General features: G+C 34.9%; 5 protein-coding genes and 1 pseudogene across 6 annotated transcripts; 3 read left to right on the plus strand and 3 right to left on the minus strand.

Annotated features, from left to right (window-relative positions):
* Nucleotides 1–6,006: 6,006 nt before the first annotated feature.
* On the minus strand, nt 6,007–7,590 carry LOC147411063 (putative 3-hydroxyisobutyrate dehydrogenase-like 3, mitochondrial pseudogene; annotated as a pseudogene).
* Nucleotides 7,591–11,798: 4,208 nt separating this feature from the next.
* Nucleotides 11,799–13,225, plus strand: LOC147411064 (putative 3-hydroxyisobutyrate dehydrogenase-like 3, mitochondrial). Its single transcript, XM_086444203.1, has one exon. It carries the CDS (start codon nt 12,081–12,083, stop codon nt 12,987–12,989), a length of 909 nt encoding a protein of 302 aa, XP_086300329.1. The 5' UTR covers nt 11,799–12,080; the 3' UTR covers nt 12,990–13,225.
* A 2,100-nt stretch (nt 13,226–15,325) lies between these two features.
* Nucleotides 15,326–19,199, plus strand: LOC147411065 (NAD(P)-binding Rossmann-fold superfamily protein). 2 transcript variants are annotated; one of them, XM_086444224.1, is made up of 6 exons: nt 15,326–15,485; nt 15,559–15,756; nt 15,843–15,962; nt 17,802–18,074; nt 18,166–18,375; nt 18,944–19,199. In XM_086444224.1, the coding sequence occupies exons 1-5, from the start codon at nt 15,351–15,353 to the stop codon at nt 18,328–18,330; spliced, it is 891 nt and encodes a 296-aa protein (XP_086300350.1). In that variant the 5' UTR covers nt 15,326–15,350; the 3' UTR covers nt 18,331–18,375; nt 18,944–19,199. The 2 variants fall into 2 exon arrangements, with proteins under 2 accessions (XP_086300350.1, XP_086300342.1); XM_086444216.1 differs by having other exon boundaries at nt 18,166–18,371.
* A 9,258-nt stretch (nt 19,200–28,457) lies between these two features.
* On the plus strand, nt 28,458–28,910 carry LOC147411066 (B3 domain-containing protein At5g38490-like). Its single transcript, XM_086430900.1, has one exon. The coding sequence runs from the start codon at nt 28,458–28,460 to the stop codon at nt 28,908–28,910; it is 453 nt and encodes a 150-aa protein (XP_086287026.1).
* Nucleotides 28,911–32,860: 3,950 nt separating this feature from the next.
* Nucleotides 32,861–34,502, minus strand: LOC147411067 (Putative AT-hook DNA-binding family protein). The gene has a single exon (XM_086444247.1). It carries the CDS (start codon nt 33,833–33,835, stop codon nt 33,020–33,022), a length of 816 nt encoding a protein of 271 aa, XP_086300373.1. The 5' UTR covers nt 33,836–34,502; the 3' UTR covers nt 32,861–33,019.
* Nucleotides 34,503–34,651: 149 nt separating this feature from the next.
* Nucleotides 34,652–53,848, minus strand: LOC147411068 (uncharacterized). Its single transcript, XM_086444237.1, has 10 exons — nt 53,465–53,848; nt 51,129–51,172; nt 50,481–50,598; nt 49,321–49,447; nt 42,858–43,528; nt 41,312–41,648; nt 39,855–40,134; nt 37,367–37,531; nt 35,794–36,276; nt 34,652–35,296 (listed from the first exon to the last, which is right to left on the minus strand). The coding sequence occupies exons 1-10, from the start codon at nt 53,667–53,669 to the stop codon at nt 35,006–35,008; spliced, it is 2,721 nt and encodes a 906-aa protein (XP_086300363.1). The 5' UTR covers nt 53,670–53,848; the 3' UTR covers nt 34,652–35,005.
* Nucleotides 53,849–71,071: the final 17,223 nt, after the last annotated feature.

A 71,071-nucleotide genomic window follows, 5' to 3' on the forward strand; every position in this document is an offset into this window, starting at 1 on the left:
TTCTCTACTATCGATCCAAACGTGTTGGAGAGAAATTGAGTTTCTCTTCTCTTCTTTTCCCTCCTATTATCTTCTCTGAATGAGTTTTTCTTCTCTCAATCCAAACATAATTTTAGTCTAAGGGTCTTTAGGCTCGTCATTCTTGGCATAAGAAAACATGATCTAAAGCTTTAGGATTGTAAAGAACGAAATTCTATGACTTTTGAATTTATAATATAAAAAAAAGTATGTTTTACTGTTGAATTTCATTTTTAAGCTTTGGAGTTATGGGAAAGTTCGGTGGCCGTTAATTTTCAAAAACTTTGGGTCTAACTCAAAAGAAATTATTTTTGAATTTTGTTATCTGAGTTTTTCAATGAAATTTAAAGGGTTGTGCTATTGGATTTTTGATGTGGTAATCCATTTGAGCAAAACCACCCTTAGTAAGGCTCAAAATATTACTATGCGGTAAGGAAAGGGTTTCACTAAAATGAAAGAGTATAATGATAAAATTAAATATTATTATATTTTGGAAAATAAGTAAAATAGGTAAAATAAAGAAATAAATAAGTTTAACATCCCACCCGACTTGAGTCGAATCCATATATCATATTAAATAATAGTATCCGAATCGATTTCAAAACAGGATTAGAATCTGTATAAAATATTTGAATCTAAATATAGATATACTTAGATTCGAAATGGGTTCGAACCATTTTATGACATACATGGTTATTATATAAAAATAAAATATTTGATTGATCATATGATTTTTGAATCTCGTCTAAGTCATCTCGGTCTCGTTCATGAGCGATATGGATGTGCATACAAACATTAGGTTGTAACATTAGACACACAAAATATCTTGGGCAAATAAATGAGATGACTCGTTTTATTGGTAAAAAACTGTGGATAAACACAAAATAACACAATGATGACAATTTCTTCTCATTTCTTATGTCGCAAAGAAAAAATATGCTTCTTTTTCTCTAATCGCCCATCGTCTTCTCCAGATCTAGATTTGTTTAAAATCAAGACCCCTACTTTAAAATAAATAAATAAATAAATAACACAAACGACAATCAATTGGTTAAGGAACATTAAACAAATACCAATCTATTTCATAGCATTTGATTCAGATTTAAGAACTTGATTCTTAATCATAAGTCTTTTCTCCAATAAAATGTTAGGTTTAATTCAAATCATAAAAGAACCAATTCTCATGCAATTTTTTTAAGAAATTTTATTTTTGAGACCAATATCTTTTTTAGATCACCCCAACTTTTATTACACTAGTAAAATAATTAACACAAATTGCAGGATGCTCTAAATTAAAGATGTTGTGGCAATGTTCATACTACTTCAATTAAGGGCATACCATAATTCAACATGTTGTAAGTGAGACTACCTACTATTTCAGAGACTAATGGTGAGCCCTTCGGCCGATGGTTTAAAATTTCATCTCAGAGATGACTGATTATGATTGACAATTGAAAGAGAGATATTCAATATGAATCGTCCATCACATTCTCATTAAAATTCGAGATGTTAGTCTTGATATTGAAAATATGACGATTCAACCAAGTTTTATATTTTTTATACAAAATAATTTATTTTTGTAGATGTAAGTATTGACTTTTTTTAGGGTATAAAATGGATTGGATTTGACCCAAAATCCAAGTCTTACAAAGACTGTTTAGTAGGTTTGGATCCTTAGAGTAGCTCAAGATAATAAAAAATGAGTCGAATATGATTTAATCTCCATTGACCCTATTTGGGTATGGGTTAGATACAAATGCATCCCTAGATTTGCCCGAATTCTAATATATATGATTTTGAAACTATATTTTAAAGTTTTTTTCAAAATACTTTTTTTTTTTTTTCTTACATGGATTCTTATAAAATGAAGAGTCACCCAAGCCTTACTAAGGGTCTTTGGGATCACTTCTTGGCATCAAAAAACATGATTTGAAGCTTTAGGAATTCTATGAATTTTGAATGAAAAAAAAATTATGTTTCACCATTGATTTTCATTTTTTAAGTTTGGGAGTTATGTGGAAGCTCAATAGCTGTTCATTTTCAAAAAACTTTGGATCTAGATAAAAAGAAATTATTTTTTTTTTTTTCCTAGAGTTTTTCAATGAAACCTAGAGGGTTGTGGTGGATTTCTAATGTCGTAATCCATTTGTGCAAAACCACCCTCAGTAAGGCTCAAATAATTACTATATTGGCAAGGAAAGGGTTTCACTAAAATGAAATAGTATAATGATAAAATATAATATTATTATAAGTTGTAAAATAAGTAAAATAAATAAGTTAAACATACTAGAATTATCCCATCCAACCTGAGTCAAATCCAGATATTATATTAAATAATAGTATCTGAGTCGACTTCAAAACAAGATTAGAATCTATATAAAATATTTGAATCTAAATACAAATATGGGTTAGAAGTATCGGATTGAATTGATTTTTGTTTTTTGTTTTTGTTTTGAGGATGATCTATATGATAAGAATGTCATCCTCACAAAAAATCAGCCCAATTTGACCTTCCAATCCTATCAAAAGTGATTTAGAATGTGGACTATCTATTTTTTATCAATAATTTGTAAATCACTTTTGATGAATTTATAAATTTCAGATTGTACTGATTTTTTGTGAGGATGATCTTCTCAAAATAAAGTTCATCTTTACAAAAATCAACTCAATTCGAAACTTCTAACAAATATTTTAAAAAATGATTGTTTTTACATATGTCCTTTGAACGCCCCCAAAATAAAATACTGTGATAGAAGATCTAAGTAAACCTCATTCCTACGTGTATATACAAATAGTAAAAATATTAAATATGGGTAGCGTTCAATGGCAAACTTTTTAGCAAACTTTTTGGCAAAACATTTTTCAAAACATGAGTTAGAGGTTTTGGAATGGGCAGATTTTTGGTGAGGATGATCTCTACGGTGAGGAGATCATCATCACCAAAAATCAGCCCGTTCCAAAACTTCTAACCCAATCAAAAACAGTTTACAAAAAATGGACGGTCCACGATTTTTCAGCTTGTAAACATGGGTTAGAAGTTTTGGAATGGGCTGATTTTTGGTGATGATGATCTCCTCACCGTAGATATCATCCTCACCAAAAATCAGCCCATTCCAAAACCTCTAACCCATGTTTTGAAAAATATTTTGCCAAAAAGTTTGCTAAAAAGTTGGCCCTTGAACGCCACCCATTAAATATATATCAAAAAATCATTTTAAACCATTTTAAATTTGAATGATATGACTCATCCAAACGTGATGACTTGGACGAATAAAGGGTTCAAATAAAAAATATTTAAAAAAAAAAAAAAGCCACGATTGGCATTAAGAAGAAAGATAAGGGTATTTTAGACATCAAGAACCTACGCAACTCTCCATAAATAGAGATGAAAGCAGGGTTTAGGTTTCTCATTGCCTATGAGAGAACGAAGCGCGCTTATTGTCTTACGCCGCTTGGTTCCGTTGCGGGCATACATCGAAACCCTAAAACCCTTTTCTACTCTGCAAGATAGTCTCAGTTTCTTGTCTTTCTTGCAATGAAAGGGTTTTAAAAATCAAAATCTCTCTCTATTAGCGTTTTTTTGTTTTTGTTTTTTTGGCCGATCCAATGGGTCTCGCGTAGAAGAAAAATGTAAAATATGCGAGAACTCAATTTCACCCGGCCTATAGTTGCAGTGGCAGCCTCAAGATTTAAACCTTAACGTGCTCTTTATCATGTTTTAATCCAGAGAACTGCCCTAAATCTCTTTCATTCTTCAAAACACATAAATATCAATTTTTTTTTTTTTTTTTTGGTTTTTTTATTAGGGTTTCGATTGTGAACATGCTTTAGATGAAAACCCTAAAAAATCATTTGTTTTATTTTTTTTATTGTTTTAGGTGAAGATCCCTTTTGATCCAGGTCGCTAAATCTACAGATAAGCAGGGAAGAAGTTCATGCGATTGATTTTACTGAGGTTCGTGGACAAATTATTCAATGAAAAACCCTAAAAGAATTGAATCCAAGTTATGATTTTTTTCTCTAAAATGGATTTTCTTCGGTTCTATTATCGATTCGTAAAAAGTCGGAACAGAGCACATTCGAATTGTTTAAGTAGAGAAATGTTACCAAATGACAAGTTCAATCAAAAGTATTTTGTATATTATGTTTCAACAAAATGTAGAATCATTTTTATTTTAGGTTTTTCGACAACTAGAAATAAAATTAGGGGATAATGTGATAAAGGTTCTAGCTTTTTCAAAACGCATAAAAGATTAGTTGTTTTCAAGCCAAAATAAGTTAAATTCTTTTCAAATAATGGAAAGGATGGTAATAGGGCCTACCATTACAAATCCTACACAACTCATAAAATAAAGATTTCCATCTGGAATTCACTTCAAGAAATTTATAATAAAATAATTAAAGCCTATAATTTAGAATTGCAATTGGTGCATACAAGAAATTTGGGAGTTTAGTTATCATTTATTTTCAAAGCCTTTATCAGGATTTTCTTTGGAAGGGTATTGTATTTTTTTTTGGGTATTTTTTTTTTTGAAGTCTTTTGCTTGTCTTTAAATTTAACTAAAATTGAAAACCTTTATTCCAAAATAAATGGTGTTATACAAAGTTCTTCCATTTTTCATAAAAACTAAAAACTATGGATTGACAAAGCCAAACTTGGATTGAAATGGAAATTTTCGGCCGGGTTCGATTTTCACCCCTGAATCGAAATAGGACCTAAAAATCAAATTGAAAATTGAATAAGTAATAATATATTTATTTATATAAGATTTATGTCAAATGCTAATTTGGCGAGTTGGTAACATGTGGTGGTTTTATCACTTCTTAGGTTCGACTCCTTTTGAACTCACTTAAAATCACTTTTGTTTAAAATATTGTAGTGAATTTCAATTCTATCCAAACTTGAATTGAACCCAAAATCGAAAAATTCCTAAAAAATCAATTCGATCTTGATTCTAATTATTGTATGTTAAACCCAAACCCAAAAGTTGAGGGTCAATCTCAGTTTTAGTCTTACTTGAAACCCGAAATTTTGGTTCAGTTCGGGTATACAAAAAAAAAAAAAAAACTTTAAAAGAAGATAAAATATTTATATTTGAAAAAAATCATTAATTTTATCTTTTGTATAACAATTATAACTAAGTTAACAATTTTGTAGATAATATGTTGATTTGTTGAAAGAATTTTCTTTTAGAATGATTTGATTTTTTTTTTTTTTTTCATTCAATTCTAGAGAGCTCAAATCAGCGGCCACCTGTGTCTATTTTTTTGGCAGTAGTAGCTCCATTTATTTTGGAATCGAAAATGAAATTGACAAGAATCAGAAAAATATAATGGTTTTGACTCCAAATGTCTTAGGAATGAAACTGGAACCAACCCATTGACACCCCTAGCCATTATGTCAGGGCGGATTTAGAGTGGGACTATGGAGGCACTTGTCCCCACAAGAATTTTCAAAGTCAATAAATTAGTGAGATATTGCAACAGATTTTAGCGGTGGATAAAAAATCTGTCATTATTGCCCTCACAATTATTTTTTTTTCAATACTTAATTGCGGCGGATAACAAATGAGAAAAAACCATGGTTTCGTGTCTTGTCTCGTCCATGCTATATATCGCGTCTCATACAAGTTTTCTAATACATTTGAGATGCTCATTTAAAAAATTGAAAAATGAAAAAAGTGATGTTATATCTCATTTGAAAAATTGACTTGTCCGTTCGTCTCGTCCATGCTTGTACCGAGACGACTGGGCAATATGTCTCAGTCTCGGACAAATTTTCTGGATAAAAGCAGAATCTACACCAAGAAAGAACACATCCATCTATCTTGGTAAGAAGTTGGAGATGAACAGAAACTATAGTAAGAAAGAATACATCCATCTATCTAGTCAAGAAGATGGAGATGAACAGAAACTACAATAAGAAAGAATAGAAGAATACATCCATCTTCTAGTCAAGAAGTTGGAGATGATTACAAACAAAGAGTTAACCACAAGTACAATTAAAACCATTTCCTTTACATCAACAAAACCCGATGGTTACAATGCACAAATAAGAAAAAAAACCAGCAACTTCTCTGCTAGTCAACTCAATGGATTAAATTAGTAAATTTCTCTTTTTTTTCACTAACCCATCTTTGAACATCAAAATCCAAAACATTAAAAAAAACTCTAATAAAAAAATTTCATTTTCCATTGATCCTCTCTATCACAGTAACAACACCATGAATGCCCATCTTCCCATCCCCATTAGCCACCATTCCTAAGAACAACTGCTTTGACAATGCTGCACCAGGTAACACCACTCCCTCCTCTGCCTCACCATCCAAACCCATCCCCAAATCCTTCACAATATACTCAGCAAACCCACCAGGCTTAAAATCTCTCTATCATCCTCTTCCCAAACAACTCCATCACTATAGAACCCGCTGCTCCGCCCCTCACCGACTCCAAAAACCTCCTCAAATCCTGATTTCTCAGCAAACACCAATCCCTCACTCAACCCAATCAAATTCGAACCCACCGTAATCTGATTCGCAAGTTTACAGCTCTGTCCACACCCAGCCTCGCCCACGTACGTCGCCCACCCCATAATTTTGAACAATGGCGATAACCATCTCACTGCATGACTATCCCCACCCGCAAATATTGCCAATTTCCCATCTCTCGCTCCAATATATCCACCCGACACCGGAGCATCAACAGCCCAACAACCTCTCATTCGTGCCGCTGTGGCTATCTCCCGAGCCAACAATGGTTGACTACTCGTCGTGTCGACGATAACCCCTCCCTCGGATAGGTTCGATAATATGCCTTGGTCGCCGAGCACGGCAGATCGAACATCAGACGGGTGATCCACCATTGTAAAAACTACATAGCTCATACGGGCAACATCGGCGGGGGAATTGGCGAGACGGGCACCTAGATTTTGCAAACAAAGGGCTTTTTCTGGTGCTCTAGCGTAGACAGTAATGGCGTATCAGGCTGATAAGAAACGGGAAGCCATGGAAACACCCATGATTCCAATACCAAGCCATCCAACACGCGGACGGTTAGGGTTTATAGGTTCAGGGTATGAAGTCTCCATGTTCTCTTGAACTTGAACCAAAGATAAAGAAGCGAAATTAGAAAGGAAAAGTAACAAAAAAAAAAAAATCAAAATTCAAAAATGGTAACCACAGCAAATGAAGAAGAAACAGAGAGCGGAGACGAGAAAAATGGTTTCGAAGATAGAGATGATCTTAAACAGGATATCGTCGAAGATGGAGAATTGAAAATCGAGACGTTTGAATCGAAAACTAGAGGTTGTGAATCTCCATGTCCACGAACCCTTGGTTTCTTCCTTCTTGAAAAACCAACATTTTTCCCCATTTTAATAATCAATCTCTCTCTCCCTCTCTCTGTGTGTCTCTGCGTGGTATAGGTTTGTTTATATGTCGATGAGAGAGAGGTAGACATAGTCGTTGAGACTTGGGTTTCTTAACCCATAAGGTTTTGCTGGCCGAAGCCGTCTTGTATACTTCTTTCCATCTTCCTTAGAATATTACGAGGATATTTTCGTCATATTAGAGGCGATGGCGAATTGGAGATGCAAATTTAAAGGGTGTTTTGGTCATTTAGCTCGTAGATGTCGCTGCAGATTCTCCGATACGCGTTTTCGTGAGTCATGTGGAACGTGGGGTAGTTTCGAATTTGTGAAGTTTTGTAGAATTTAAAAGTAGGAAGCATCCATGAACTCATGGTCCCCAAACTCCAAACTCTTGGTGTTCATACCAAATGTAACAAATTGATTTCAAAATCAACAAAAAAGGATTCTATTTTGTTCTGATTTTGCGATAATTGTTGTTATAATCAAACCCAATGTATTGGATTATAACCAAAAGGTGGCATGTGCAAACGCACATATATATAAGGACTTATTTTTAACTAAAAATATTAATCAAATCGTGAATTTGAAAATTAAGTAATAAGAAGGATGTTTTTATTATGAGTGTGTCCCGTTTTTAAACATATGTTAGGTCCACGTAGGGGTGGAGCCTAAGATTTTCTTGCAGGGAGGGGGAGGGGAAACTATGGTTAGTTGTATAGTTGAAGAACTTGAAGATAAATGATTTTAGGGAGAAATTTAGAGGCTTTTTATTAGAAGTTGAAGAAAAGGATATTGAGGTCATTTTCAATTAGTATATGAGAAGGCCCGATCAAGGGGTAATGTCATCAACAAAAAATTGAAAAGAGAAGGGGGTGGTGCAAAAATTGGAGGAAGGTGAGGGTGTGGCAAATGGGGAGAGAGGGAGTGGGGTAAATTGGGGCATGTAATTAGTTGAAAATATAGGGGTGTCTCAAAGTCCTGTGTGGGCAATTGCCCCCACCAGCGCCTTACTAGCTTCGCCCTTGGGTTTATGTGGTGTTTTACTATTGGGTTTTAAAAGTTATTCGATTGCTAACTAAGCTGTAATTAAAAGAAAAAAGAGAAAAACCTACGTCTTTTTGCTTCTTTGTTTTCTGTCCAAACCTCGAAATCCTCATCTCTTTTGAAGTCATGGTAGAACAAAACAAGATATTGTATTTGTTAACGATAGTTCATACACAAATAAGGGTGATCATAACCTCTCCAAATAAGCTTAAACAAAAACTTTTTAGTGATTTCTTACAGACTTCATCGCTACCACATTACAACCAACTCCACCAACAACACAGCTAACATTCATTTTGGGGTTTTGGCAAATGGATATGTATACCCCCAGTGACATGAGCCAAAATAACTCTTTCTTGAACCATCAAGGTTGAACTATGCTAACATTCAATCCAAATACATCAACCATACACTAGTTTATGCTTCAAGATAATTTATAATTGTTAGTTGTAACACATAAATCTTACAAAATTACTAAACCCCGGATTGAGGGACTCTAGATTTAAACCATAAAATCAAAGAGAACCCTAAGATAGAGAGAGAGACTTACATATTCCACAAAAAAGAATGAAGAGAGAAGATGCAAAGAATATCCTTTTTTTGAGGCTCGAGATCAAATAGAAGATAGGGAAGAGACGTGAGGGTTTTGGAGTTTGAACAAAGAACATAGAAGCAGGAAAGAAGAGCAGGTTTTTTTTTTCTCTATTTAATTTTAATAATTAAAAAAAATTAAAAGAGGAGTTTCTTACGTCTCAGTCCAATAACTGTTAAAATCCAATAGTAAAATGCCACGTAGACACTTAACATATGTTTAAAAATGGGACACTATTCTGGATCCCAACTCTTTTATAATTGAGTTAGGATCCAGAATGGTGTCCCGTTCCTATAATAAAGGTAAGGAGTTTACTTGGCGCATTTTTGTTGGAGTTTAAACCACCTAGAGCTCTTAACCTAATCATTCAAGCAGCTTGATGTGTTTGAATTCCAATAAAAATGTGCCACGTACACACCTAATGTTGTTATAGGAACAAGACTCCATTCTAGACCATGACTCTTCATAGTTTTGAAAATTAAGCAACTAGATTTTAGGGACGTGGAGTTGCATTTTTTTATTATCGGTTTTTGACCAAAATGACCTGATTATGTTAAACTTATATATTAAGTCGGGAGAATTTTTGGAATCTAAATTTTAGTGTCAAACCATTTCTACTTTGCCTTCTCTCATTCGATTATTAGTGACATCTCAAAATCTCCAATGAATTACGTCTAATCTTGGCCACCTCCTTCATCGTCGGGTTTTGGTGTCGTAGTACCTGTCAAATAGTCTCATGCTTAAGTTAGATTCAAAGTTAAAGAAATAAGAATCCCACCTTTTTAAGCTAGCATACATTTCTTCTATGTATGTGTAAAACCTTATTTAATTCCTCTTTGATAATTTCCTTCAATTACAAACCTCCAATGGTATTAAAAATCATGATTATCTATTTTCAAGAATTGCATCAAAGATTATATGACTATTCTTCCTCCTTGGAAAAAAGAAAAGGAAAAAGAGACAACATATCCCACAGGTTAACTCAAGCATTTCCGGTGTTAAAAGAAGATTATACACTCTCTTTTTTTGTTGATTTAGAATTACCCCTTCATGTTTTGATCAATATTAGAGATACCCATGTGTTTTGAGACCAATGACATTCCTTTTGACCTCCTAAATTTTATGGCAGAGAGTTGCTATTAGCATTCCAAATTTTATTTACTACACCCCAATTAGAAATAAAGAAAATAAGTGAATGGTTGAAAATAAGTAAAAGTTGTTTTTTTTTTTTTGGGTGGGGGGAAGGATTTCTATTTTTTGGATTTAGAATTTTATGAGCCTAATCATAATAATTGCAAACAACTGCTGAAACTGAAATTGAGATTATAATCTAAATCAAAACTTAATAATGTTTGAAGAGTGTGTTTTAATCTTTAATTTGGGTGATAAATAATTTAAAATGGGGTGTTATAGACTAATATAATAAGGTTTAAATGCCATTGTCATCAACCTTTAGCCATAGCTCTTGATATTCATGTGAGAAGGTGTCAAGTTTTTACCCAATGGGTTATATTATTTTTGAACTTGAAGAAATTCTTTTAATTTTCAACTCAAAACTCCTTCCTACTTTGATATGCTTCTTTTGTTCTTGAGGTTTGATGGTTGAAGATGAAAATAAAATTTTAAAAATTTGTCAACTTCAAGCTATTAGCCACCAGGAACTTATGTTGAACCTACTCAACCTTGTCTTCAATCTACATACTCTGATTTTTCTAGATTGTTACTAGTGGCACCCCAACTTTTACTTGTTACATTTTGATTAAAAATAAAAAAGATTTAAGTGAATGTTCGAGAATAAGTAAAAGTTGAGGTGCTAATAAAAACTTTCTCTTTTATTTTTGAGTTTTGGATTTTATATGAACCTAATCATAATAGTAAACAACTATTGAAATTGTTTAAAAGATTATTATAATGTTTTGTGATGTTAAAGGTTATAATTTGAGTAAAATCTTTGTAATGTTTTAAGAACATGGTTTTAAAATTTGTCCGAGACCGAGACGTATCGTCCGAGTTAACTTGGCACCTTGGCTAAACGAGACCAACTCACAAATCTATTTGAGACATCTACGTATCGTGAGATAAACGAGACATCTCGGATGAGATTTGTAAAATTTCGTCTGAAACAAACGATACCTAACATCAATGAATAAATTACAAGACAAACGATATATATTAGACGAGATTTTCAAAATCTCGTTCGAGTTAAACAAGACAAACGAGTTAAACGTTCTCAACTCTATATTCTTTCATTCAAATCGATTTTTTTTTTCATTTTCTCAATTAAGTGAACAAAAAAAAAAGTAAGATTTTGAGGAAAAACTTCATCTTCTTCATTCGATTCAAGATGAAATCGGATGAAAAAGATGAAACATACGTAAAAATGTAAATATTTAATTTATTTATTTTGATAGTTATATTATGAATTTTTTAATTCTATGTTTTTTTGGCTTCATTTTTTAGTAGAAATTATTTATGAATTTTTTAAAAATTTTTCAGATTTTTTAAATAGTTACAAACTATTGTCTCAATGCTAAACAAGACAACTTGAACGAGATGAGATGTATCATCCGAGTTAACTCGGTATTAGGGCTAAACGAGACGAGACGTGAAACCGAATTTAAAAAGCATGTTTAAGAATGTGTGTTAATCTTTAATCGGGGGAATACAGTAAACAATTTATGAAATTGAGGTGTTATAAATAAAAGTTAGGGTGCCAATAGCAGTTATCAATTCCTATTCTTCAAAAAATCTTTTATGAACAGTTGAAGAAGATGGCTGTACTGGTTTGGAGGGGGAATCAAAGGGTGTTTGGCCAGATGTTGGTGACGAAAGCCTCTCCAAGAACCAAGTCATTCATGTTAGCCTCTCCAAGAAGACCTAAGTCAAGGTGGACATGTCTTCGAAAACACAGGAGGGCCGTGTCAAACTCAGCTCGTTCCCTTGACACGTCATTTAACAAATAACTCTGGAATTGGTCTATTGGCATAACAATTGAATTCTCACTTTCTTATCTTCTTTTCTTCCTGAATTTCTCTTCTTTTCTTTGGTTCAAGAAATATGGAGACTTCGTACCCTAAACCCATAAACCCTAACTGGACCCGTATCGGTTGGATCGGAATTGGAGTAATGGGTGCTTCCATGGCTTCCCGTATCTTATCATCCGGATACACCATTACCATCTATGCTAGAACACCAGAAAAAGCCCTTTCTTTGCAAAATCTAGGTGCCCATCTCTCCAATTCCCCAGCCGATGTCGCCCGTGTGAGCGACGTAGTTTTTACAATGGTGGGTCACCCGTCCGATGTCCGATCTATCGTGCTTAGCGACGATGGCGTATTATCGAACCTACCCGAAGGAGGGGTTATCGTCGACACGACGAGTAGTCACCCGTTGTTGGCTCGGGAGATGGCCACAGCGGCACGAATGAGAGGTTGTTGGGCTGTTGATGCTCCTGTGTCGGGTGGCGATATTGGAGCGAGAGATGGGAAATTGGCAATATTTGCGGGTGGGGATAGTAATGTAGTGAGATGGTTATCACCATTGTTCGAAATTATGGGGAAGGCGACGTATGTGGGCGAGGCTGGGTGTGGGCAGAGTTGTAAAATTGCGAATCAGATTACGGTGGGTTCGAATTTGATTGGGTTAAGTGAAGGATTGGTGTTTGCTGAGAAAGCAGGATTGGATTTGAGGAAGTTTGTGGAATCGATGAGGGGCGGAGCGGCGGGGTCAATGGTGATGGAGTTGTTTGGGGAGAGAATGATAAAGAGAGATTTTAAGCCTGGTGGATTTGCAGAGTATGTTGTTAAGGATTTGGGGATGGGTTTGGATGGTGAGGCAGAGGAGGGAGTGGTGTTGCCTGGTGCAGCATTGTCAAAGCAGTTGTTTTTGGGAATGGTGGCTAATGGGGATGGGAAGATGGGTCTTCAAGGTATTGTTACTGTGATAGAGAGGCTCAATGGAAAATGAAAATTTTGATTTGGGTTTTTGATGTTCAAAGATGGGTTTGGGAAATTTACTAATTTGATCCATTTAGTTGACTAGTAGAGATGGATGGATGTATACTTTTTTCCATTGTAACTATCAACTTTTGTTGATGTAAAGGAGATGGTTTTAATTGTTTGTGTGGTGAAATTTTTGTTTGCAATCATGTTCAACTTCTTGACTGAGACTGGATAGTAGGTATGGATGGATGTATTCTTTTATATTTGGTTGTTGTAGTTTCTGTTTTTCTTATTTATTCATCAACACCTATTAAGTTTTGTTGATATGATGAAAATGGTTTTAATGGGTCATTGGGTAAAGAAGAAGATTCTTTTACCATCTCACAATCCATTTAATTCTTCAATCTCCATTCTTCGTCAAACTGTTTCCCATGATGGTTAAAAGAAAAGAAAAGAAAAAGAAAAATTAGAGAGACCGATTCTTGTTATCATCCAAGATGTTGAAGCTAAACGAGAGATTGTTGCATTGAAAATGAACTTGGAAGAGATCTTGAAAATGTTTTGGAAAACACCTATGTTAGAAATGGCAGAATGGCTATTTCGACTATGAGCATTTTATTTTTAAACAAAATGATGGGTTTCTATGAAAAGATCTCAATTGATCACTTCTGAATTTCTATTCCTAATCAGCTATAGTGTTTCCCAACTATACTGTGACTTGCTCGGTTGATCTAGAAAAATATAAGCCGATGTTCATGCCAACCATGCTAACAACTAGCATCTGTAGCTAATGATGCTTCCTCAAACTCTTTCTTGTTTTTCCATAGCTGTGTCATGGTGTTGAACCTTTCCCTGTTAAAAGCTATAAAGAAAGACTAATCTGTTGGGACATTGATTATCATCCAAGAGAACAATGCTGCTCTCTTTTTAAATGGAGGAGATGCAATTTGGACTCTAGAAGCTCAAAATATTGACTTCAATCTACCCGAGCAACTATGAATGAAAAAATGAAAAGAGGAAAACTAACTAAATGATTTGCCCATAACACTACTAAAAATTGTAATTCGAGTGTCTTACTTGCAGCAAAAACTTCATTGTTAAGAGACCCAAGTTTTCTAGTATCCAAGTTTGGAACATGTATGCAAACATGTAGCAACGTTTATAAGCAAGTATAGTTGCTTCTCTAGCACCTCCTTGGCATCCCATGTGACTGTGCCATGGCACCACACTTGGTGGCACCTAGCTTCTAAGCAGTCATATACCTAGAGTCAATTGCTCTGGCTTCTAGATGTAGTGCTTCTCGTTGAGTCCCCTTAATGCATTTCCTGTAGGGATTTTTCTAGGCTCTCCATCAACATGACCATCCGGATTTAAGGGAAAACACTGATTTCCTAAAGATCGTTTTCAATCTTCTAGGGATTAATACACTTTTTCACAGGGATATATTTTTTTGGGATTCCCTAACATCCAAATAGTCATATTGATGGAGAACCTCAATCCATGGGTTAAGGTTAGTATTTTCTTTCATTGCTTTTAGTAAAGGAGAGTTTGTAGAGATCGATTTGGAGGACACAAGTAGAAGATGTCTTATTTAGGACAAAAGTGACGGTGAAAAAATTGGGGGGGGGGGGGGGCCTCCCATGCATTAAGTAATTTTTACTTTAAAAAAAAAAAAAAACCTAAATTCTCTTGGATTCATGGCGTAGATCAAATTAAGACAGAAACACTTTGCTTACTATCTTATTAAGATTTAAAATCTAAGGATCATTTAGTTCAAATGGATAAAAGAATTGACTCTTATAGATTTCATGAAAAAACACAACTCAATTTTTTTGTTTTATTTTTGGTTTTAGGTACGCGGTTGACGTGGCAAGGGCACGGAACCATAGATCCTTTTCTTCAGAATACATAGGAAAAAGATCTGCAATTTTGTGCTCTTACCACATTAGTCGCATACCAACCGTATGCATTCATCATTATTCTATTAAATAAGAATTATGATAATCTGACTTAGGCACGTGACTTACTCAATCGACACCCCTAACGTGACAGGTTAGAAAATCATAGATCTCCTCTTCTCAAGATACAAAGTTGCATATTTTTATGTAAAACCGTATTTCTCTATCTCAAAGAGAGCAAATCTACGATTATGGGGCCTTTCATGTCAGAGGTGTTGATTGGCTATGCCAGATGCCTAAGTCACATTACCAAGATTCATTAAATTACCTGATAAAGGCTTATATTTTGCAGTGTTGACACGTGGCAATTACTCAACCCTGAAAAACATTACCGTAGTGTACTACTACTAAGTTGTGGTGCTGCCACGTGGTACACATTCAGTTTATTATTAGCGGTTGGTGTTAAACCTCTAGAAGAATATAGAAGGATGATCACCACCACTCTCTTCCCCCTCAAAGCCACCATTCTTCACTCCCTCATCACCACCACCGCCACTAAATCCTTCTCTGCATTTCCTCTCTCCAACTCCCGATCATTCTCCATTATCAAATCTACACTAAACGTAAGCTCTCTCTCTCTTTCTCTTTACAAATTTCTTGTTTTAGATTATTGTTTAAAATCGATTTCAATTTCAGATGGAAGGAAGTGAAATTACAGAAAGTGAGGGATCGAATGTCAACCAAAGAAAGAAAATTTTTGTTGCTGGGGCAACTGGAAACACAGGTAAGAGGGTTGTTGAACAACTCCTTTCCAAGGGTTTTGCAGTTAAGGCAGGGGTTCGTGACATCGACCGAGCGAAAAGTAGCTTTTCAGATGATCCATTTTTGCAAATTGTGAGTAATTTCTTCTATTAGGGCATTGTGAAATCAATATAGGGTTTTTTTTTTTTTTAAATGTTTTTTCTTGGTGTAATTTATAGGTGAGGGCTGATGTAACAGAGGGTTCAGAGAAGCTAGCGGAAGCCATAGGTGATGATTCTGAAGCTGTAATCTGTGCTACTGGGTTTCGACCTTCGTGGAATTTGTTCACTCCGTGGAATGTGAGTTAGTAAAGGAGTAGTTAAACTCGCGCGTGTGTGTGTGAAACTGCTTAATTCCCCCAAATCACGTTGTCTCAGACAGGGGCCGAGCCAGGATTTTGCTCATGTGGGGGCAGCCAAGAGTGAAAAAACATAGTTGTGGGGGCAACTAAGAGTGGAAAAAAAGAAGTTGTGGGGGCATTAGTGACAGATTTCTTTATCCGCCGCTAAAACCTGTCGCAATAGCACATTAATCCATAGAATTTGAAAACTCTTGTGGGGGCAAGTGCCCCCACGGCCCCCCACTCTAAATCCGCCCCTGGTCTCAGAACAGGATAAACCACTTAATTAGAGTTATAATTATGTCTTGATATTTTTAAATGAAAGATTTTATTGCCACGCCAACTTTGCTAACACCATCCCAATTGTGTGCTAATTCTTTAGTGATTAAAGTATGAATTATGGTGGCATTAGCAAACGTTGGTGTGGCAATAGAATCTATTTTTAAACTAAATTTTCAGAAAATAAGATGGATTACAAGATGATCAGTTCCAAGCATATAGGGGAATGCTAACTTCTAATGCTTCATTGGGATGTTTGCATCTCCACAACTTATTTTGGCTGAAAATGCATTTTAGCATTTTATCTTGTAGTGTATAAAGTCGGAATATTTAGATATTTTTACAATTATTTTGAATTTTAATAAAATGTCATTTTTGTAAAAATTAAAAAAAAAAAAAAATTAAAAATAAAATAAAATAAATAAAATAAAAACTCTAATGGTTGTTTATAAAAGCGTTTATTACACAAGCACTCAATGCTAGGACTTTTTACCAAAAACATTAATTGTACAAGATGCAAAATCGGTTATGGAAGATGTTAGTGTCCCAATGAAGTATCAAACATTGGCATTCCCCATAATTATTATGATTTTTTGATATTATAAATAAGATGGATTTAGAAGATGATCAGGCCAAGATTGTATCTTTGTTTAAATAATAGAAATTTAAATCATTGATATTTTTATCAAAAAAATAAAAAACCTAGTTGACTCGGGTCAAATTAACTCGACTGATTTTTGTAAATATAAAACTAGTTATATTGTTTCTCAGAGAGTCAATGTGAAGTATGAGTCACATAGAAAATCTCACTCGTTCATGAACAATAGTGAGATGATTTGGACGAGTCATCTTGGTCTCGGGAGATTTTTAAACCATGCCTCAAACACATCTTGTTGTCAATTGTTCTGGTCTAGATTGGATCAAGGTTGATGTGGAACCTATCCAATAAGGATCTGATCAGTCCCTTGTCAGATCTAGCTTTTATCCGATCTCAATTGGGTTGGGTAGGATCAAATCAAATCCGTTTGATATCCAAAATATGAATAAACTTTATATTATATTATATAATTTACATACTCTCTTACGTTTTCTTGGATGGGGACCTCTATTAGATTGGGCCATGGTTGATCCAGAATGATCCGTTTAGTTATTAAATTGTATCCTTATTGGAATCCAAATCCTTGAAGCATATCCAAAGTTACCAAATCAGAATGGATCAGATTTCAGGTCCTGATTGGATGCATTGATAGGCCTAATATATATATTTGATAGTTAGAATTGAGATCATTATGCGTGTTTCGTTTTTTATCATTATGGTTAGGACTTGCTTACATGATATTCAAATTTGAAAAATCACACTTTTCAATCTTTTATCCAAACCAATCCTTCACATTACAAGCTTCTCTCACCCTTTTCAATTCGACTCCCTGAAACTAAGTTCCCCATCAAATAAATTTTCATTTGTTAATGAAATACAAATTATTCTTACATCAATGTTTGCTGTTTCTTATTGTTGCAGGTTGATTATTTTGGCACAGTAAACCTAGTTGAAGCATGCCGGAAAGTTGGTGTGAACAGATTCATTCTTATAAGCTCCATTTTAGTCAATGGAGCTGCAATGGGGCAGATACTTAATCCAGCTTATATCATTCTAAATGTATTCGGACTTGTATTGGTAGCAAAACTACAGGCAGAGAAATATATTAGGAAATCTGGTATAAACTATACCATTATAAGGCCCGGTGGATTGAGAAACGACCCCCCAAGTGGAAATATAGTCATGGAGCCCGAGGTAGCAATGATTGTCGCTCGTTTATTTCTCAAGTTTGTTTTGGTACCCACTTAGTGGCCTTCAAGTTTACTTCTTTCTTGGCTCTTTTCAGGATACTCTTTTTGAAGGATCCATATCCAGAGATCAGGTTGCAGAAGTAGCTGTTGAGGCATTGGTCCACCCAGAATCTTCTTACAAGGTTGTTGAAATTGTTTCTCGTGTTGAAGCTCCTAAACGCTCGATTGAGGATCTTTTTGGTTCTATCAAACAACATTGATTGAGTATAATTTCGTTTAAGGATCTTGAAGGCCTGATTTTGTAAGTGAGTTTACGTTTGTGATTTCTTCCTCCTTTTTTCTTATTGTAGTCCAATGTACTTGTGTTACACATAGAGTATGTTTCCGCAAGTTCATCCATAATTGGGTTTAGACCCATATCTTCATTTTGTTGCCATATGGTAATTCAACTTTGAGGTCATGGGTTCAAGTCCAGCTTACCCTTCACTATTAGGATTATTAGATTATTTTAATATTTATTATTTAGCTTATAATGTCTAGTTTATTGGATTTTGTAATTTTCATTTTTAGAGTTGATTAATCTCTCTTGTTTTTCTTCAAAAAAAAAAAAAGAAGTTTCCTTCAATTTTCTTAGTAACCAACTTACTTATTTCTCTCATTGTAATCCCTCACATTTCTAATTTCACTCAGTTTGTTAAGTTTTCTTTGTTGATTTTTGGTATTTAATGTAGATGTTAACTTTGGTCTTAATTTATCATTAAATTTAATCAAATTATAATTTCTCATTATTTTCGCTAATATCTTTTAGAATTGTAAAATGAATACATTTGATGCTATAAATCACTGATAGATTCGAATGTACCATATTTGCAGGTAACTATCTCATACACTTTGTCAGCATTTTAATGCTATAGATTATTTTCTTCCCTGCTTTCCATTTGTAGTCCTACGTACTTGTGTTTGTTGTTGTATAATTCCATCATTTTCCCATAAATGAGGATAACTAAACTGAAATATGTTATATACATGAGAATGTTTCCGCCAGTTAATCTGTACTTGGGTTTAGACCCATAGCTCCAATTTGATTGACATATTGCAATGCAACTTTGAGGTCATGGGTTGAAGTCCAGTTGAGATTATGCTAAGAGCTCACAATAACTTGAAACTCATAGTTTAACTACTCTCTCCAACATTACTAGCATTATTAGATTATTTTAGTATTTATTATTTAATTTATAATGTCTAGTTTATTGTATTATGTGATTTTCATTTTGAGAATCGGTTAATCTCACTTGTTTTTCTTCAAATCTCTTTTTGTTCTCTAATTTTTTTTTCTTTGTAACCAACTGCTATCATTTTCTTCCAAATTTCGTAAAATATGGGAACTTTTTTGTCCCTCATGGTTGTCCTTCGAAATTTTCCCATTTTATACTCTTCTCACCACCATGCCTATTTCTCTCATTGTAAACCATACATTTTTTAATTTCACTCAATTTGTTAACTTTTTTCTTTCTTGATTTTTGGTATTTAATGTAGATGTTAACTTTTGTCTTAATTTATTGTTAAATTTAATTGAACTATAATTTCTCTTTACTTTTGCTAAATATTTTTTAGAATTGTAAAATTAATACATTTGATGCTATAAGATCATTGATAAGTTCGAAAATATTTACTTGGTCAACATTTTAAACATTAATTGGTTTAGAGCACAGCATATCTGAGAGTAGCTAGCTCTCAAGCTACCAACTTCAGCCAATAAACCAGTTGGTAAGATCAGACTGATATTGGTATTTGGTAATACATGCAATTTATAGTGTCTTTGTCACTTTTACAAGGAACCCATTATTGTTGCTATTTGCATCAAGAACAATGATTTCATATAACATTCAAAGTGGAAAGAAAACCATTTGCAAAAAGAATATGGAAACCCCAATTAAACAACCACAAGTGATAAAGAACATTGAAAGATCAAATCATAAGAACCAAGCAACTAGAGAAGCCAAGGCTGCTACAATAGCTGAGGCACTGAGAGCCACCCTCATTACGTGGAAACTGGAAATTTTGTCAGCAAAATTTGACGGTAAGGCCCATGAATTTTAGAAATCAAATTTCAACGGCCCTGACAGTCCAAGGCGTTGAAATTTCTTCCATCTTCTATTAATTTGATGGTTTTGGTCTGTTGAAGAAAAAAATCAACGATGAAAAATTCGAGAACTTGGTCCATCAAGTTTCATGAAATTCGACTGTCTTAGGCCATCGAAAATGGGCTTTTTTCACGTTGTGCTCGACATTCTCCATGGCCTGTGTTGGGGCAATATCTCTCCCAAATCTTCAATTATAAAAGTTGCTCCAAAAGTAGCAAAAGCCAGCAGAACCATAATGTACATGGTGAAAACCATGGCCAACTCCATTTCTCAAACTTGATTCTAAATAGATTTATAGAGAAATAAACTAAAGTTGTCTAGAGGGAACAGTCTGTGCGGCAGAAGATGGTTTGGGATTTAGAGGGAAATGGAGGGTTTGGGTGCTTTTATTAGTGAGTATGTGGAGTGAGGAAGAATTTGCCAGCTCTGCATCACCAGTGCAGTCGGGAATAGATACAATAGTGTATAAATACAGGTGTCAATATAAAATTACTTAATAGACCGTAGGGGAGGGGCATGTTTTTAAATGCACCCACCCTGAGTTTAGGGGTTAGGGTGGTATCTTAACAAACCAGTTAGTAAAATATTTCTTTCTTAATGCCCCTTCACCCTTATAAAACAGTGACATCTCTCAACAATTTAAATTGATGATCACAATGATCATATTTGAAATTTTGAGATCAATGATTGTAAGAAGTTCAATCTTGAAATTTTAAACGTCGATCTCAATTAGTCATTTTTTGTGAAAGGTAATTTCGCAAGTGTAAGAGGTTGATCTCGATGATTTGAATTACTAAATGGACCATCAGATTACTGCTGAAAATTTGTGGAGAACATTTTACTAGAAAAATAATTCCCTAGAAAAGAGTCCTGACAAACGGATTTTCTAAGAATTTTTTTTTTTTTTTGGTATGGCACCAAGACATAATCTAAAATAATTCCCTAGAAAACATGGGTTGTTTTGTCTTTTATTTATTTATTTTAAATTCTTGTTTATATTTATAATTTATTTTTTTTCCATGATAATATACATTATACAATGTGCATTACATAAAGTGTCCCTAAGGAAAAAATTGATAGAATATCTAGGGAAAATTTTATATATATTAAAATTTTATCATCTAAATATATAAATACAAGAATTTTATGATTATGCATTTTTTTTTGTTTTGTTTTTGTTTTGTGAATATTTCAGAATCCGAATCCCTATGTTTTTAAACCAATGACATGTGCCTTTGATCTCAATCTTCTCTAATGGAATAATGGAAAATGACTTAATTACCCTCGTCTTGAAAATGTAGCTAGACAAACACCTTGATTTTTCTAGTTTGGACCAACTGTATTGAGGGTAATATGTGGGCTGTGGCAGACTGGTGACTGTTTGATGAGAGAGACAGAGAGGAAATTAAAAAAATAAAAATAAAAGGTGGTTTTGATATCTGAAGTCTTAGTTGTCAGATAGGATACATCAAACTTTGATGCCATGAAGAGACATCAAAAAACTAATACCTCTCCTCCGGCCAAATCACAGCCCACAAATCTCTCACTTTAGGAAAGTCTAAAGATCACGAGTCACGACTCTATTACGAATAGTCGTTCTAAACTGACATGATTCCCTGGCACTGCTGTCAACCTTACGATGACGTGGCATATGTCCCTCGAGATACAACTTACGTGTCACGTCAGCAAAATGTGAATTGAGGTCAATCTTTAAGATTCACTCCATCATTATTCTTTCTAATTTGGTTCAGGTGAAATATGTAGGACAGTTGGAATACTCTACATACCCAAATTCCAGTCCATTCTTCTTCTTATAAATTTCTATCTTTCCAACCAACAAAAACCAATCTCTAATGTTGTTTCACATTATCGAAAATTATGGTGAAGTTCTCTGGAAATGAGGAGATTCTTGAAACCTTACTGATGGTTGTAAGGATGGAACTCAAAACCTTTCAAGCAAATGTTGTTGTTGTTGATGATGAGAAAGAAATAAAGATCAATGAAGGAAAGAAGAAAATCAACAACTTACTACCATCAAAACCCATCATCGCAAAGCAGAAAAGGAGCAATATCATTATCAAGATGGAGAAGAAGAAGAAGGACAAAGAGAAGACCAAATCATCTCTGATTCTACTACTTCAATCACCATCACCACCCATTATTCCCTCCAATATGATGAAAACTATCAATGGAGTTCGGGGAACTACCACACCGATATGGATTGGAGAGAAGACCCTTTTTCCTAGCGATGTTAATTCATCTCTTTATCGTCTTTTTTTCCCTAAGAGTGAAGCATTGATTCAATACTTGACAAATGAAGAGAGGAATGTGTTGGAAAATAAGAAAAATCCAGGAACCCTATATGTAATGGTGGTGGATCCTAAAGGTTGGTGGTGGAACTTGAAGTTTAAGTGGTGGAAGAGCATTGACAAGTACGTGTTAACTAGTGGGTGGACAGATTTTGTGGATGAAAATAAGTTAGAGGGTAAGATCGATATGGTTCAACTGTGGGCCTTTCGACAACCTCGACAACATGACCATCATGATGGATTATTCATGCAACTTTGTTTTGCCATCAATGTCCGAAGAGTTAATAGTTTTGATCATTGTAGTGAAGCAGGCACGAGTGTTACAAGTATTAGTTAAGATTTGTTATCATTTTCACTTAGGAGAACAAACATTCTTTCAAGTTTTCCTTTTTTCCATTTCTATCAGTTAGGGTTTTGGGTTTTGTCGTAAATATTGTTTTTCTTTATTATATTAATTGTTGACTTTTCTTCCATGCTTCTGTTTAATAATTTTTTTCTTTAAGTTTCTGTTGTTTGCTGTAACAAAGAAGATAAAATTTTCAAAATTTATAGGAAGTTTGGTTAATGCTCTCTCAATGAAACATACGGCTGAGATTAGAGAATTCTTAGCCAGTTTTACATGTTTTTCGAATCCCTATATTGATTCTAACATCTCAACCGTTGGCTTTGCCATAAAGATTTCTGAATGTGGGATCACATGTCGGTCCACTGTTGGCTGGTCTAAAGCTAACTCATTAACTCGACTTGCTAATTGGGCGAGTCAACTTGACTCAGTTAGACTTCAGCACTATTGTTAAAAATTACAGATAAAAAAAAAAAAAAGCACTGTTTTTTAAAACAACTTTTGAGTCAACTTGATGATTTGTCCGAGTCACATTGGAAATACTCTGTCTCGGGTAAAAATCAAACAATTATGTTCTTATATTGGAAAAAAAATGATGTGGTGGTAGATGCTTTTTACTCGTATCTCACAGAAAAGCATCAACGGTAATGTACGTGACACCACATCATTTTGTCACCTTTGTGTCTCCATTTGTGTCACCCCAAAATGACTCTCTTTTATTCAACACGTGGTTGGGTTCGTGACAAGGGCATAGAGCCATGGTTCGATCGTTTTCATCGGGGATACATAGGAAAAATATATGCAGTTTTGTGCCCTTACCACGTTGGCCCCATATCCAACCGCATACAGTTTTCTAGAAAACAAAAAATTAAGAAATTTTCATTTTGTCAAATTTTTGAAAACTATTTTTAAATATTTAAGATATATATATTTCATTGTTAAGTAAACTCGTGAGTCATCAAATTCACTCAACTCAATGGATATTTGAGTCAGAGTAGAGTTTATGATCTAAGAACAGCGAGATAGTGATTTTTGTAATCTTCAGGGATTTGGGTATGAAAAACATCTGAAAATATTGGATGGGTATCCATTTAATTGAAATTGGAACTGAAAATCCTAGTTTTGGGTTCCTCTTTATTGGAATTGATTACAATTAGGTTAAAAAAATTAGAAAATTTAACGAGAGAATATCTGATGATTCCGATTTTGATTCAACAAAATTCCCCTCAGTCAAACTATTTCTGGGTTGACATTGCCAAGTTATTAATTGAATCAACAATTTGGTTCAAAAAAGTTTTAGGGCTGAAATCCAACTCAGTAGGGTTGACTCGACCAATTTCTCAGTCGAATCAAGTTATCAACTCTCTCTTTTTTATCTTTTTCTCATCAACAATCATTAATAAATAGCCCAAGTTCAGAGATCACTAGCCTTCAAGGCAACGGTTGAGATCAGATAATCTCTATCTAGGGATTACAAAACAAGAAAAAAACATAGAATTTAAGTTACAATCCCTACCAAAATTTAAACTAATCTTTAAAAACTTCATGTTACATGTAGAGACCCTCAAACCAAACGTTCTGTAAAGTTAGAAAAATCCATCTTTTGCCTTACAAGTTACAACAGAGAGCAGAAATAATAACAGAAGAATGGGAAAACAAAAACAGAAATTGATATAAAACATATATATGAAATACAAACATTGATTACAAAACCATAACTGGAAACAATGAAAAACCTTGAAAGAAATAATCAAAATTGAAAAGAGCGGCCAAATTAATGATTATTTGTTATATTCTCCCCACCAAAAATATTCAAAAACCCTAGTTTCTTCCACCACTCGTACTAGCTCCGCTACAATCAAATTTTGTTTTTCTACCAACATTGATGGCGAAACAAAGTTCCAATGCACCACCATGTTCATTAGGTCGTCGAAAGGCCCACAACTCAACAATATCGATCTTACTCTGTAACTTATTTTCTTTAACAAAATCAATCCAACCCGTAGATAAGACATACTTCTCGATGCTCTGCCACCACTTGAACTTAAGATTCCATGACCAACCTTTAGGATCCACCACCATTACATCAAGGTTTCCGGGATTTTTCTTATTTTCCAACAATTCTCTCTCGTCACGAGTCAAGTATTCGAGCAAAGCTTGACTCTTAGGAAGAAAAAGACGACTAAGAGATGAATTTACATCACTAGCGAAGAGGGTCTTCTCTCCAATCCAAACCAGTGTGGTTCCCCGAACACCATTGATAGATTTCATCATATCGGCGGGAATGGGCGGCGATGGTGATGGTGATGGTGATGGTGATGGTGATGGTGATAGTGATAGTGATGAAGGATATAACATCGAAGACTTCATCTTTCCCTTGGACTTGAAGATGACACTCCTTTTCTTCTTCGCAATGATGGGTGGTGGTGTTAAGTAGATGAGTTTATTAATCTTCCCTTTGTTGTTTATTTCTTTCTCATCAGCACTCATGTTGGATGCTTTACGAACTTCAAAGGCTTCGACTTCCATCTCTACTACTATCAGCAGCGTCTCGAGAATCTCCTCATTACCATGGAATTTCACCATATTGATTGAGAGAGAGAGAGAGAGAGAGAGAGAATGGGTTTTCTGTGGTGAGAAGAAAGGTTTTTATAAGAGAGAAAAGAAGTCAATGTGAGTGCGATAGATTTAAAAGACTTGTATTTTCTTTCTTTCTATTTTGAGGTGGAGTTCTCATAACAGTTATAACGGTCGAATCCCAACGATGCCCAAAAAGATTTCATAAGATACTACGAAAATGCCAATCGATAAACATCCCTAAAGTTTCGGGCCCACCAATGTTAGACATTTGTTGTCTAATCAACGGCTGAGATGATAAGAGATTTTTCTGTATATTTCTAGGAGTTATATTGATTTTATAAGCATATATTTTTGCATAAATCTTTAGTATATATCTGAAGTGCGTGTTATTGTATGGGAAAGCGCCAAACCGTGGATTTTGTTAGCTGTTTCCTATCTGTATTGTTTTCTAATTTCAAACATCAAAAGCATTGAAGTTGAAGTTTCTCTCTCATCCACTATTTCTATTTGATGTCTAATAATCATACATTGAGATTTAAAATGATTCTAGGATTTTTTTTTTTTTTTGACTGATATATTCTTCAAAATTGTTAAATTCAAATTTTAGTGAACTGTTCATTTAAATTCCGAAAATGGTAATTTTTGGAAAAAATTAAAACGTAATTTTTTTTTTACAATCATTTACCAAGCCTAAAGTGTGAAAAATATTGTTATTTTATAAATTAAAAAAAAAAAAAAAAAAAACGAATTTTCCCCTGTTTCACGCTAAAAGAAAATACATGATTTTATGATTATTATGCATTTTTTTTTATTTTATGAAAATCCAAATCCCTATGTTTTTAAATCAAAAACCTGTCCCTTTGATCTCAATCTTCTCTAATGAAAAATGAATTAATTGCCCTCATCTTCAAAAGGTAGTTAGACAAACCCCTTGATTTTTCTAGTTTGATGAGAGATAGAGAGAGAGAGGGGGGATGGTTTTGATGTCTGAAGTGTTAGTTGTCTGATAGGATACATCAAACTTCGATGCCTGAGGAGACATCTAAAAACTAATTCCTCATCAATGCCTTAGGAAAATGCTGAAATGAAAAAAAAAGAGTATTTAGTGCAATTCTCGCAAGTCTGACGTGGGATGTGCACATAACCGTAGGAACTAAACTGACTTCCCTGAGCACAGCTGTCAACCATACGATGACGTGGCATATATTCAAGATACACAGCCCACTTCAGCAAAATGTGAAATACGTTCGACAGCTGGAATATTTTAACCAAATCCACGTTTGACGATTTTCAAAAAAATAACACACAATTCAGATACTAAAGATTCTTGCAAAAATGTATGCCTATAAAATCGATAATAATTCTTCTCTTATCATCTCAGCCGTTGATTAGACACCAAATCTCTAACTTTGGTGGGCCGGACACTTTACGGATGTTGACTTTGATGTACGAATGAACTGGCATTTTCGTAATATCCTGTAAAAACTCTTCCTTAAACTTATAAACCACTTCCTACTGAAACAAGAATAGAAATAGAAAGATCATGTAATCTTTTTAGGCATCGTTGGGATTCAACCGTTAAGAGAACTCCTTCTAAAAATAGAAAGAAAATACAAGTCTTTTAAATCTATCGCACTCTCATTGACTTCTTTTCTCTCTTATAAAAACCTTTCTTCTCACCACAGAAAACCCATTCTCTCTCTCTCTCTCTCTCTCAATCAATATGGTGAAATTCCATGGTAATGAGGAGATTCTCGAGACGCTGCTGATAGTAGTGGAGATGGAACTCGAAGCCTTTGAAGTTCGTAAAGCATCCAACATGAATGCTGATGAGAAAGAAATAAACAACAAAGGGAAGATTAGTAAACTCATCTACTTAACACCACCACCCATCATCGCAAAGAACAAAAGGAGTGTCATCTTCAAGTCCAAGGAAAAGATCAAGTCTTCGATGGTATGTCCTCCATCACCATCACCATCACCATCACCGCCCATTCCCGCCTATATGATGAAATCTATCAATGGTGTTCGGGGAACCACACTGGTTTGGATTGGAGAGAAGACCCTCTTCGCTAGTGATGTTAATTCATCTCTTAGTCGTCTTTTTCTTCCTAAGAGTCAAGCTTTGCTAGAATACTTGACACGTGACGAGAGAGAATTGTTGGAAAATAAGAAAAATCCCGGAAACCTTGATGTATTGGTGATGGATCCTAAAGGTTGGTCATGGAATCTTAAGTTCAAGTGGTGGCAGAGCATTGAGAAGTATGTCTTTACTACGGGTTGGATGGAATTTGTTAAAGAAAATAAGTTACAGAGTAAGATCGATATTGTTGAGTTGTGGGCCTTTCGACGACCTAATGAACATGTTGGTGCATTGGAACTTTGTTTCGCCATCAATGTTGGAAGAAAAACAAGATTTGATTGTAGCGGAGCTAGTACTAGTGGTGCAAGAAACTAGGGTTTTTGAATATTTTTGGTGGGGAGAATTTAACAAATAATCATTAATTTGGCCGCTCTTTTCAATTTTGATTATTTCTTTCAAGGGTTTTCATTGTTTCCAGTTATGGTTTTGTAATCAATGTTTGTATTTCATATATATATTTTATATCAATTTTTGTTTTTTTTTTTTTGTTTCCCATTCTTCTGTTATTATTTCTGCTCTTTCTTGTAAGGCAAAAGATGGATTTTTCTTACTTTACAGAACGTTTGGTTTGAGGGTCTCTATATGTAACAAGAAGTTTTTAAAGATTAGCTTAAATTTCCGCAGGGATTGTAACTTAATCTCTATGTTTTTTTCTTGTTTTTGTAATCCCTTGATAGATTCTCTCATCTCAACCGTTGCCTTGAAGGCTAGTGATCTCTGAACTTGGGCTATTTATTAATGATTGTTGATGAGAAAAAGAAAAAAAGAGAGAGTTGATAACTTGATTCGACTGAGAAATTGGTCGAGTCAACCCTACTGAGTTGGATTTTCAGTTCCAATTTCAATTAAATGGCCCATTCCCGCTGATATGATGAAATCTATCAATGGTGTTCGGGGAACCACACTGGTTTGGATTGGAGAGAAGACCCTCTTCGCTAGTGATGTTAATTCATCTCTTAGTCGTCTCTTTCTTCCTAAGAGTCCAGCTTTGCTCGAATACTTGACTCGTGACGAGAGAGAATTGTTGGAAAATAAGAAAAATCCCGGAAACCTTGATGTAATGGTGGTGGATCCTAAAGGTTGGTCATGGAATCTTAAGTTCAAGTGGTGGCAGAGCATCGAGAAGTATGTCTTTACTACAGGTTGGATGGAAATTGTTAAAGAAAATAAGTTACAGAGTAAGATCGATATTGTTGAGTTGTGGGCCTTTCGACGACCTAATGAACATGGTGGTGCATTGGAACTTTGTTTCGCCATCAATGTTGGTAGAAAAACAAGATTTGATTGTAGCGGAGCTAGTACGAGTGGTGCAACAAATTAGGATTTTTGAATATTTTTGGTGGGGAGAATTTAACGAATAATCATTAATTTAGGCTCTTTTCAATTTTGATTATTTCTTTCAAGGGTTTTCATTGTTTCCTGTTAGGGTTTTGTAATCAATGTTTGTATTTCATATATATGTTTTATATCAATTTTTGTTTTTTGTTTTTTTTCCTCATTCTTCTGTTATTATTTCTGCTCTGTGTTGTAAGGTAAAAGATGGATTTTTCTTACTTTACAGAACGTTTGGTTTGAGGGTCTCTATATGTAACATGAAGTTTTTAAAGATTAGTTTTAATTTTGGTAGGGACAACTTATGCTCAATGTTTTTACTTGTTTTTGTAATCTCTAGATAGATTCTCCCATCTCAACCGTTGTCTTTAAGGCTAGTGATCTCTGAACTTGGGCTATTTATTAATTAATGATTGATGATGAGAAAAAAAAAAAGAATTGATAATTTGATTCGACTGAGAAATTGGTCGAGTCAACCCTACTGAGTTGGATTTTCAGTTCCAATTTCAATTAAATGGATACCCATCCGATATTTTCAGATGTTTTTTATACTCAAATCCCTGTACATTACAAAAATCACTATCTCGCTGTTCTTATAGGCTTAGATCATAAACTATACTCTGACTCAAATATCCATTGAGTTGAGTCAACTTTATGACTCACGAGTTTACTTAACAATGAAATATATATATATTAAATATTTAAAAATAGTTTTCAAAATTTTGAAAAAATTGAAAATTTCTTATTTTTTATTTCTAGAAAATTGTAAGCAGTTGGGTATGCTGCCAATGTGGCAAGGGCACAGAACTGCACATCTTTTCCTTGTGTTTCCTGATGAAAGTGATCTATAATTCTATGCCCTTGCCACGAACCCAATGGCTTGCATTCATCACGACTCAACTATTAAATATAAGAACATAGTTGTTCAAATTTTTCTCGAGACAGTATTTCAAAGGTGACTCGGACAAATAATCAAGTTGACTAAAAAATTGTTTTAAACAATAGTACTTTTTTTTTTTTTTATCGATCGGTAATTTTAATCAATAGTGCTGAAGTCTAACTGAGTCAAGTTGACTCGCCCAATTAGCAATTCGAGTTAATGAGTTAGCTTTAGACCAGCCAACGGTGGACCAAAGCTTAAAAGGTCAGTGGACCCACATGTGATCCCACATGCAGAAATCTTTATAGCAAAACCAACGGTTGAGATGGGAGAATCAATATAGGGATTCGAAACACATGTAAAACTGGCTAAGAATTCTCTAATCTCAGCCGTAGGTTTCATTGAGAGAGAGCATTAACCAAACCTCCCTTACTCATTTTGTAAAAAATTTCTTCTTTGTTACAGCAAACAACAGAAACTTAAAAGAAATATATATATATTATTAAACAGAAGGAAACATGGAAGAAAAGCCAACAATTAATACAATAAAGAAAAACAATATTTACGACAAAACCCAAAACCCTAACTGATAGAAATGGAAACAAGGAAAACTTGAAAAAATTGTTTGTTCTCCAAAGTGAAAATAATAACAAATCTCAACTAATACTTGTACCACTCGTGCCTGCTTCACTACAATGATCAAAACTATTAACTCTTCGGACATTGATGGCGAAACAAAGTTGCATGAATAATCCATCATGATGGTCATGTTGTTGAGGTTGTCGAAAGGCCCATAGTTGAACTATATCGATCTTACTCTCTAACTTATTTTCATCAACAAAATCTGTCCACCCACTAGTTAACACGTACTTTTCAATGCTCTTCCACCACTTAAACTTCAAGTTCCACCACCAACCTTTAGGATCCACCAGCATTACATCTAGGGTTCCTGGATTTTTCTTATTTTCCAACACATTCCTCTCTTCATGTGTCAAGTATTGAATCAATGCTTCACTCTTAGGGAAAAAAAGACGATAAAGAGATGAGTTAACATCACTAGGAAAAAGGGTCTTCTCTCCAATCCATATCGGTGTGGTAGTTCCCCGAACTCCATTGATAGTTTTCATCATATTGGAGGGAATAATGGGTGGTGATGGTGATTGAAGTAGTAGAATCAGAGATGATTTGGTCTTCTCTTTGTCCTTCTTCTTCTTCTTCTCCATCTTGATGATGATATTGCTCCTTTTCTTCTTTGCGATGATGGGTTTTGATGGTAATAAGTAGTTGATTTTCTTCTTTCCTTCATTGATCTTTATTTCTTTCTCATCATCAACAACAACAACATTTTCTTGAAAGGTTTTGAGTTCCATCCTTACAACCATCAATAAGGTTTCAAGAATCTCCTCATTTCCAGAGAACTTCACCATAATGATCGATAATGTGAAACAAAATTAGAGATTGGTTTTTGTTGGTTGGAAAGATAGAAATTTAAAAGAAGAAGAATGGACTGGAATTTGGGTAGAATATTCCCAACTGTCAAACATATTTCATCTGAAGCAAATTAGAAAGAATAATGATGGAGTGAATCTTAAAGATTGACCTCAATTCACACTTTGCTGACGTGGGCGTGTGTACGTTGTATCTCGAGGGACATATGACACGTCATCGTAGGGTTGACAGCGGTGCCAGGGAAGTTAGTTTAGAACAACTATTCGTAATAGAGTCGTGACTCGTGAAATTTAGACTTTCCTAAAGTGAGAGATTTGTGAGCTGTGATTTGGCTGGATGAGAGGTATTAGTTTTTAGATGTCTCCTCAGGCATCAAAGTTTGATGTAGACTTCAGACATCAAAACCATTTTTTCCCCTCTCTCTCTCTCTCTCTCTCTCATCCAACAGCCGCCAGTCTGGCACAGCCAACAAATTAACCTCATCAATACAGTTGGCCCAAACTAGAAAAATCAAGGGGTTTGTCTAGCTACATTTTCAAGACGAGGGCAATTAAGTCATTTTCCATTATTCCATTACAAAAGATTGAGATCAAAGGCACGTGTCGTTGGTTTAAATAAGGATTTCTCAAAGAGTCTTCATAATAGGACTCGCCAGGTGGCATGACAAGTTGAGGAACCGTAAGCCTGTATGCCTCGAGATACACACTTCATTTGGGATGCATCTTTTATAGGCAACTGCAATCATTTATCCCGAGGCGTTCAAAGTCATTTGAGTATGCCACCTGACGAGTCATATTATCAGAATTCTTTCTCAAATCTTGAAAAAAAAAACAAAAATGTAGTAAAATTCTCCTATATTTTTAAAGAGTTGCTATTGGCACCCCAACTTTTACTTATTACATCCCAATTAAAAATAAAGAAAATAATTGAATAATTGAGAATATGTAATTTTTGGAGTCCCAATAGAAGCTCTCTCATTTTTTTTTTACCTTAGATTTTATATTTTTTTTAGTTTAAGTTTTTATACGATCTTAATCATAATTGTAAACAACTATTGAAATTATTTAAACTAGTGTGATAATATTTTATAATGTTGAGATTATAATAATTTGAGCCAAACCTTTGTAATGTTTGAAGAGTGTTTTCATCTTGAATTGAGATGTGATAAACAAAATTAAAAGATTGGGTGTGATAAGTAAAAGTTGGGGTGCCAATAGCAGTTTTCTTAAAAAATCAGAACGGATTGAGAATTTAGATTTAGTAAGAACCAATAAAATTTAAAGAGAGAATATTTGACAGTTCAGATTCGTTAATTGAGAACTGGAACCAGATTTGGAAGGAACCGGATTGATAAAATTTAATAGTTTGGGTTTTGGTTCCTTAAGGATTCCATTCGGCGCAGACCCATTGAGATCATAATTCTTGAAGTCATTATCAAAATTTTATAATTAAATAAAAAAGCCAAGAAAAATGGGATCGATTGAACGAATCATTTTTTTTATATATTCAAATCTAATTTCTTCCTTAGAAATTTATCGTAAATCTTGTTGTGATCTATGTTTAGGACTCCTTTTTTTTTTTTTTTTCTTAATTAGCTTTGTAATATGGGATTTCACGCTCGTATAATGTTATGTAGCTTAAGTACTTCCAATAACGATATGGATTATCATTGAAAGCTGAAACTACAAGGTAGATATCTCTCATGGTAGAATTCAAACATGGAATGAAAAATAAAAACCTAATTAAGAGTTATTATCTCCCTAACCAATTTAGCCCTTCGTAAGTTGGCGCCCCGACGTCCAAGAGTACACCTCTGGTGGCGAACTACCATTGGTTAGCAAGTTTGGCGGCATCCCATACAAGTTCGACATGTCTACATGGTGGAAATGGTGATGGTTGTTTTGGAAATGCTGATTATGAGCAGCTGCGGCAGCAACTTCTTCGTCATCAACTGGAAGACGATCAAAAGTGGCATTCATGAAGGAAGCTGCCATGATCACCACGGGACCCGAAGCAATTAGTGCACCAACCACACCTCCACCCACTACTTGTCCTTGCGCTCCTGCCAAGTATATCGTGAGTCCAGTCATCCCTGGAGGGGCTGGTGGGGGCAAGATTGAACCTAGTAAGGAAAGAATCTCGAAGCGTCCATGGAGAGTAACGATCGCACCGGATGAAGAAGGTTGCCGAAGTGTAACATTCATCACACATCCAGTACCGCTAAGTATGCAGATACCCCTTTGTTTCCTCCTTGCAAAATTAGCAATGCTTTCACTGACATCGCACCCGGAACTCACCTCCATAGCATGGGCACGGAGGGCATTAGCGCTATCTCGGGTTATGATGAGTGGTGGCTTTGGTTTGTTCTTCGAGCCAGCAGGCCGGCCTCGAGGACGTTTGATGGACTCTCCTTGTGTAGCAACAGCGAGAGTCACTGTCGGCATTTTTGACGAAACCTTGGGTGCTTCAAGTAAACCTCTTGCATCAAGACAAGGCCTTTGGTTATTGTTCTTACCTGTTTGAGGACTCTGATCACTAGTACTCTTAGATACAACAGAAGAGGGTGTTAGATCTGCACCAGCCATTCATGCATTCCTTCTTCTACTCTTTCTTTGGCTTTGATACAAAATGTGATTGGAGTGATGGTATAAGTAGGGAGTTTTTGCCCATAAAATTATGAGAAAAACTATAAGAATGATTGGGAGAGTAGAGAAGAAGTGATTGGGGATTAGGAGATGGTTGAGTAAAACAAACTTTTCCATTACCAATAGTAAAGTATTCTCCTTACTGCCTAACTTCCAACAGACGCCCTTCATGTCAATTGTCTTTCCCAACAGATACCCAACTCTCCATTAAAATATTAATTATAAAAAATCATCCAAAATACCCAGTTTGAGATCCTCAGAGAACAACATATAAAATTGAAACAAGATAGAGATTAATAGCTGGATTGTGTCCCTTAAGGATTATGAATGTAAGAATTGAACGAAAAAACCAATAAAGTTGTCACCTTGTAACTGCAACATGAAACAGTGACATGGGTGTTGATTCTTGCACCATTTAAAGTGCATAACATCATATCAAATAGGTGCAGTAACACAACAAATCATGTTTATTGTAATTTTGATGAATACAAATCCAAAACAAGCATTGATAAGTTCGACAAGAATCATTGATGAGCAAAGGGCATCGAAATTAGTTAAGTATTAGAATCAAGAGTTTCGTGGAACACATACAACAAGAAAAAAAAAATACAACTGGTGACACATGGAGGTGTCAGAACGATTTGAACCAAATTAGTCTTCAGGAGATGAGAAAAACTGCAGTTAGATAATCTTAATAGTATAACTGATGACACAATGGAGCAGTCAACGATTTGAACCAAATTAGTCTTCAGGAGATGAGAAAAACTGCAGTTAGATAATCTTAATAGTATAACTATTACAAAGGACTCTGTCCAAAGAGAATTTGCTCACTTGTGGAACGGTTGAAAAAGAAAAGAAGAAAAGAAAAGAAACTAAACCCAAATTAGCAAGCGTGATCCTACATTAAGAAAACACCCTGAAAATAAATATGTAGAATACAACCTCACAGCCCAGGGCAGTAGCCATTCAAGTTAACCTTTAAGTATGTACAGTCGATCAAATCCAAGCACACAAAAACCTTAAATATATTTGATCAAACTGTAACAAAGCCTTGATTGGCCACTTTCAAACTCACTACAAGACCCTGAAAAGCCAGGAGGGAGGAGACCATTAGTAGCTGTGTTGCCATATCTGGTGTGATTGCTTAGTTGGTTGGCCCTGAGAACCATTAAGTGCCCCATCATTTGAGGTTTGTTGTTGATGTTCTTGTGAGACCCCTGCCTGAGAATGGTAGAAATTTGGGTACCCTAAAGATCCATAATGTTGGGAGGGTTGCTGTCCCTGTCGATATCCACTATGCTGTTGATTCTGTCCTTGGAAGCTGTAGTATGTGTTGCCTGGAAGTGCTGATACTGTTCTTGAACCACCGGGCCCATGGACCCACACGGGGGAACTCTCATTCTAGAAAAATATCAAAATACCAAACCAATCTGAGTATAAGATCAAAATGAATCACACCAAACGACAAACCCACGGGGTTGGCCTAGTGGCAAGCCAAGCCTTGGTAAGTTCCTTGGGAAGGGTAGGTCAAGTGTTAGAAACCCCACAAAGCAATGAATCAGGGTACGGTTGATTCTCGACTCAACCAGTTGCATGTACACAACCCCAAGGGGTTGGCCTAGTGGCAAGGCGAGCCTTGATAAGCTCCTTGGGAAGGGTAGGTCAAGTGTTCGAAACCCCACGAAGAAAAGAATACCTTGGGGCCACCATTTAGGGTCTGATTAACCCTCAACTCAACCAGTAGCATGTAGGACTTTCTATGGGGGCAGTGCTTGCAACCGTCGGATTAGTCTCACCCGAAGGGTGGGGAGATACCCACAATACGCACATAAAAGAAGAAAAAAAAAAAAACACAACAAACAACGAATAATGTGGAATTTTTTCAGGGTGAATAATACCTGCTGAAGAGGGACAAAATGACTATTGTCTTTGTATTGAGAGCTAATAACATCATCATAGCCGATGGTTGTGCTTGCAGGAGCAGAGGAGGGATTCAGCGGAAAGCCTCCGGGAATATTAGCTGAACTACCAAAGCTTCCATAGCCAGACGGAATAGCAGATTGAGGCAAACTACTCACAGGAACAGTATTTTTATATTGCGGGAGTGTATACTTGATGCCTGCGCTCTGTACTGCCGCAGGAGATTGATGGTATGTGCTATTACCCGCGTATGCTTGCTGGAAACCAGAGGGCATATATGTATAGCTTTGAGGCAGGAATGGATAGCTAATCATGTTAGCAAAATGTCCCAAAGGAAGAGTTGGCTGAGAGTAAGGGTGAACTGCTAGATGTTGAGGAAGTGTGGGTCCCGAGGTAATGCTGGTACCAGGCAGAGTCTGCGGAGCTAAATGAGGTGTAGAAAAAACACCAGGCTTCACAGTCTGCATGGTTTGTGCACAGAAATTATCAGAACACTCGCTCAATATGAAAAATCTATACAATAAAACACAATGGTGGGTCTCACTCTCTGTCTCAAGATTTATACCTCATAAATAAGGTATCGATAGAACAGGTTTTACATTTTTCTCTTCTTCCTCTTTCCAAAGTTACCCTTAACTTTATTCTCTTTCTTCTTCCCCCTCCCTCTCCAATATTACCCCTCCAACTTTATTGTCTTTTCTCTTCTCCCTCATTTTTAATAGGGAATTTAAAAGCACCCCACGAATTAATAAAGGCAACCCACACCATAGCCGAATTATTTTGTCTTATATGGGTTAAAAGTTTCGGAACGGACTGATTTTTGGTGAGGATGATCTCTACTACGAAGAGATAATCCTAACAAAAATTCAGCCCATTCCAAAACTTCTAAGCCCATCAAAACAAGTTCAAGAACCGTAAATCGTCCAATTTTTTTGTAAACCAGTTTTAATGGGGTTAGAAGTTTCGGAATGGACTGATTTTTTTGTGAGGATGATCTCCTTGTCATGGTGATCATCCTCATCAAAAATCAGCTCATTCAAAAACTTTTAACCCATATAAGACAGAAACTTTTTTTGTGTGGGTTGCCCTTATTAATTCATGGGGTGCTTTTATAATTACCCTTTTTAATAATACCTCTCCAACTTTATTATTTTTACCCATTTAACTCCAAAAAGATTTTAATAAGACCCCTCCAATTTCATTATTTTTTCCTCTTTTACCCCCTTAACACCAAGAGGATTTGAACCCACAATCCCAAAGTTGCACTGCAATATGTAAACTAATCAAGCTATGGGACCATGCCTAGCAAAATGCAAGGCTACTAACAATCTAGTGAGATTTATTGGATTCAAGTTTCATCTCCGGGACTCCAAATTCAAAACGCCATTAACAATAAGGAAGCTAGGTCAAATGATTCCAATAACCAACACGAGAGCTGATTTAATTTGTCACCACTTATTTTTAGCTATCAACTCGATCCATTAACAGTTTGAGCACCTTGGCTCACCAGCAGCATAAACTAAACGAGATACAACAGTTTGAGTGGGATACCTCTTGCATGGAAATGGTTGGTCCACTGATGGAAGACACACCAGCGCTGTATTTTGTGGGCATTGATTGTGTAGCGAGGAATGGTGAGTAAGGGTTATCAGACTCTCTCGGAGGTTGAACAGTTGATGCAAATAAATTGCCTTGTAAAGAATTTGTATATGCTTGCTGTACAACAATATGCACACACAGTCAGGTGAGTAGGTCTTGAGAACTCTGGTAGATGGAATATTAGAAGCCAATGAAATTATTAGGTAAAGAAATTGAAGTACAGCTATATGGTAAGTCAGGAATGATGGACACTATAATTCCAGTTCCTCCAAAGGACAATAATCATAAAACCAAGCATTAAAAATTGTCGGAACAGAGAGAAATCCTGAAGGAAAATAAGATTTGTTCTGAAGTACAACAAAAATGGTCGTTAGATACAAGCAATAATGAAACAGTCTAATTTCCTACGTTTGATTCAGTAGTTACTTGCTTTCTTAAAGAACTCATACCGAAAACTTGTTTTGTGCCTGCATATATTAAATATTTTGCCCCAGGTCGTATTTGAGATTTGTCTTGGTCAAAGGTGAAAATCCAAGAAAACCCCTTTAAATAAAATGAAAATTTCACGAAATAACAGAAAAATGAACCTCGACCATTTATAGTAAAAGATCATTTGACGGGGACATCAAATCTTAAAGAGTAGATTTTAGTTATTTTTTTAGATTTCTGTTTTAGGGCTTTATTTTCATGTTTTGGGGGGTTATTTTCATGTTTTATTGGCCCATGGTCTTAGTATAATATTTAGGGGCAGTTTGATAACTTTACAATGTGTTTAATTTACGTTTATTAGGGTTGAAAATTTAGGAGAGGAAAAGTTACGAAAATTAGGCATTTTAATTTTAATAGAACTCTTGATTGATTTTCTTTACATACAGATTGTATTAGGGTTTATTTATGGAGAATGAAAGGAATAAACAAGAAGTTTTTATTTTCTTTTGAATGTTGGTGCATTCAACATGGTTGATGCCCTGGAAATCATTGTGGTGATTCCAAGGTAAATATCATTTTTTTTAATCTTCTTCTTATCAACTATCTTTTTTTTTTATCTATGAGAAATCAAGAAACCATCAAGAACCCTTTAATCCTTTCTAGAACCAAGCCCATAAATTTCGTTTTCTTGATTTTTGTTTTTTTAAATCTTGAATTCTTGATTCATGATTTCTTGAAATCTAGGATTTTTGAATCTTGATTCTTGATTCTTGAAACCTACAAACTCCGTTTTGTTTTACCTTTTAATCCTACTCCACTTTCTTTAACTCATACTTCATTAATCTCCTAAACCAAATCTACCCTATTCTATTTTTCCTAGATCAAATTTCATTTTCTTATCTCTCCCTAGATCAAATTCCATTTTCTTCTCTCCTATTGTAACCCAATCCCTAACAAAATTTCCCTGACTCCTCTATTTTTCCAAAATCAAATCTCATTTTCTTGTTCTCCCCTCATCGGTCCTGCATCATCATTTTTTTTTACCTGTGTAAGCACCAACATGAATCGACGCACTAATAATAAATCAAGTTAGATTACACTAAAATATATAATAATGACTTGGAGCTTTGTGAAGTAAAGTCATCAGCTATGAATATGGGTTCAAAATTGGAATTGCAGATGGTAAGGCAGTTTCATCTACTCATATGACTGCAATCTAGAAAAAGGAATGCAAAGGAATTTGATGAATATGGAGGAAGCCAATTCCTTTTAGAGAGGAAGGTTCTCCTTGGGCCAGTTGTGTTGGACATAGCTCAAACTCACCCTAGGATGACAGTTGGGAAAAAATGTATACCGTGTGAGCATGACTGTAATATCAGTCATTTATTCACCACAACATTTGTCCCTTTTTATACCAAAAGGATAATTTTGTGGCAGTGTTCCCCACATCCTTTGTTGTTTTTGGAGCTTAGCTAATTGTGCTTACCCTATGGCTCGTTTTCTTTTATCTCTCATCTCTTTTTCCTTTAGAAAATGATTTCTCTATCCTAGCAAATTCTGTCTTAATATGATCCATTTTGTTAACAGCCCAAAAAATAGCCTCACACATCAATTTATCACCAATAATTTTACAACCACATGTGGAAAATGTCTTCTCTGTGTGCACACATATTACTCTATTTATAAGTACAGGGTGATAATATTGTCATTGTCAAAAAATTATATATAATTTCCTAAAAGCCTGCCTACAATTTAACCCTGGTCAAGACAGCAAGATGAGTACGACAAGTGTAAAATGACTGCAGAATTATCATCATTGGACATGAAATGGACCAAGAATCAGTTGCACTCAAATTAGTCTCCATGAGTTTATTTTGTGTGCCACATAGAAAGATAACAATCTACCATTATCAAGAAAAATATGTTTTTGAAAGGCTAAGAGGATTTTATCATTCAACCCTGGCCAAGAAGACTAGAAGATCAAAATAGAAAGCAGCTTCGGAAGTATTACCATTACACTTGAGAAAGGAGCAAGATTCTGCATCTGAGAATTTGTTTGGGCGTAAGAGAATGCAGCATTCGGTTGTGCATTACTTTCTAATGTATAACCACCAGGTACAGAAGTTGGAAAGGTATACTGATTTTCGTGTGTAGCCTCAGCAGTGTCGTGTTTCATGGCTTCTGGTTGTGAGGATGGAGACTCATAACTCCCAGCACCAGCACCTGATCTAGGAGCTATGTTCCCATCTAACGTGGATTGGAGCTGTGCATCTCCAAAGTACTCGGGATTTCTGCCAGGAAGAAATGCACAAAATATCATACAGTCTACAAGGAGGATAAAATAAGCATACAAGCGCATGGTTTCAAATCTTGGTTTGACATCTCGTCTCGTCCATGGACAAGACAGAGTTGTCTTGGATTTGATAAACCATTTGACTCAGTTTACAATTAATTATTTATTCATATATATTTGTGTGTGTGTTATGTATGAAAATAACTATAATTTTTTTTATAAAATAAAGTAAGATTATAAGATGTTTTATTATAAAATCACTAGAAGGTGGCATGTGCAAACGCACATTTATCTCAGGGTCTAATTTGTAATTTTAAAAACTAAGCAATGTGATTGAGGGACGTGCGATTGCAATTTTCTACATTTTTTACCAAAATGACCTCAATGATATTAAGTTTAAATGTTACGGAGGAGGAATTTTTGGAATCTAAATTTTGGTGTCGAACCTCTTTTTACTCTGCCTTCTCTCATTTTAGGGTCCCGTTCAGCACCAAACATTTTGGCCAACATTTTAGCCAACCATTTTTGTCCTACATGGGTTAGAAGTTTTAGAATGGGCTGATTTTTGGTGAGGATGATCTCCTCTTTTAGAATGGGCTGATTTTTGGTGAGGATGATCTCTACGGTGAGGAGATCATCCTCACCAAAAATCAGCCCATTCCAAAACTTCTAGCCCCATGTTTAGAAGTTGAAAAATCGTGGACCGTCCATTTTTTGTAAACCATTGTTGATGGGGTTAGAAGTTTTGGAATGGGCTGATTTTTGGTGATGATGATCTCCTCACCGTAGAGATCATCCTCACCAAAAATCAGCCCATTCCAAAGCTTCTAACCCATGTTTTGAAAAATGTTTTGTCAAAATATTTGGTGCTGAACAGTTCCCCTAATTTTAATAGTAAAGATATTTTACTTTGATAATAAAGGTCGAAATTCTATAAAAAAAAATTATTTTCATTAAAATATACAAAATTCTAGTTGACTTGGACAAGTTCTACTGATTCGGGATAGATCTTCAAAATAGTCCGAGTCAACTTTTTTATCTCATGAGATTCTGCAGGTGTGAAATGTCAGGTCTATCCGTCTCGTTCATGTACAATACCGGGATGACTTGGGTAAGTCATCTCGGTCTCTGAGGAGATTCAAAACCATGTACAAGTGACAAAAGAGGAGTGATACCTGGTGTCTGAGTGACCAACTGATGAAGCATCAGCTGTACTAGAGGCCTCCTCTAAGTTATTTTTCAGGGATTTAGATGCAAATGACCCAGGAAACGTAGTACCAATAGCAGATCCAAAACTACCAAAGCTCAAGTGCGAGCAGTCAGCAGTTGGGACTTGCAAGTGATTTGGAATTATTACAGCAGGATTATCCTGTGCATGTGGCACCCCTAGCTCCTCCTTTTGTAAACTTAGTTGCTGCAAGTTTGCAGCGGCTGATGATACGGCTATATTAACATCCTCAACCGAAGACATAGAGTAGTTCGGAATAGATAATTGCGAGCTACCACCAATTCCTGGAATGAAACAACTTAACGTTCAAGAAAAGACATGCATAACAACTATTAACTTCTTCGTTTAGGAAAAAAGGGCAAAATTTTCATAGATTTTCATTCCCTTGCAAAAAAAGAGTCAAGCTCAATGTTCAAGTTACATTAGAGATTAAAACGCATAAAATAGCAAGTCAATGGAAGGGCTCCGTGGGGACTTTAGAAGGAGAGGAATAAAAGGGTGTTCCAGGGGAAGGAAAGCTCTTCTCAAGACGTGATTTTGGACATCTTGGGCTTTCTGTATCTTTGGAGTTAAAAGTCGTATCGTGTTACCTGTTTAAGAAATGGGTCGGGTTTGGGTCTAAGATTTGTGGACAAAGAATGTAAATCTTTAGGAATTGGGACAGAGGCTCAAAGTGGATACCTTCAGAGGAAAAACTCACAAGCCACTAAAAGCAACATCATTCATAGGCACACAAGTAAGAAAGGGCAAAGTAAAAAAGGACAAGTGATAAGATAAAAATACTGCTTTATATAAATGAAAGATGTGCAACTAGCGGCACCTACATAAGAAAAGTTAAGGATAAATATGGTATGACAATAACCTTAAACAAAAAACTGATATCTAAAATGCCTCCCAAGTATCCTATATATGTAAAAGTGAACTTAGCATTTTCAAGCATTTCAATTCAAATATTACGAGAGAGAACTCTTCATTCTAATTGAAATACTTTGCACATTCTAAATGTTGAAACACATAATAAAAGAATAATGATGATGATGATGATGATACAGCAACAACAATAGAGATGGAGAAATATGGACTGAAGGACCACCTATAAATAAGGACCGCATGTGGCATTCAAAAACACAATTGGGTGCCACATGGTTATAGAGCATGACATTCCAAGAACATTAAAAAATAAATAAATAAATAAAGAATTTTCACTGTTGGATTCAATTTTAAATTTGAGAGTTCAGAAGTTGTCCAATTTCAAAGTCTTAGATCTGACCAAACAAATGTTTTTTATGATTTTTTTTTCAAACCTAATCTAAACCATAAATTATGGACAGCTGAGCGTTATTTGGACCAATGTGCCAATCCATGTGACCCAAATTAGGACTTCATTCCAGGCTCTACATGTCCTTCAGTCCATGCAACCTTTTCCCATAACAATAAGAATACACAACAAATCAAATAAATAAGGTTAATGTTCAATTAAAACGTGTAGATACCTTCCTGATACTCAAAAGCATGCCTGTGAGACTGGTAGGGATTCATATCATTGAAGGAATCATTATTAAAATGTGATACACCTCCAGAACTCTCCTCTTGTATCTGTTTACTAGATGCAGAAGCATATTCAATGCCGTCCGTATTAAGATTTTCAACAGTAACATTTCCCTCAGCTCCTTGGACCTCATCTGACCAAGAATTTAGATGCAGATTAGCTCTATCACCATAGGCTTTGGGAGAAGCAGATGACTCCAAGACAGATGACCCACTTGCAGATGACTGCTCAACCAAGGGCCATTCATCATGAGAGACATGCTGGCCTGCAGCAATGCCTGACCCATGGATTGTCTCCGAAACCTTGGAGGCAGGATCCTGAGATGGATCATGGTGAGATTCTGATGATATGGGTTCAGAAACATGGGTATATTTGACACTGGGGTGGGATGTGTTTGGTGCGACTGCACGCGTGGAGTAAGTAGTCTCAGTTGATATAATCGATGTGTTAGAAGCCTTGCCATGCGGTCTGCCCATCTTCACAATGTCTGCCATTGAAACTTGACCAGGGACACCCAGCCATGCATTCTGAAATCTTGGAGAAGGTTGTGACGAAGATGAGACAAAATCACCGCTGCCGGTGCCCAGTGTTTTATGTTCCAAAGTAACAGAATCGCTGCAACAGATGTTAAGAGAGTTTGTCAAGGACAACTCAACATATAGCACTCAAGACGTGGTGATCAAGAAGAGATGACGATGATGTTTTGAGCACTAACACATGCTAATGAACTCATGTCTTCAATAACGAAGTCATCCCCCTGTATGTTCATTCTGTTTCATGGGGAGTATGTTTTTTTTTACTAATGCGGACACACATTAGAAACATTAAAAAATGAAATAAATAAATAACAACAACTAAAGGAATGTGTCAGGTACATGCTGCTTCTTTTTTTGACATATAAAGAAATCTATTGACCTCAGGAAGTGGAGGTCCCAAGTTTAAGTCCTCCTCCCCCCTAGTGGCCCCACCCTGTGGGATTTATCCCAGTAAACCTGGAAAAGGAAGAGGTCAAGAGACTACCTTTATACAAGCAAAGTACCCGCGGAAACTATACTACGTAATACATATCCCATCCTATCTAAAAAGAACATGATCAAAGAATACAACCCTAAATTCTAGGAACACCTTAGCCCAATAAGACATGAGGCCTACGACATTGATTATGATCTCTTGCAGCATTTACTCCTTCCCTTCAAATATTCTGATGTGTCAGATACATGCTTATGACAAATACCACCGTCCACACTGATAAATTAACATAGAAAGAATGACTGCCAAAGTCCACCTACACAAGTAGTTAACAAAATCACTACATGAATGCAGCATGCACTAACATTCTCAGAAAGTACCTAGACTCCAACTTGACTCAACTTTGGAGGTTGCAAAGGACTCGGATGTCCAATTATAAAACTCAAACAAAAACTAAAAACTTGTTAGAAATTATACCAAATACACTAATCCCAGAACTGATTTGTTTTTTTTGCATTAGCGTTGAATAAGAGAGTTTTTTTTTTATAAGTGTTGTTGAATAAGAGAGTTAATTGAAGTAGCTTTCTTTTGCTATCAGAATTAAGGTATACAAAATCTTACTGGAGCAGAATACTATATCTAAAATAGAGTGACAAATATGGACTGCATTACTCTCTATCTGATTGAAAGAAATCTTTTTCGTGTAATGCTTGCCGACAATTTTCAGGTATCACCACCATCCCAATCGAAAATAACTAATAAACCACTTTTTGAACCATGTATATCCATCAGCCTTCCATCGAAAAGATGTACTTAGAAGTTAGAATATTTGTTCTTTATTTTTCCCATGTCTTCCCTGTCAAAATAGTCACCCATACTTTTGTTATCTGGAATTTTGATAGGTTATACAATAAAACTTGCAAGCATGATTAATAAAAACAGTACTCTGGCAACTCCAACAAAACCGTGGTGTGGCACAATGAAATCTTTTGAAATAAAAAGTGCAACTTTACCAATGTAAATAAGTGATCTTCTCCGTCCTCGACTTTGGACAAAACCATCTAGAAAAATCAACAATGAACTTTCTATCCCTACCTTCTCTTTGGCTGATTGACTATTTCTAATCATTGAAACTTCGGCATGTGTTACCTAGGGGAGCAACTTAATTCAGTTCAAACCGAGAACCGAACCAAACTGTGAGATTTGGATTGGTTTGGTTCGGTTTAGACTAAATTCGGTTCGGTTTCGGATATAATAAAAAAATCCGATGAATTCGGTTCGGTTCAGGTAAATATAAAAAACCGAACCAAACAGAAAATCGAATTAATTAATTTAAAATAAAATATTAAATATATATATTTGTTTTTTAATTTTTTTTATAAAAGAACATTCGTCATTCTCATCTCTCTCATCTCTGCGATCCACCGCCAACATCTACCAGTGCCATCGGCTCCTCTCTCTCTCTCTCTCTCACTCTCTCTCTCTCTCATCTCTCTCTCTCGTCTCTCGTCTCTCGTCTCTCGTCTCTACGATCCACCGCCAACGACTCTCTCTCTCTCTCTCTTCTCTGCGATCCGCCACCAACGGCTGCCAGTGCCACCGGCTCGTGTCTCTCTCGCTCTCTTCTCTCTCTCTGCAGCTGCATCCTGATTTGTGACTTGAGGCTGCGAACTGCGGCTGTGATCTCCAACTACGACCTGCGACAGGTACCTCCCCCCCCCCTCTCTCTCTCTCTCTCTCTCTCCACGACTATGATTTACGATCAAATCGTAAATCTCATGGAACCGAACCAAACCGAATTAAGATCGGTTTGGGTTGGTTCGGTTCTAGAACAATTCAGTTTGGTTCTGGTTCTTATATGGAACCGATCTTGGTCGGTTCAGTTTTGATTTTGCTCTAACCCGAACCAAGTTGCACCCCTAGTGTTACCTGCAAAGGATCTAATTTCAAAAAAAAAACCTCCTTGTTTTCGTCAATTTGCACTTGTTTTCTTCCTTTTGCACAGAAACATGGATAGAAACAGCATATCAAGAGTCATTTGTCATAGGTTGATTGATAATAGAACTAGATTAAAATTTTCCCTTTCAACTGGTTTTGTGTCTATTCTTTTGGAACTTCTAGAAGACTAATCAAGATCACAAATTGCTCCTTGTCCATCCATAGTTGTCACGGAAATGTGTAATATCATTCTATTGGAGTGGCTTCACAATAAGTGCAATCCAAACCTAAACAAATATGATACCACCAATTTCACTTTGGGATCAAAACTCATGGGGATCTTGGTTTTAGGAGAAGCTTTAATTATAAAAAGATTCAAGAGGTAGCTAAACCGACATGTTCATCCACAGTTGTCTCGGAAACATGTAATATCATTCTTTTTTTTTTTTTTTTGATAAGTATAAATATTTTATTAGAGAAGAAAGAAAAACAACATGAGGCTGAGATAGCCCCTAATAAACCCTAAACAAGACAAAAACAAGCAAACCACAAAAAGAAAGAAAGAAAGAAAAGCACACCCAGAGAGAGAGAGAGAGAGAGAGAGAGGGGGGGGGGGGGGGCTATGAGTCACAAATGGAATCTCAATCGAAAACAAAATCCTAGAAGCACACTCTCGCAAAGTCTCTACTCATCTTTGACCAAAAGAACAGTAATCCCAAAATCTCTAGAACCACCGAATGAGACAAGTTTTCCTTACTCTAGAACACCCTGTTGTTGTACTCTTTCTACAAACCCCAAGCAATGACAGAAGGAAGGATAGCCCCAAAGTACTGAGAAAGAAGATATTGAAACTCTGCCCTTCCAAAAGCACAAGAAAAGATTGTGGGAAAACCCAATCCACTTGGAATCGAGATAAGAAAAACATCCAAATAGCCCGGGAAAAGGAGCAATGGATAAGAATGTGGTTGTCGGACTCCCCATCTCTTGAACATAGGAAGTAAAACTTTGGGGTAATCCACTCCCAAGAGATCAAATTATTCAAAATGAGGATTCTACCCAAAGAAGCAAGCCATAAAAAGAAAGAAACTTTCTAAGGAACAAGAGCGGACCAAATGATAGCCGTTGAGAAAGATACCTCACTCGGCGGAAGCAAGCAATTGTAAATAGATTTAACAGAAAACTTCTTATCCTTGGCCTTGAACCATTCCCTCTTGTCTTGCTCGTTCTCTCTGAATTGTAACAGATTAAGAAGATCTAGAATAGATGTCAACTCAGTTAACTCCCAGTCATTGAAATTCCTCCAGAATCCTAAATCCCAAGAATTTGTGTTCCCATCCCGGATTAGACAAAGCCTCACTAAGCCATTCTTTATCAAGGAACAAGCGTACAAGACAGGAAATTGAGTAGACAGAGATGAATTACCGTACCAAATATCCTCCTAAAATCTTACATTGTCCCCCAACCCTACTTTTAATCGAATCTTCCTATCAAATTGGACAATACCCTACAGAATGCCTGTCTACACACTGCACCCGAAGGTCCCTCAAACCTCACCGCTATACCAAACAAACCTCTTCTCCCCATATTTGACCTAAACCACCCTCCACAAACTGTCTATTTCTTCTCCAAATCTCCAAAGTCAATTACCTAGGAGAGGTTTATTAGTTAGTCTTAACCTTCTAATCTCCAAACCTCCATTCTTCTTTGGAGTACAAACCAACTTCTAATTTACCAAATGAAATTTTCTACCACCATTAGTCATTCCACATAAAATTCTTCAAGAGACTTTCAATCTTGACCTCCACATATTTAGGCATCGAGAACAGGGAAAGGAAATAGATTGGAATACTAGATCGTCCTCGTCGAGCGCCACCATCGTTGCCCCTACTACAACCTCTAATTTAAAATTTATTAGGGTACACAAAGGAATGAGATATGGTTAACGATAGTACACATAAGTAGAATGAAAGGAAGCTTTTGGGGCCTTTATCGAAGGTAAGACTTTCTAATGAAGTTTCATGTTATGTTTGGTAACGTTTTTCCAAGAAGTTGTTCTTGTCAAAATGTTTTTAATAGAATGATGTACGGGTCCATAATTGTTTATGGGGACTTTTACCAAAATGGATCCTTAGAATTGGAATGTAACTAGAAACTACTACTTAGTCTCAATCTTCTTGAAACATGATTGAAATAAGAAACTCAAGAACTCTAACTTGCTTCCTATAAAAAAAAATAGAACTATAACTCACTCAAAATTGTTTCAAATACATTAATCATGTCATGAACTCATAACACATCCATAATTTGGCCATAACTTGCTCAATTTATGTTGTAATGGGATTTTAGTCTAGTTAGGAAACTAATGGAATAAACTTACTCCCGACGCCTAAACTAGATAATCCAACCACTTTTTGGCCCAGAAAATATAGCCCAAAAAGAAATAATAAAATTTGACTGTATTATTTTCCATCACACTTGCACCAATTAACTCACCCCTTCCCCCTCAAGAGATGGTTTGCATGCCAGAGATTGCTTCGAAGTATCAAAGAATGCATCTTAAAATTAAGACATAGGGAATGGTAATTAAATAAGATGATCATTGTGTCATCAGCAACTTGAAGATAGGAAAGGAAGAGACGATCATCAGGCTCCAAGAAGCCTTTTACTAGATTTCCATTATTTGTCATTGTATCAATCTATATCTGTGACCATTCTCACCAATCTCTCCCTGCGTTTGCACTATTGATCTAAAATAATACAAATGGGCATTATCCAGGTCTTTCTTATCCACCAATCTTACCCATGGGTCTAATCGTACCATCTCAAGTAATCTCGGTCGAGATGTTTTATTTCAGTATCTGAGATTATACATAAATGTATTTATCCATGTAGAAAGAATCTTATTATGAGGCATATAATGCTTCAGAACTTTGCTTTATAGTATATCTATAACACATGAAAGATAACCAACAAATTTGTTGCTTGATCAACCATGTAAAAAGTATTAACTATATCAAAACATATTGTTTTTTGGGCTTAGACCCATAGCTCAGTTGGTTTGACAAATTGCAAAGCAACCTTGAGGTCATGGGTTCAAGTCCAGCTTACTCAACTAAGAAAGGTATTGTTTTTTCCTATTGTTGTGTTCCATCTCAGACGATACTGAAGACATCGCAATCCTTTAGGTTACATAGACAACAAGATAAACCTTGACATTAAATCTTAACTAACTCATCTTTACATGAATCCTCACTAAACTTATATTCCATAAACCTTGTCTTGGTACAACTTCTTTTAAAGCCCTTGGACTCCCCATGCATCCCACCCCACCCCACCCCACCCCACCCCACCCCAACCCTGGAAACCAGCACTACATCTTTGCCTAGATCTTCATCAAATCATCAAATAGTTCAAGTCAGAAGTGTTTAAAGATTAAATTGTAATACAATATCCTGCAAAGACACACAAGATGAATCATATAAAGTTGTAATAAGACTAACCTTAAAGGTGTAGGCCATTGATTAATATTATTTCCTGGCATACCAGTTGCTGAAGTTGAAGAACTTGGAAAAGCAGTCGCCCCACTTTCTTTCTTGTATGCCGGTTTACCACGCGCAACTCCAGACTCTAAACATATGCAGCAATTAAAATACTGGTGATTAGAGAAGTGTACAACCAAAATTCTACCCTATATAGATGATGTGATAGGGTGTCCCCACCCCCTTTGGAAATGGGACTAATCCCTGTGGATAAGCCCTGCCACCATATACAGACGCATCAGGTGGGGAGACTCGACCTCATGACCCTAGGAAGCACACTCCAAGTTGTTGAACCAATACACTCGGACTCGGGCTCTATATCTTCTCCCAACTGCCATTTTACAGAGGCAGAGCCCTCCAAAAGCACTCTAATGCACTTGGGCTGGGGATCTCCACTTTGAAATATTTTGGGGAGAGAGAAAGTGGGAGAGGCAAAAAAAGAGACTCTCTCTCTCTCTCTCTCACACACACACACACACCTGTTGGTGGTAAAAAACGATGGTAGTTGTGAAACATTTTACTGTAGCTGAATTTGTAGAGTCGTTTCGGCTAGTACGGTTTGAGTGAAACCCTTGAATAAACAAAATGACTCTCCACAATAAAATGCCTAGCAGATATGCTTATTTGCAATGGAGTTGCTCTTAGCGAGCAAACACCTTTGTCCTATATGGGTTAGAAGTTTCAGAATGGGCTGATTTTTTTGTGAGGATGATCTTCTCAAGAGCAAACACCTTTGTCCTATATGGGTTAGAAGTTTCGGAATGGGCTGGTTTTTTGTGAAGATGGTCTTTATGGTGAGAAGATCATCCTCACAAAAAAATCAGCCCAATCTGAAACTTCTATCCCAACAAAAGTCGTTTAGAAATGTGGACCATCGATTTTTTAACGTTAATTTGTAAACCACTTTTGATGGGGTTAGAAGTTTTGGATTGGGCTGGTTTTTTGTGAGAATGATCTACTCACCATAGAGATCATCCTCACAAAAAAATCAGCCCAATCCAAAACTTTTAAGCCATATGGGACAAATTTTAACTCCCAATGTTGGCTGCCGAACGCTACCCATATATACATATAGGAAAAGAAAGGGAGACTTCTAGCAACTGCATGAGTCACGCACATACCAGTAGAGCTGAATTGAGTGGATCCATTACGTCCAACATAACGGTCTGCACCGCCCCAACCTCCACGATTTGTAGTGTTGTTGACGCCTCGTGGTCGGGATTCTGATGTCTCCTTGAGCTAAAGCATTGAGAGGAAAATGAACAAGAATTTACAAAGGGCATCCCAACTAGCATGATGATTACATGTTTGCATGAGTTCAAAACTCAGTTGAGTTCAGAAAAACATTAGAATATTATGCAAATTCCTCAACAACATAAAATAAAATAAAATAAAAAATTTGAGCTCATTTATTATATCTTCTATTGATTAAAACCGATTCCTAAGTGTATGTTAATAAGGAAATCATGAAGTCACTTCACTTCAACAATGTACTGAAAGATTTGAAAATCACTAATACTTTCCACATATAACTACATCTCAAAGACGAACTAGCAAGCAATGACAATTTTTTTTTTCTGATGGGTAAGTTGGACTTGGACCCACAACCTCAAAGTTGCTTTGCAACGTGTCAAACCAACTGAGTTATGGGTTTAGCCCAGCAAGCAATGACAATTAAACATATGATGTCAAAACAATGAGAAAGTGATAAGACAACCGACCAGTTTATACAATATATAGAATTATACATATTTCCCACATGCACGCACCTCTTTTTTCTTTTCTTTTCTGCTCTTCACCTCATGGAAAGTATCTACACCATTGACAGGAATCAAATTAGAAAATTGTTTGACGAATAATTAAATATGGAATCAATAACAGTCTTGACACATCATGCATCTGTCAAAGAAAGTTTATAATTAATTGTGAAATTCTGGAGAAAGATAGCTGCAAAATGTAATACAAATGTAGGTAAAAAAAACATATTCACGGAGAAAGAAGATAAAAGGTTAATCTGAGAAATTCTTAGAACAACAAAACAAAACTCTAATAGGCAGCATTCAGCCATTGAAATGGTTGAAAATCAAATAAGAAGAACGCATGTTGGAACGTGGTTCAAATTTTTTTTATCGGTAGTCATGGTTCTATTTGATTGGACCGATTTGTGATTCCATCCCCTTCTTAAATTCCTGTTGGAACCATTCAATTAATTAGATACTGATCCCTAAGAGACTCCTTGGTCAGGCCGAAGAACATCCAATTTACTTGACTTAATGAGGTCGCCTGTTTCAGGAATGATTGTCCTAAAAAGTGGGCAGGGAAACATAGGCCCAACAAGCGAGGCCCATTGATTGCCAATAAATAGGACTTGTCATCTCATTTTCATAAATCGCAAATTAGGGGTGTGATAAAGAGTGATTTTGCTATGATTTTTACATCCAAGCAGTAAAGGATATTCATGAAATTATAGTCACCTTCTCTACGACCTCTACCTAAGAATTCCCATTCCTTAGTAGACAATAAGGAAAAGATGTTAAACATTCTTCTTCCCTATGGCATTTACACACAATTCATAGTATAGACTCCCATTGTGTTTACACACTATGGCGTATTTTTGGTTGCAGCTAAAAGTCTATTATGAATAGAATTAGGGTAAAGAAGAGGTATTGTCATTTTTGGTTTGGAAGAGCTTACAAGGAGTGGACTGCATGTCCTCCTTCAAAGTACAAACAAAAGAAAGGAAAACCACGGCCCAGACTAAACCTCAATGTTACACACCCAATCCCACTTGATAATGAATTCTTTGTCTAACAAGTTAGATCAAGGGAAGTGTACCTCAAAAAGCATTTAAAATGTTGAAGTGCTTTATGCAAAACCAATGAACACAAACATAGCTAATATATAGCTTTTGTACACTCTGTGGTGATTAAATTATTGTCACTATTGTGTATTAGATAGGTAACAAAGCAACCTGGAACTTTTCTAAGGATTACCCCTTGTTATTCAACTCAATATTAAGATTAGACTGATTAACGTGCAATAATAGAAAGATGGACAAGAACCTAATAATAGGATAACAAGTGTGATTATATCCCCCAAAAAACCAATAATTTTTTTCCAGGAAATGTCCCTTGTTTCTGGATTAAAGAAATATCAAATGCTGTTTTGACCTAAAAAAGAAACAACTAGGACACACTCTTCTGCCGAGGGAACGCAATATAAAGACTCGAATTCCTTCACGAGTATAATCAGTAACCAAAACATAAAACAAAAGAGTAAGCTTCTGACTCTCCAAGAAACAGAGCACACTGAAATGGAAGGGCAGTTAGCATCTATCACCATCAAAGGTGAAACAAACATATCTTGCACCGAAAACAGACTTAGATTGAATTGTTTCTTAATCAATCAAGCTTCTGACTTGTCAAGAAACAAAAGCAAACTAATACTGAAAAAAGAATATATTACACCAGTCCCAGAGTTTGATTCAAAGCAAAAGAAAAATAAAATATAAACACTCACAATAAAATAAAAAGGTGACAAAATCATATCTTGCACCAAACCCAGAATTAAAACGGAATAATAGAAACAAGGAAATTTAAAATCTTAATCACACCAGTCAAAAAAAAAAAGGAAATTTCCTCCTTGTGGTTCACAGCAAAACAATTACAGAGATCCAATGTATCAGCTCGGCATATGCAAATGCTCTACCAAGAGCAAAGATGGTATTTTTCATTTATTTATTTTTGAAATTAAAAAGAAAACTGTCCTAACAAACACAACTACAGTTCTCTTTAAAAGATCAACAAGAACAAAAAAAAAAATCAAAACTTGCACACATATTTCAACCAAATGCACAAAAGGGTTTCTCTATTTCAACCCAGAAAATAAAAATAAAAGAAACATAAATCACAACCATCACAACACAAGGACATATAATAATGGAGAAGAAAAAAAATAAAAACCCTAACTTTTGATGGTCACAAAATCCAAAACAAGATTTTGCCCAAAAATCAAGAATAGATTTCTTTTCACACAGATCAGCAAAACCGAAACAAAAAATGATATAAAAATCTGAAAAGATGAGTGATTTCTGCGAAATTAAAACCTTGGGAGAGTAGCCTCTGAACGGCGTCGTTAGGATCCATATTGCACTCTTTAAGCATGGCGTAGATCTCATGTTCAGGACAGTTTACAATCTCTTTCAAGCTCTGAACAATCTTTCTCGATGTGGCTGGGATCGATGGAACCCCATTGTTGTTCCCCTTCCCCCTACCACCATTACTGCTACTGCTTCCTACTCCGCTGCTCATACTCTCTCTCTCTCTCTCTCTCACACACACACACACGCAGAGTCTCGGATCGAACACAACCCTTATCTTGTCAATCTCCTTCTCGGCTCACTCTCAGTTCTTCGATAGACTTCGCCGTTATCTGAGGAAGTTATCTCTCTCTCTCTCTCTCTCTCTCTCTTTTCTTTTGTGACAGTTTTAGTTTCTTTTCTTTAATTTTTTTCTCTTTTTCATTTATATATTTATAATAAATAAAGCAGTTTTTAGTAAAGATCAATTAGGATATAGGAGATATCTTTTGGGCCTTTTTTTAAGACCTAGCCCCCATGAATGGTTAAATTAGGGCAACTACCCTTTTCTAAATGACCAGAATAACCTTATTTTAGTTATAAAAAATTAAGTGCCATTATAAGTTGTGTAATAGAATCTATCCATCTATCTGTCTAAAAAGGGTAATTTGGTATTAGAGATACCCGTGTTTTCAAAATGATGATATGCCCCCTTGACTTAGGTCTTTTTCTCTGATACTTACATAAATTATCAAAATACCCCTCTTCAACCTCTTGCCAAAATCCCTTATATATCATCTTCAAATTTGTGGGTCATAAATAAGCCTTTGGTTTATCTCCGAAAATCCAACATCTTCTAGCTCCAATCCATCGTTTTCAACCTCGCCTTGACCTCTTAGAAAAACTCTTTGATTTTTCTATCCAAAATTGATCATTGTCTTCTTTTTTTTCTTCAAAAATCCTATCTTGTTCTAGAGGTTTGTAAGTTGAAAATGATGGAATTTTCAAATTGAAGATAAGAGTAAAAGATTTTATCCAACGGTTGAAGATAACTAATTTTGGATAATCTGATCATTTTAACAGAATCCATAATAATTTTCAAACACAAAACTCTATAAGAAATACTTCTCATATCCTGCATTCAAATGTACAACACGTATCTAGTTACTTCATATAGTACTTCAAAAAATATTTTTGGGAGTACTTATGTTTTAAGTACTTCTGGCTCTTGTATCCACACGAACCCTTGATTTTCTACCCAAAGCAAGTCATCGTCTTCTTCCTATACCAAAAATCTATATCTCGTTCTTGAGGTGTTTAAGTTGAAGTAAGTATGTTTAAGAGGAATGAGGTAAAATCTTTAGGTTGAAGATGTGATTAAAAGATTTTACCCAAGAGGTTTAAGACGACTAATCTTAAGAAAATGTGCTTGCACTTCTCAAAAATCTCATATATTAAGATTTGAAGATGGAAAAAGATAAACTCTTACGTTGTGTTTGGATTGAGAGAAATTAAGAGAAGAGAAGAAAAAACAAATGAGTTTCTCTGGAGATGAGAGAAAGGAATTGGAGAGAAAAGGAGAGGAAAAAAGGTGAGTTTCTCTCCAAAAGTGGGGAAAAGAGGAGTGAAATGGAAAGAAACCATTTTAAAATATTTTATAATTCTAACTCTGCTCCTATATCTCTTTTAAGATATTTTAAAATTCTAAAGTTGTCCCAAATTCTCTCCTTTCAATTCAAACATGGTGGAGAGAAATTGAGTTTCTCTTCTCTTCTCTTCTCTTCTCTTCTCTTCTCATCTCTTAATGAGTTTCTCTTCTCACCAATGGTAAGAAATTTATAATTGAAGATGATTAGTTTTTGGGAGGGAAAAAAGAGGTTTTTTGTTATAGGTTGAAGACAAGGACTTTTAGATAAGTTATTTTTCTCTCTTATAGAAGAAGTGGGTGGATAGGGGCACGTGATTAATTTTAAAACACAGGGACGTGTCTCTAATATTGACCAAAACGTAGAGGGGTGCATCTAAGTCATCCCTCAAAAAAAAAAAACATCATCAACATTGAAGGCATCTTGAAAATTGATCAAAATTAAATGTTACTTAATTTATCTTCTTTATCTCATTCCCCATGTCTCCCCATTTTTCTTCCTCTTTCGATTGGATATTTCTCTCCTTCGATCATTTTCAAGTCCCATCCCATTTCTTTTATCTTTCTCATATGTATTAATTTATAGAACTCTTTCCCCTCATTTTAAATGATGTTAGTTCAAATTGATCTTTAAACTCTTTCAAAGTCTGAAATGAATGGAAGTAAAAGCATTAAGGTGAGTTCTTGAGCTTCTATTTACATGCATATACTCCATTTTCTTGTCCAAAAATGGGACAAAACGATATAGTGTTTTTCATAGTGTAGGGAAGCACTAATTCTCTTACTTACACGAGGCGATAATATATATAATACTTTTTATTTTGAAGTACAAATGCATTGCATGTGCAAATCATGTCTCAGCCCATCAACATCAGCCTTGTGCAAAAGTTCTCAAGGTTTTTTACATCACTAATCAGGCTCAAGATAAAAAATGCAGTGTGTGGAGCTAATATGTCTCAATTGTAGAGTTTGGGATGAAATTGTTATGTTAGTTAATTTTTGTCTAAGGTTCAACTATTTTGGGCCATATCTAGGGGTGATTTTTAGTAGTTAAGGCTTGTTGGATAGTTTACATCTTTTTTGAGACTTAGATCTATTTTCATTTTAGGCTCTCCATTCTCCATAAGTTAGGAGTCATTCTACCTTGAATAAAAATATTGTATAGCCATGCATGAAAGTTGGCTTCAACCCAATAATCAAACATAAGATGGATTTTTATAGTTTTGTTGGAGCACTCGAGAACAATATCCATTCCAATAGTTGTACCACAAACGAAGTGCCCCCCCCCCCCCCCTCTCATCCTTCTATATATCATAATAAGTGCCACCTCCCTCCTTGGTTTTTGTATATAAAAGAATGTTCATAACTCATCCCAATGCTTTTACCTCCATTCTGCGCACAATTTGAATCAGTTCAAGTCTGACTTGGTTGGCTTCGTCCAAAATTTGGTTAACTAGGTCATTGATGGAGGGAGAGGGAAGATGAAAGGGAAAAAAAATACGAAGAATGAAGGAGGATGATGAAGAGATGGCTCATCATCTCATCACCTCAATACTAGCTATTCTTAGTGATCCAAACCATCCTAACATCTTTCACACTGAGAAAATACATCCACAATAAGAAAAGAGAACTTTTATTGCCACACTAACTTTTACTAAGAGCACCACATGATGTGTGATAATTCTATGTTGGTATCATATACATTGATATGCTATTAGTAAAAGTTGTTTGGGCAATGGAATCTCTCTAAGTGAAAAAATCAAGGGTGAATATGCATTTTGTGTGTTAAATATGACGAAAATCAATTTTGGTACACTATTCATTTTAATTCCCAAAACATGCTTTTACAGTGAATTCATCACTTTTATAATCTACGGATTTGTTGATAAAATACAAACGATTTTGCCTTATCAACGATCTAGTTGGTAATTTATCAACGAATTCGTTGATTATAAAATTGACGAATTCAATGGAAAAGCATGTGTTTGGGAATTAAAATGAACAATGTACTAATCTTAGCAACAAATTCGTAGATTACAAAATGATGAATTCACTGGAAAATCATGTTTTGGGAATTAAAATGAACAATGTACTAATCTTAGCAACAAATTCGTAGATTACAAAATGATGAATTCACTGGAAAATCATGTTTTGGGAATTAAAATGAACACTGTACTGAAATTGAAATTTGGACATAAGTTGTGCACATTTTGGGAAAAATCCCCAAAATTAATTTAGAGTCAATCTAAGATTTCTCCAAAAAAAAAAAAAAATACGAAGAATGAAGGAGGATGATGAAGAGATGGCTCATCATCTCATCACCTCAATACTAGCTATTCTTAGTGATCCAAACCATCCTAACATCTTTCACACTGAGAAAATACATCCACAATAAGAAAAGAGAACTTTTATTGCCACACTAACTTTTACTAAGAGCACCACATGATGTGTGATAATTCTATGTTGGTATCATATACATTGATATGCTATTAGTAAAAGTTGTTTGGGCAATGGAATCTCTCTAAGTGAAAAAATCAAGGGTGAATATGCATTTTGTGTGTTAAATATGACGAAAATCAATTTTGGTACACTATTCATTTTAATTCCCAAAACATGCTTTTACAGTGAATTCATCACTTTTATAATCTACGGATTTGTTGATAAAATACAAACGATTTTGCCTTATCAACGATCTAGTTGGTAATTTATCAACGAATTCGTTGATTATAAAATTGACGAATTCAATGGAAAAGCATGTGTTTGGGAATTAAAATGAACACTGTACTGAAATTGAAATTTGGACATAAGTTGTGCACATTTTGGGAAAAATCCCCAAAATTAATTTAGAGTCAATCTAAGATTTCTCCAAAAAAAAAAAAAAATCAATATATTTGTAAACAAAAAAACTAAAATGTCCCTAACAGAGTATCTCCTTATTTTAGTCCAAAATATCTTAAACATCTTAAAACTTTTAATTTTAGTGAAAATTTGGTTTCAAAATCCAATAAGTCACCCAACATGCCTTGTGCTTGACCTCCAAGTGCCTTGGCCAATACACGTGCAATGTGCACCTAAGCAAAGGATCCCGTGGTCCGTGAGCCCATTCTAACCCCAAAAGTATCACAATCCAAATTTTTAAGTTCTCAATCATCCCAAAAGAGATTGATGTGACGAAGACTACATCCCAATTCACTTGAACTCCATATGGGGCTCACACAAACCCTTGTACAAGTTCATATAACTCTTTCCCACACTTAAGTCCCATCAGAGGAACCAAATCTATCAAAATAAATCCAACTAATCAAACTTCAACTCAACCTCTCTTCAATGGTCTAAAACATTTTCTAAATCTAATCAAAGGGCCCAAATTAAAGAGTCCAAATCATTTTGGAACCATTCCACCTTTTATAAAAGCACTTCCACAAGCCTTGGATATGGAGAGCTTTATAGTTGAGATTGAAATCTTTCTCCAAACTAGTAGGAGACCATAGCCATAATCTACAACACAAGAGCCTTAACTTTGTTATCATATATATCTAGAAACTAAAAACCCATTTTAAACCCCCCAAAAAACATTGAAAACTTAAGTAACTTAGGATTGCCTAGAGAAGAAGCTAAGGATCTCCAGAATATTGCAAATAAATCTTTTACTTTAAATACGAGGAAACAACCTCGTTACCGTGGATTTTCAAATAAGGATTCCAACATCCAAAATTTGATTTGATTTTCATATTTAGTAATTTTTATTTAATTTTTTGTGTATCAAGAATTTTGGATGCCCATAAATAAAAATGATCAAATTTAGGCTCGAATAGAGAAGTAAAATAATTTTTTGTTTTGTTTTTTCTTGGGGGAGGGGGGGATAGTAGGTTTGACCACCTAGCTTTTCAAGCCTATTCCACATGTCAAGAAATTTTCCCTAGGGTATATATATATTTATATTTCTCCTTTTTTATGAAAGGGTGTAAAATATAATTGTAAGTTTTCTCTTGTGATCCGTGGACGTACCTTAATTTTGAAGGCAAGGGCGGAGCTGGTGGGGGCAATTGCCCCCACAAAACTTTGAGATGCCCTTTATATTTTCAACTAATTACATGCCCTAGTTATCCCTACTCTCTCACCTCTCTCCCCATTTTCCCCCACACCCTTACCTCCCTCCCTCCAATTTTTGCCCCTCCCCCCCCCCCCTCTCAATTTTTTGTTGATGACATTGGCTTTTGATCAGACCTTCTCATATACTAATTGAAAATGACTTAAATATCCTTTTCTTCAACTTCTAACCAAAAACCTCTAAATTTCTCCCTAAAACCATTCATCTTCAAGTTCTTCAACTATACAACTAACTATAGTTTGCCCCCACTACAAGAAAATCTTGGTTCCGCCCCTACTTGAGAGAACCACATAAATCTGTGTGTGTGTGTTTTTTTTTTGTATTTTGTATTTTGTGTTTGCCCATGTATTCTTAATACTCACTTCCAATTGATTCTAATAAACATAAACCTCTTTATCATAACTCTGATCTTTATCATCATGTGTTTTACTAATTTTCAGCATGTTTTGTTTGTTTTTTGGAAATTCTTTTGTGTGTTTTAGTTATTTTCTATTTAAGCATCATGTTTTGTTTGGACCATGATTACACATTGTCTATATTTCTTCCATGTATGATCCTATTTCTAATATGTCTAATCTTTGATGCACCGTATGTTGTTACTATTTTCTCATGTTTCTTATCATGATAGTCATCAAGTTTAGTTTTCCAACACGATTTAGTTTAATTTTAATTATTGCATGTTACTTGTCATAATGTACTTATCGTCAGCTTCTCAACATTTGAACCTTAAAATCAGGTATTTTGAGTGTTTATAGACCCAAAATTCCTTTGTTCCCAAAGTAGGAAATAATGTTGGATCGTGACTTTAATGTTTTAAAATAGTACTAGTAACAACTGTAGATACCCAATTTGATCGAACAAGTCTGAGAGCTTGTTCAAATCCAATGTTAAGGATCAAATCGAGAAGATTTCAAATACCCACTTAAACCAATCAAAGGGATCAACATGGATCATCAAAATTCAATTTTTGCTTAGCCATATGGACCAAATGGCCAAGCATAACTTTGCCTGGTCGTACTAAGCATATGGCCAAGCTATTTTTTATGATGGCTTTTGCTTTGCGATGTGCACATCTAAAATTGCACTAGCCATACCCAACATACATCCAAAGACAATTCCTTCTGATCGTACTCAGTTTACATCCAATTTAGTTAGGTCGTTGGAGAGCCCATGTATGCATGAGATTCTCAATAGATAAATGACCTCGTCCACCCTCCTAATTTGAATTTTCCCTCATCTAATTCCCTCTTAATTCCCTAAATACCCATGTAGAAACTCCTCATAATTTTCTATCCCCAAGGTCTTTTGGTAATCCTCTCATTCTCCTAATCTTGACCCAAAGCCTTTCTTGGTCCCCACTTAAGATAAATTACCTTCTTTAATCCTAATTTGTTTAGATTCATTAAAGAGAATTTTCATTTCTACCCTTCTAACCTTCTTCAAAGTCCCAAAGAAGTTCCATGACATTCAATATATATTAACCATCTTTCAAAGTTTATGACCACTTAGTCCACCCTAAAGAATTTTCTAGAGCTTGTGCGTAATGACCTATCTATTCCTAATTTGTTAAAGACTCTCCTATGGGAATTGACCAAATTATCCAAAATCCAACCACTTAATTGTATGTTATTTGGTCTAGTTCTCTTTATTTCGATTCAAAATTAAGGTCTTAGGACCATTTTAGCTTCCATAAAAAATCCTCTAGAATTTGTTAGCTTTTACAATCTTACCCATTGATAAGCATGATTGGCAAGACTTAATAAAGAGTAAAATACCATCAAAGCCAAGGAAAAAAAAAGTAATTTGGATATTCCAAGAAGGTTTTAATGACATTATTGGAAAGTTGGAGAATTAAAACCAATTTATGCCCAAAGGTCTTTCAAAATCCTATAAATATGAAATCTTTCCAAGGCAAATGGAGGAGTTCATTTGGTGATTCAAAAATTCTATCAAAATCTCTCCTAAATCTCTTTAGCCTTTCATTTTTTTCAAACCTCTCTTAAAATCCCTAGAAGAAAATCCAAGAAGAAAAAGAAGACCAAGGTGGAGTTAAGCCCTCCATTCTCTCTCAATCTTACTATCCTATTATTTAATTTCAAGCAATTCCCTTTGTTTAATATCGATTTACATTTCCTAGCAAAAGGCTTGGAGGTAGAAAATAATCACTCTTTAAGGTAATCCTCCCATTAAGCCCTCAATAAGCTTTTAAAGAGCATTAGCATAGTTTATCTTTACATTATTTACTTCCATATAATTTAAATTACATAGTATAGTTGCTTTAAATTTCATTTATTGTACTTGCAAATTTAATTTTTTTCAAAATTAGATGTTTATCTTTTTTTTTTCCTTAGTGGTAATAGAATTAGAGAGTAATCCTTCTTACGAGGTAATATTTTCTTGCTAAATCCACCCCATGCATACACTCATGCATAAATTCACTAAAATGGCTACAAATAGGAATATATGTCTTTGTAGGCTTATATCCAACCTTTATAGCCAACAAAAAAAAAAAATGGATAAAATCTTATGCATATAATCTTAATTCTTACATATGATGTGATTCAAATCATGAACTTCATCAAAAAATCAAAATCAATAAATAAAATCTCCTAAAGAAACACATAAACTTGTTTTAACATTTTGGGATAAAAAATGATGAAATCCAAATGGATTTTCATCAAAATCCCAAGCTCATAAAAAATCCACCAAGCACTTTGAAGACACCCAAATTTGAATAGGCCCTCAATGCAAAGTGCCCAAAAATACCTAAAAATTCAAATGGCCCCTATGCCGAAATCCTAAAAAAATTTGTTTTATTTTCAAATAAATGGCCTAGGGCCCCTCTTACTTGGCCCATAGGCTGAGAAACTTCCCCCCCTTTAACTATCATCACATCATGATAAAGTCCCATAAAGACATTTTTGGGACCGTGATTACACAAGGATTATTGACATGTAATTGTTATTTCTCCTTAAATAAAAACAAATTGTATAAAAATGCCAAAATCATTGAGCTAATCGAAATTTCTACTATTTATAGGTGAAAAGGGGCAATTTTAGAGACAAAAAATATTGAAATAATTGTTGTTATAATATCCAAGTCAAAGTGAAGCATCCATCCAAAAATCAGAGCCAATGCAGCCACGTCACCACACCGCGGCACCTTTGTAGTGCGCCGCGATAATCTCAAGGAATTGTGCCTTGAGATTTATACTGAAATTTTTAGACTCTTTAGCTATTGCAGTGGTGGATCTTTCTCGAATCAACTAAAACAAATTTGACCAAAAACTTGAAAAGAAATGCTATAAATTGAGAGGTTGCCCAAAGGAAGGGGTCCATCTTTTTCTTCCTAATTACACTATGTTATTTTCTTGTTTTTGTTAAGTGAGAGAGAATCCTTGTAGAAGGAAACTCAAGAATCATCTTTTTTCCTTGTTCTTCTTTAATTTCTTCTTGTAACACCGTTGTAGTTGATCATTCCTTCAAATTTGGAATCAAAGTGCAGTAAAGAATTCTTTCATTACCTTCTCCACCATATTTTTTATATTTTAATATTGTTATAATTTGTTTCTCGTAATGATCAGTTAGACTCTCCATAGAGAGGTCAATGATGCCGGAGTAAGTCTATTTTGATCTTGTTTAAGCAATTCTATTACACTTGTTTTAAATGTGCTTGTGTGAAGACTATTGAGTATGGATTATCTGATTTGTATTAATTGTTCTCACTTTGATGATTCATGCTTAGATGAGATCAAGTTTAATCATGCTCAGTGACAACTTAAGATAGAAATATGATAATCCTACCTTGATTCAAGATTTACACATATTTTGGATTCAACAAAATGATTTAACCGATTTATCCTACAATCCCTGAACAAGAGTTTTGTTGCGTGAATTGAAATCGAATTAGAATTGCTTAGATTTTTAAGATAACTTGCAAATGTTTATTTGATCTTGATAACTTGCAAATGTAGATTTGATCTTTCTAACTCTTACATTTCTTTAATTTCAATTCTTGTTTCAATTTCATTCTACTTCTTAGCTGTAATTTCTCTAGACTCTATTTTTAATTTGGTTTTTAAAAATCTATTTTGATTTTAAATTGAAAAAAGATTTGAATCGACTATTGTCCTTGTGGAATGAATTTTGCTCACAAAAGTTTAGTAGTATTTGTTCATTTTTATATCTACAATCTACACTCGAACACCTCACCTCTAAATCCAACCCTAATCAAACTCAACCCAACCCAATCCTATACGTGTCCTAACCTAATCAAACTCAACCCAATCCGTAAGCCTATTGGACTTAGAAACCCAATTCAAAACCTAAGCCCAATGATTACAATCAATCACCATAAGATATCAATGATTATCATAATAAGACACATGTCATACTCACAACCCACCTCCCTAGTTCATCTATCAACCTCATCATTTTTATCTAAAAAGTCAATCTATCCGTATTGCAACCCACACCCATGTCATAACTACCCCCATCATTTTCTCTAAATCTTTCATAACAAGACATCCCCACACCCCTTCTCCCTAATTAACTCACCTAACACACCCCCACACCTTTTTGACACATGTCATCATCTCTTCGACCCTCTAAAAAATATTAACAACCATCCCCTTACACCACCGTTCTTATAACCAAAACCCACTCCCCTTAACCCCACATAACACTTAACCCAAATGAGTTGAGGAATCCAACCCATTTGAATCAAAAGAAACATACTTACATCTTTTTCCACAATATCCTTATCCCAACCCTAAATTTCGTATACTTATTCATAAATCTCATATCATTCTACACCTTTTTCACCATTTCATCACATTCTACCCTTAAAAGAGTCCCTTCCAAAGTCCTATAAACCCTTCCCTCGTTCTCAACACAATTTCTCCTAAGACTTGAACCTCTTACAGGTTTCAATTCTTTCAACTCTCTATCCCCCCCTCTCATAACCTCTTCACTCATATCCTTCAACCACTAAGAGTTTTACATATCCACATACCAATACTAAGTCAAAGAAGTTCATCACTTGATGGTCAATAAGAAAGTCAAAGAGGAAGAAGAACAAGGTATGATATGAACTAAAAAAAAAAAAATTAACCCCTTTGTCTTTTCTCCCCTCCAATTTCCCATCTTATACTTTTCCCTCATTCCTCTTTTTATTTTTATTTTTCTTTAGATCACCATTAATATGTGATGCAAACCTTCATCTACTTCCGATAGATTAGGCTTCGACTCGGTCAAAAGGGTAGAGGTTGAAAATCCTTTTCAAAATATTTTTTAAAAAATCCATACATTAGTGCACACACCACAAAAAGCTTTGAGACTTAGGCATTGGGCCATTTCCTTATGAAAATGGGTCTTTGATCGAAGAATCTACATTTTTTAAGATTTTCCAAAGGTATGGATCATAGAAGGCCTCTTTCCTCAATAAAGTAGTCATTAATGGTTTAAATCAAAATCAAAGTCCTTTGTATTTGAGGGCACAAACCGATTTTTCAACTTTTTTATTTACTTTTTTGAAATTGATTGAATTTGAGGTTTTCATAATGGTGGAGATAATAAGATGCCTAATGTCTTCCCTATACCCTAATATGAACCCCCTTATCTAAACCTTAGGTGGTCCAATGACCATTATTCATACGAGAGTCACTAACAAAAAAAAATTCAAAAACATTTTCCAATTGTCCATTTATACTCTTTTCTAAAAAAAGAATGGTGGTGACTTCAAACCCAAGTAATAGAGATATTCGAACTCGAAAATCTCATCTCTCCACACCTACTTCTAGTAAGGGCTTGTTCATTTTTTAGAATTAAATTATTGCCTATTTTCCTTAATTCTCTCTATAACTTCTTTTATCTTCAAAACTTCAAAAAATTAATTTCACATATTTCATATATGATCATTTTGATAATCATCTTTGGATGAGAGGGGCAAGGTGCTTAATACTTTCATTATCCCTCAAGTGAACTCCCTTATTTAAAATCTCTAAGAAGACCTTTCCCTATCTATTTAAATATGAGAGTCACTACAAATCAAGGAAAATGAATTTTAAAACAATTTTATAGTACCCATTCACACCTTAATTGAATGGTCGAGACTTTAAAACCTAAGTAGATCACTTTAAACACCCAAAGGTTTTGAAGCCTACGTATCTACAATAACCTTTCTTATCAAGTTTTACCCTGAATTCCCTAAACTTGAATTGCAACTATTTTTATTTTTCTTTAACAGGTTGTACGTACTAGCCACCCTACATGTGAACAATAGTTAAATATAGTTACTTTATATAGAGCGGTACATATAGACTCGAAGGCGTGGCCTAGGAAGTAAATCCAGTCACCCTTACCATCTCAGCTAGGCATTGGTGGGATAACTTCTTTTTCAACTATGCATGCATGTTTTTAACCTAAATATTTAATTGGTATAAACCAAAATTAAATAGATCACATCAAATATGAAATTTGAGTAAACTTCAATTTCTAGATTGTAGAATTATGTGGCAACTCCAATCCAACTCATAGATCCAAAAAATGAAAAAATCCTACTACAAGCAAAGGATCCCCCAAATGACTTGAACCAAACTCATCCAAACCTTTGAGTTTATTCGAAACCATAGTCGTGGATTGCATTATTTTCGTAGACTTTTAGGACTTACGTTTGCATCATTCCCCAATTCTAAATAACTTGAGTGCTTGTTCCGTCTAATCAAGGTGAAATAGATAGATATATGAGTGCTCTTAGGTTAAATTAAAGTACTAACCTTAAGCCAATTGTCTTAATACAAATCATCTTAAAAATTTAACATTTGGTGCGGTCCTAATTAGGTCACGAGTCAAACCAAATCATTTGGTATCAGAGCCTTGGTTTTCTGATCAAGCTTAATTTCTTGGTTAATCCATCTTTTGACGGGTGATGCCGCCGTTGTTTTCTATGCATCAAGTTTTGTTCATCATTTCTTCATATATTTCATCAAACATTTCATACACAAAGTCACTCATCATCCTTGTTTCGACTTTTTCTCTATGAACTCTATGATTGTCTCAAGTACCAATAGCATATCATTTATTATTTTAGTCTCTAATTAGATTGGTTTCATCTATAGCCTATTTTGTATTACAATCGGAGAATCGATTTATCATCACAGTTGATTTATATGATTGTGAGAAAAACCCATCTTTTTATCTTTCAAAAAGAGAAAACCCCATTTTTTTATAAGTTGAAGGTTAAAGTCAACTTATTTGGGAAAACAACTCCATAGTCCATTAATTTTTAATGTAAAGTTGTAATTTTCTTCCCACTTCCTGTAGACATGGATTTTTCATTTCTAAAGATCTCTACTACTTTAATTTGAAGTCGTCACTATTCTTTTTTAGAAAAATGGTGTGAATAGGCACTCGTAAAATATTTTCGAAAAAATATTTTTTTAGTGACTCTCGTATAGATAAGGGGTCCATTTAAGAAATAAGCACGGTGTTAGGCACTTTATTTCCTCTACGTTGGGTGGTAACCTATGACTTGGTCATTTTATATTTTTAGACAATTTAAGAGAGAAAATTAATAGTGATGGAAAATTTGTACCCTCATATGTAAAGGGATTTTATTTTGGGGTTTAGATCACAGGGGGTTACTTCATTATGAGAGAGACTCTATTGTATCTATGCCTATAAGACTTACATTTTTAATGGAAATGGACTTCCAAAAAATTTGAAAATGAAGAAGTAAAATGAAGTGATTAAGAGAAGGAAACGAACTTACATTTTTGAAGTTTGAATTTATTTTTCTTCTTCTTAAGTTCTTGGTGAAATAACTTTTTGAAGATGTATTTTTGTTAGACTTTTAGAAAGTTGAGTAGGGGTTTAAGAGAATTTTAAGGAGGTTGAAAGAGATAGTGAGTTGAAGGAAAATTTAAAATTTTTCTTAGTGGTTTGAGAATATGTGAGGTTTTTAGATGAGATTGAGAGTGTATTTTTATGGAGGTTGATAGTGTATTTGGATTTATAAGAAGAGGGAATTTATATAGAGTTAGATGATCTTTAGGGATAAAAGGGTCTAACCCTAAAAATAAATGAAAATAACATTTTGTTTATTTTATTTTTCTTTTAAAATTTTTAATTATATAAAGATATGAATGAAACTTGTCTTCGGATCTTGGAGAGGTTGATTGTGAGAATGATATGTGAAGGATAGGTCAAATGTAGAGTAGGGCGTAGTGTATGATAAGGTGGTGGAGTAATTTAAGGAATGTGTTGGGAGAATGGTGGGATAGAGTAGGATAGGATAAGGTGGTGAAATAATTTAATGAATGTGTTGGGAGAATGATATGATAAAGTAGGGTAGGATAGGGTGGTAGAATGATTCAAGGAATGTGTTAGGAGAATAGTTTTGGATTTGAATGTTATGGATTTGAATATTGGGTAATGATTTAGGTTGAGTTGGATTTAGGATTAATTTAGGTCAACGGGCTTAGGGATTTGGTTGGATTTGATATTTATAGAATTGGGTTGGGTTGAGATTGGATTTGATGAGGACTTGGACTTAAGGTTAGATTAAAAATGATGGTAGGTTTTAGAAATTAGGTAAGCATTGTAGTGGGCCTATAAGATTATTTGGAAGTCCTAAGGCCTTAATTTTGAATAAAACGTCGAATTTTGAATATTTGGGCCCTTAGGCTCGTTGACAATTTTTTGACAAGAATATGTTTTTTTAGCCCTATTTGAGTTGGACCTGTTCAAATTTGGGTGTCTACACTTCCGATTCAACCCAACTTTTATGCCCACAAGAGTCCTATTTATGGTACATCTCGTGTATGCATTGCATAGATTGCATTTTAAGCCAAACTCACATTCATTGATAATTTCAATCCATCTTTTTTGGCTTAAAATTACAAACCCAGCCCATTTGTTAATCAATCTAAACCCAATCCTATTCATTTGAAGTTTGGATTCCTTTTTATTTGACCCACCAAAACACCAATACATCCAAATATCATTCCAAAAAAGAAAAATCATTGCTAATGGATTTTATATAGTCCAAACCATCATTGATCAAAGAATCTTTTCGGTCTAAAGTGATAAAGTTTCTTTTTTAATCCAAGAGCCCCTGAATCTATAGTGATCAAGCTCTCTCTTTTTTTCTTTTTTTGTTTATTCAAAAGAGCCCTTGAATCCATAGTGATCAAGCTCATTACCTATTTTGAATCTCTAAATATTTCTTTGATCAAGTTTATTATCAATTTTTTAGCCTCTGAATCCTTCTTGGTCAAACTCATCATGATCCAATCGAGGCCTTTTTTGAGTATAGCTATTTGCTCTTCATTTTCAACATAGTTGGATACATCGTTGTTATTGGGAAGACATTCATAGAACAATTGGTCAAGCAAATTTCTATATCATAGATACAACTTATATTGGAATTGCCGAATCTTCATCAATGATTTAGTTCATGGATGCAACTTACTTTAGCAAACTCACAATGATCGTCGACTACCATGAGTTTGAGAGAGAGAGGGAGAGGGGGAGGGGGAGGGGGAGGGGGTGTTAGAATATTAGATGGGAAGCAATGTGCATCAAATGATTTCTATAGAAACTATGATAAATCTCATATTAGATTAGGAACGTAAGATAAGGGATTTGATTAAATTAGGATTAGATTTGGTCTACTGTATAAACCCTATTAGGTTGATTGTAATTTATCAAAAGTTAAGAGAATCAATCTATTTTTAGTTTCTTTACTCATCAGGTTCCTTCAGTAATCGTAAGCCTTTCCATTATCATTGCCATGTATCAAGGTGTATAGCCTCCATGTGTACAATCCAGATTAAATATGAATTTATGACCCATACAAAACGTATTTATTTTATTAATATTAATTCTTCCTCCCAACTATACTTTCAAAATGTGGTCATCCATGTCATGGAAAGTTTTTGGTGTTGCCACCGGATATGACTGTTTGTAATGAGATTAGTAACTTGGTGTTGGTGGCAATAGAACTCAGGTTAATGATATTGTCACCCAAAGACTTTACCAACTACGCTTACTTGTGGAAAAACATTGAAATTTATGTCTTGTTATAACGATCATTTCTATAGAAACTATGATAAATCTCATATTAGATCAGCTTCTAAAGAAAAATGATGAGAAACACATGGGCATATATGCTTGGCAACAATAAAATAGCTTGATATTATTTTACATTTAGGCATCTTAAGTGATATATGATTAAGGAAAATTCGTAACTAAGTTTTAAAAATAAGGTTTCGAGGGGGTTGTTTCAACTTTAAGGGAGAATACGTAAATAATATTTCAGCTTAGGCTTTTCCTGGTAAAAGACTTTACCTTCAATATGACAATGTATAATGTCTATATATATCCAATCAAATCAAACCATTGATCACTGGCTTAGCGGTGCCATCGTTTTTTAAATATTCAAGGTCTCCCAAAATGCGCAATTGATACGACAACCTTATCTCTAGGATTAAATTAAACCTCAACGTCCAATCTCCGTACAATTCAAATATTGTCACAAAAATAAAAAATAAAAAATAGAATCATATATTAGACTTCTATTGTGTCGTAACTTTTCTGTTATCGATAACAATTTGGACATATGGAATTGCATTAAAAATCATGCAAATAAAAAGAGTGTCCAATCATATATGTTATGTTTTAAAAAACTGACCTTGGTCATATAATGTAAAGAGTTAGTCTATTCTTTCTCCCTATTTGTACTCTGCTAGTCAGCTTGAATATTCTTTTGGGGAATCCAATTGAACAATTAGTTTAGACATTGAAATACCATTCTGGAAAAGATTAATTTATTTTGACATTTCAAATCTCATGAAAATTTTATTTAAAATTAAATTTCTAAACTAAATCATTAATTATAATATTGAAATTCACATACTTTTGACAAATGATGATCTTCTTGGGAGAATAGGGAGTCAACATCGAATAAAATTGATCTAAAATACTAAAACACAATATTTAATATGAATCATGGTTACTAACACAACTCTATCATATATAACATAAAAGATTCGTGATTTTCGTATTAAATTTTTTCAGTCAATCCTCTACTTGGCTGATGTGGCAAGGGCATAGAATCATAGATAAATTTCTTCAGGATACACAACGAAATCGATCTATAGTAATGTGCCTTTGCCATGGGCTTCAAAGTTTACTCCCACTGCACAAATCTAAAGAATCATAAGTTGGTATGGAGATAGGATACCAAATGGTTATTAGGGCTGTCAATGGATCGGATCAAGCCCAATTTTGATATGAAAACTTAGGGTCCAAGTCAAGATTTGGATTCTGTTAAAAACCCAATTTTATAATTCATTAGATTGATTTTGGGTCAGCAATACAAATATTAAGTGGACCGTAGAATCATGGACAGAGTTCCTCATTTGGGCCATGAGGACTATCATGTCCAACTGACACAATGAGATGTCTAGATTTCCTTGTAGCTAAACTAGGCTTATACAAAACTGTTATAAGAAAAAAAAAAAAAAACTTTTTTTAAAGTCTTGATGGGCTTCAAAGTTTTCTCCCACTGCACAAATCTAAAGAATCATAAGTTGGATGGAGATGGGCTTCAAAGTTTACTCCCACTGCACATTATTAGTAGATCCAACACAAACCTTTATTTATTTATTTATTTATTTTGTGGCTTTATCTAAGATTTGAAAATGAAGGCCGATGAACTCGTAAAGTAATAATTCAAATTGAGAGGTAACAAATATATTTGGTTTTTAATTTTATTTAAAGTCCATAAAATTTTTAGTCTCTACATTCAGGTGACAGCCATTCATGTTTTTGGCTGCCACATGGACTTTTGGTGAGGGTATATTATTTAAATATAT

The sequence above is a fragment of the Akebia trifoliata genome, chromosome 1, assembly GCF_017979445.1.
Source record: "Akebia trifoliata isolate Shusen 1 chromosome 1, ASM1797944v1, whole genome shotgun sequence".
Classification (NCBI taxonomy): Eukaryota; Viridiplantae; Streptophyta; class Magnoliopsida; order Ranunculales; family Lardizabalaceae; genus Akebia; species Akebia trifoliata.

Coding starts and splice junctions, on each gene's coding strand:
- LOC147411064 (XM_086444203.1), top strand. CDS start 12,081: ATGGAGACTTCGTACCCTAAACCCATAAACCCTAACTGGACCCGTATC.
- LOC147411065 (XM_086444224.1), top strand. CDS start 15,351: ATGATCACCACCACTCTCTTCCCCCTCAAAGCCACCATTCTTCACTCC. Junction 15,757..15,842: donor ATGATCCATTTTTGCAAATT/GTGAGTAATTTC, acceptor TGTAATTTATAG/GTGAGGGCTGATGTAACAGA. Junction 15,963..17,801: donor ATTTGTTCACTCCGTGGAAT/GTGAGTTAGTAA, acceptor TTATTGTTGCAG/GTTGATTATTTTGGCACAGT.
- LOC147411066 (XM_086430900.1), top strand. CDS start 28,458: ATGATGAAATCTATCAATGGTGTTCGGGGAACCACACTGGTTTGGATT.
- LOC147411067 (XM_086444247.1), bottom strand. CDS start 33,835: ATGGCTGGTGCAGATCTAACACCCTCTTCTGTTGTATCTAAGAGTACT.
- LOC147411068 (XM_086444237.1), bottom strand. CDS start 53,669: ATGAGCAGCGGAGTAGGAAGCAGTAGCAGTAATGGTGGTAGGGGGAAG. Junction 51,173..53,464: donor TCAGAGGCTACTCTCCCAAG/GTTTTAATTTCG, acceptor TCAATGGTGTAG/ATACTTTCCATGAGGTGAAG. Junction 41,649..42,857: donor TGCTTTTGAGTATCAGGAAG/GTATCTACACGT, acceptor GTTTCATTCCAG/GAATTGGTGGTAGCTCGCAA.